The 72,089-nt window shown below is 46.0% G+C and overlaps 1 protein-coding gene across 1 annotated transcript; it reads left to right on the top strand.

Annotated features, from left to right (window-relative positions):
• The first annotated feature begins 34,315 nt into the window (after window positions 1-34,315).
• PTAFR (platelet activating factor receptor) lies at window positions 34,316-54,835 on the top strand. Its single transcript, XM_085647576.1, has 2 exons — window positions 34,316-35,546; window positions 52,058-54,835. Exon 2 carries the CDS (start codon window positions 52,109-52,111, stop codon window positions 53,165-53,167), a length of 1,059 nt encoding a protein of 352 aa, XP_085503702.1. The 5' UTR covers window positions 34,316-35,546; window positions 52,058-52,108; the 3' UTR covers window positions 53,168-54,835.
• Window positions 54,836-72,089: the final 17,254 nt, after the last annotated feature.

Below are 72,089 nucleotides of genomic sequence, written 5' to 3' on the forward strand. Positions count from 1 at the left end.
TCCTTGGCTTCGCCAGACGTCGAATACATCTTTGACGCGGCGTTGCAGACTCAAGAGAGTTTGGAGTATGAGTTCGTTCATCCAGCTCCACAGTCATTGCGCCCCATAGAGGAGTACCATTGTGTTATATACACTGACGGGTCGGCGCAACCCGCAACTGGATCAAGGCACGCTTATTCAGCGGCTTGCGCAATTGTAGTCGGTACTTTCGTGAATGGAGAGTTCAAATCTGATGCAGTGCATACGCAGTCATTGGGTGATTGTACCGCGCAACTGGCGGAGCTTCGTGCTCTGGTGCTTGCACTCGAGTTTGCTGATCACAGAGTCACTACTCTTATAGTGAGTGACTCTTACTATTGTGTTCAATCTTACAACGACAATATACTTTTTTGGATTATGAATGGTTTTCGTGATTCCAAAGGTTGCTCAGTAAAGCATAAAACGATTTGGGCTCGAGTGTCGGAACTCAAAGGGAGTCTGCCACTTGTGGATGTAATTCACACTCTTGGTCACCAATGAGTTGGTGTCCATGCTGTCGGTAACAGTTTGGCTGACGAGGCAGCTAAAACAGCAGTGGCGACATATTTAGTAGCAGCAGTTACAAGATCAAATTCTAAGATAGATGCAGACATCTTAGGAGCTATAGCTGCTTCTGAGACAGGGACAAACTTCCCTAGAGGTTTTCCTTCTCGATACCATTATCACTTAAGTCCTGATAACGTCCCATTAGTGAGGATTAATGACGTTGGTGATAGATTGATTCCCAACGCGGACTGCAGATCAAATTTGATAACAGCTGCCCACGAGGGTGTTGCGTCAGCGCATGCTGGAGTGTCAGCAACTGTCTCTCTTTTGCAGCAACGTTACTAGTGGTACGGTTTGTATAAAAAAGCGCGGGCTTATGTACTTAATTGTGACATTTGCCAGCAGATCAAACCTTCTTCTGTTGCGCGTCCACCTCCAACGCAGCTGCATATATCTAATCAACCACTAGCGTGTGTTTATTTAGATCACTGCGGTCCTTTTACCTCTGATACTGCGTACAAGTACATCTTGGTTGCAGTGGATTCGTGCACACGTTTTCTGTGGGTGTGGCCACAAAGGAGTGCTGATGCCAGGACTGTCATCAAAGCATTGCGTGTCTTTATAGGGAGTTTTGCGTGTGGTACCCTTCACTCTGATCAGGGCCCGGCGTTCGCCTCTAAGGCTTACAAAGAGGCTATGAGAAGTTTGGGGGTCCAAGTCAAATTTTCGTCTCCATACCGGCCTGAGGGCAATAGTGTTGTGGAACGGATGAACCGTGACCTAAAGCAATCGTTGACAGCCAAGGTGTTAGGTACAGGCCGGAACTGGCTTGCCCACTTGTATGACGTCCAACGTGCACTTAATAATCTCCCTAGAAGGTCTCTGGGTGGGCGGACCCCGTACATGATGCTCTTTGGAGTGAGAATGTTTGTTCCGGACCTTGATGGTCTAGACATGGCGGCAGCTGCCGCGCCTTTTGACCTCGATGACCACTGTGCTGTATTACAGAATCTACAAGAAGCAAGAGACACTCTAGCTAAGGAACACGTGCCCTCTACATCTGAAGAAGCGCTCCTGATTCCGGTGGTCGGCTGGCTGCCTTGAGTTGGTGATCTGGTCCGTGAGAAGGTGGAGAACAAGAAGGAGTTTGGCCCCTCTTATCGTGCACCAGTCCCAGTGCTTGGAGTATTGGCTACACGTACAGTTGTTTTACCACCGCTTCCTGGTCGCAAGGAAAAAAGGTACATTTCAATTGAAAATGTCAAGCTACACAGGGTGGCCGATTCTCCAAAGTATGACACCTTCGGTTTCCTGCCCTTCAATGCTGAGAAACTCTGTTGTGTTGCCACCCTCTGTCATCGTGCCTGAGGTTTCCGTTGAGATGAATACAGTGACTGATTCACCACCTAATGCTGGTGATGTGCCCGCTGATCCTGAGTATGCTTATCCTACAGAAGTCGCTTTGCCCCTATTAAATACAACAACACTTAGTCAGTCACATTCTTCCTTTGAAACTGAATCATTGACATCCACTGTCCCTTCAAAAATTTCTATATTTTTTGCATGGTTCAAGAGACATTTTTTGGTTGCACCTTGGACTTACATCTGGTTGGTGCTGATTTGTATTTTTTTATTCATGACAATTGGCTTTGTGGTAGTGTTTTTTAGACTTATCAACGGACACTACCTGAATGAGCGTTCTACAATTCAATTAATTGATGGAACTTTGGCCCCCCATTCCTCATCACACATCATGAAAAGAGACCAGACGTTTGTGAACATCACCGCCTGGCCTGTACATGATGGGATTGCTTGGGATGCGGTGAACTTTCATATTCATGGTCCCACCGAAGTTATTAATGTGCCAACTGTTTTTCGTGTTTCTATGGGTGATGTAGTTAAACAAAACATCCGCTCAGATGATTGGGATGTACAAGCAATAGAAGCACTGTTTTCTGATTTGAAATATTATGCTGCATTTGATACTGAAGACCTGTATTTAAATACTGCAAACTATGATGAGCAGTTTTGTTTTCAACATTATGGCACACATTTCCTACACAGAGCAAATACATTTAGAAATGTTGTTAATTTCACACAATGGGAACAATGTCCTGTCCCTATGCCCGGCAGCTCTGCCACTTTATTGAAAAAATTCACATACTTTTTGGATTTTAGTGTGTCAAACCCTGAGTCTTTTTATTTTAAAGTAGCGGTAGAACCCACTTCTAAGATCAGACTGACACACACAAAGTTATTATATTCCAAATCCTTTATGGAGGAATTGGCTATTGGAGGTTATGACGTATGGAAAGCTACTGTCGATCTTAAATCGGTTTGGGGAACTAAACCATGGCAGGTACAGGGAACAGAAGCTTTGCATCGTGCCTGTCTTATCCCAAACCATATTTTATTTTTAAATTCATCTATTTTTCAGACCACCTGTTTTGGATTGGCTATATCTAAAAAATTAATTTCCCCCTCGATCCCTGATCTGGGTGCTTATCCGGGTTGGGAAAATCACTCAGATCTGTCCCTTACTATGTTGCAGTCGCTTGTTTCCAATGACACCTTCAATATTTCGACATTGAATCCTGAGGGTTGGTTGATATGGCAAACAAGCTCAGATTCCTGTCAACGTCGGTTTCTGGATTTGGTTCCAGGATATACACAACTTAGGGTTGACCCTCGTTTTACATCTTCACACACAGTGACTACCTACTCTGTAGGTAAATTATGTCAGTCATAGCTGCAACATTCCACGTTGACTTCAGTTAAGCTTCATTTATCACGCTTAAATGACAAAATAGATTTGAATGATTTTATTAAGGGTCCTGCAAATGGCAGGTCTAAACGATGGGCTTATGCTATTTACAATGAAATCTGGAAATTGTCGCAAATTGAAGCTGCTTCTAGATTACGTGCTATTGACCAGGCCAATATGGAAAAAGTATTGGCTGTGATAGATAATAGTATTAATACGTTGTCTTCTAGAATTTATACATTAGATAATATTGTTTCTTCTGTCGTAGACATTGTGCAAGATGATGTATCTGTGTTGTATCATGGTCAAAATCAGTTGCGTTCAATTATGCAGTTTGCATGGACATTGCAAACGTTAAAAGCAGGGAAAGTCCCTTGGGATTACATGAATATTTCATCATTGTTCCTGCCGTTTAATTTGACTGAAAAACAGCAGTTCATGTCCATGAAAGATGCAACTTATGCATTGCTGCACATTGAAAAATTAGAACCTTTACCCTTTTCTGTAGCTGAGTTAAATTCAGCCGTGTGGTTAGTTCACGGATTAGTAACTTTACCGTTCATTTTGTTCAAGTTTAGTTCGTGCATGAAACACTATGCTATCGGCAGATATGAACAACTTGGTGATGCATTTCTGCATGAAGTTTGGTCACTTCCGTTCACTTACAGATGCGTGAGGGATGGCAAGGAAGTTTACTTAAAAGGTGAAGAATGCAATTCCGCTCCTGATCACTCTGTTGTTTGCAGACATATACAATTACATGGCTCTTGCAATATACACGCTCCTAATTTAGCTTGTGTCCTAAAGGGGATTCCAATGCCAGTTATAACGTCTTCTTTTAAGCTGCTTGCCAACGGTACTTATTTGCTTTTAAATAGTGAAGCTTGCTGTGGGATGCTAGTGGGTATTCCTTACATTGTGACTGTTTCACAAAAAGTAGTTTGCTGTAATAACGTCCTTTTCCCGCCCCCGCAAGGCCGACTCGATATATCCATCTGGCCAGCGATTCCAACCTTGAACGCAGAGTTCAATAGGATGAGCAGAATAAGGGCTCTTTTGTCTAAAAAAGAGGTTGCGTTGACTTCATCCCGTGAAACATTTCTTCTTAATGTTGCGAACACACGCACTGAGGTACAAGCTCTCTTAAATACCGACCTCCCCCTCCATTTTGGAACCTTGATTCAAACTATCTTTAATGCTTCGTCTACGACTGGCCTTGTTCATTTTTTTAAAATTGTGGGCTCCGGCCTCGTGACATCTTTCCAGACTGTTTTTGGTGTGATCCCCGCATTTTTACATTCTATTTTTTCAAGTGTCTTCGGAGGGTTCCCCTTGCTCCTCGCTTTGGTGGCTGGGATCCTCTTGCTGATTGGCGCACTTCGATATGGCTGCACACCGGGAGTTGCAAGACAGAATGCTGCGCTTGCTCCATCTTCGTAGCCGGATGCTTGATTTCTACGGCACCTTACCACTGGCGGTATTAAGCGTCAAGTATGGATTGTCTTTCCGGTTTCCCTTTTTTACGTGTGTGCAACCTGTTTTTCATTGCCTAGATTGTCCCTTCCAATGGGCTCTGGACTTGTGCCTGTCAAACTTGGCGTCACCTGACCCGGATTTTGATGAACTAATGTGTCCCTTAGTGGCTCATGAATTCAACTGTTCTGGTGTCGGGTTTATGGCTTTTGGTGCTGCACACGGAGTCCTTGGAAACTGGGATATCGGAGAGGCAGCTATTGAATTCCTTGAAAGGAGTTATATCGAGGAGACTGACAGTTGTCCTATTATGGTGCTGGATGCTCCGATAATTGATGAACATGTGTGTTCCTTTCCTTTGCTCAACTGGATGGCAGATACTTTTGCGGAACGCTCCAATGATTTCCTCTTGGAAGCAGTCGCAACTTATGGTGCATATACCTTCATGGATTGACTGATTGCCATTGTCAATGCTGCTTGCATCCAGAATTGTTAATTTTTTACGAAAATTTTGCTTATTTTTAGCACATCATTTTTTCATTTTCTAAACGAAAATTTTTTTTATTCTCGGACTTTACACTTACTTTATATACCCTTGGTTCCGCTCTAAATCAATTGAACTCTGCGTTCTTGATAAGTGTATCCCTATTGGTTACTGCTCCGATCATGGGGGGCTGTGAGATGTATTAAGCCACACCCTATTTACAACACTCAGTTAGCATAACCGAGATCATGGTTAACAAGCAAGCTTGTCGTTTCTTCTGCGCTGCACACGACACTGTTGTTATGTGTTATTCATTTTAGAAATGCTGACTCGACTTTGCCTTACAGGATAACGAACTGTTGTTGCACATTCTTAACCGTGAAATGTGCCCTTGGTCTGTACATCATGCAAAGAACGCGTCTGGGTCACTAGAAGGTACAGAGTGTTGTATTTAGATTGATCGTACCACTTGTTAGACATATCATGCATACAGCTGCCAATATTTGAAGGACAAGAGTCTTTAATATTGCAGAACAGTTTGGTTTTACATTCATTCGAACAAGAAGAGCTGATGCATGCTGTGAGAGCTGATCTTTTGATGTGATTCTACTAAGCTGATCTATACGGTATGGGGTCCCCCCTGTTAGCCTAAGAGACCTTCTAATAGTCTAATAATAATAATGTATTAGATTATAGTGAAAGGAGTGTGGCCGTATACCAATGTCATTAATAGTATGATTGCTCCTTTCATTCTATATGGTATTGTAATAATGCTCATGATTCTGATCTGTACTGTTAGTCTGCTAGTGTTAGCCAAAGTACTGCATCTTAGGACGCGAGGTTTATAAAATAAACTCTTTAAACTTTACCGTGTCTGTATTATTCCGTTGTGGACTAATAAATAAGTACGAACAGGTATTTCGGATTCCCACCACTCCTGAGAAATATCTAAGTTGCTTGTTCTGGTTTGTCTATACATTGGGACCGCCTAGCTAGATCTAGGTTAACGAATGGGATACTAAGCTAGTCGGATAAGGGGTTCTGGGTTCTGAGGGGAGTTTTCTGGTACACCACAATTCTCTGAGGTCCTGGTCTCCTGCGCATAGTTCTGTGCAAAAGCAGAATCCCTGCAACAGAAGTGGCAATAGTAAATCTGACCCCGTCAGTGTAAAACACCTTCTCCATGATGCTTTCATTTGGAATGTAAATAATAAATCGGACTTCTTTAGTTTCCAACTCCTTTATTAAGATGGATTATTTTGGAGTAGGAATAGTAAATCTGGCCCCTTTACTGCCAAACACCTTCCCCAAAATGGCTTAGTTTGGAGTAGTATTATTTAATCTGGCCTCTTTAGTGTCCAACACATTCACCAAAATGGTTTAGTTTAGAGTCGGAAGAGTAAGTCTGACCTCATTAGTGTCCAACACTTTCCCTAAGATGGTTTAATTTGGAGTGGGAATAGTAAATCAGATCCTGTTATTGTCCAACACCTTCCCCAAGATGGTTCAGTTGGAATGGAAATGGTAAATCTGACCGCTTTAGTGCCCAACGCCTTCCCCAAAACGGTTTAGTTTGGAAAGGGAATAGTAAATGTAACCCTTTTCCTGTCCAATACATTTCCGAAGACAGTTTACGTTGCAGTTGGAATAGTATATTCTATTTGTTTAGTGTGTAAGTATTTTAAGTATATTCTATGGTTTTAAGTGTATTAAAGTTAGTTTGGGTTTTGTTTATTGGAATATTTGTATTATGTATGCAACTGTATTAGATAATCAAAGTGTTTTAGTATTGGAGTAGTTGATTCTAGTGGGTTTTTTTGTATTTGAAAAAATGATACCTTTTTTCTTATATGGATTAACACATTTCTAATTTTTGCTACAAATTCTATTCATATTTTATGAAATACATATACATTTTTTTTAGTATAAAAAAATAACATCAAACATGTTTTAGTTTCTTAGACATGCAATTAAGTTTTACACATATTATACATATTTTGCAGCGTAATTCTTTTTATACATCATTTTAATGTCACATACTCTTTTTTTATACGTTACAAATGTGTTTCTTTGCTTCTGTATTTGTTTTATAAGCACATTGCATGTAACCATATTTATAACAGAATTTACATATCATACAGATCTTGGAGAACATGCTTTACATCTGTCTATGTTACATATGGGGGTGGTTGTGTTCTCCAACGTTACTTACAATGTAATTTTTTGTTTAGTCCCTCCCATAACAAGCAGCTATATCACAGTTTTTTGTTACTTTACTTGCTTGTAGTTATATTTTGAAGTGTTGGTCCTGGGTTTTCTTCAGAAAATCTGGCATAGTTTCGTCTTCTTCAGTTGTAGCATTTTGCCTTAAAATGTAGCTGTTTTTTGTGCTCTTTTTATAGTGGTGTGTTAATTAGATAAAGGGTTCTACTGGTTATTTTGTTTAAAGTTCTATGTCATTAGTTTGTTAGTGTGAATTTTGAACTTTTTTGTAGTTTGTTCCTTACTTGATGATGGCTAATTAAGGTTTCTTTTCAGTGATATATATATATGATTATTTTTTAATATTTTTGTGTGTCTATAATGTTTTATGTATTTTAATAAAAATCCTCTTTTTGGTGTAAATGCTTTAATGTTTTAATCGTTTTTATAAGTAATTATATTTGTTTTCAAGAATGTAGCTTCAATAAAATGTATGTTAATGTTATTTATTATTTAGAGATTTCATCTTGTTGTATAGGTATTAAAATATTTTATAATGTGACATTATTTTTATTTATTTTTAGGCGATATTGTAAAGATATTTTTATTTTCAATATTTTATTTATTTTGAGTGTATTTAATGAGGTAACACAAATTTGTTTATCAATATATTTTATCAATATTGCTTATTTAGATATTTTTAGAGTGATATTTGTATAGTTCTTGGTTATAGGATGCTGATATTTTTGTGATTCAAATTTTTTTGTCTGTTATTGTGGTGAACTAATATTGTTCATTCATTTCTATTTTACTAGCAAATTTCGTATAGGACTAGGGAAATTTGAGGCATCATCCAGTACAGTCTGTACTCGATGTATTAATTATGTCATATTTTTAATTGGGGATGGTGAAGTCAAAGATGCCAACTAAGCCTTCTTTTTTGCAGGAATTGCACAGATCAATTGAAGCTTCCACTTTTCTTTTTCCCATATCTGGAGTGCAGTCATCAAGTGCTAAAGTGCAAAGATACTACAGCGGTGATATCACAAATTAGTGGTTTCAAAGACTGAATAGTACTAAGAATAATGAAACGATCAGATCAAAGTACCAGATTCACCCACGTAACACTTTGATACCAAGGATCCGGTCTTGGGAAGAATCCAAAGGCTAATAGGAGGTCAGACTGCGCAGAGACGTGCATTTCTAGAATGAAAGGATTGTAAGGCGGCTGCTAATGGCAGCTAGGTCAAGAGAAATGAGATAGGGGCACAGATTTGGTCAAAAGAGGGAGATGGTGAGGAACGATTGTTAATTGAGGATTGTTATCTGTATGTTACATCCTTGAATAAAGACATATTTAAACTACAGAATCAAGTGGCATAACTACAGTAACATTCCATTCCAAACAATATGGAGCAGCATATAGTCCAAAGTAGACCTTGAGCTCTGGATAAAATGAAAGAAACTGGTCCCTCAATCTTAGGTCTTTGTTGGGCATGGGCAGGTCTGCTCATTTCCTGTGATGTCCATGGTCTGCCCTTGGCTCTGGCTGCATATGTTTCAGCCTGTCTGCCAGCCCTTTGGCCCAGCTCTTTGATGCCACGGAGTGTGAGCCAGTTGTCAGACTGTTATGGTTGACTGGGAGCATGAATGTTTGCCGCAAGGATGGTCCCTTTCAATTCCCATGAAGGAAGGGCCTACTTTCTGTCTCTAGTTGCAGATTGTGGGCAGCAACAGTCATTTTTGGGGACTCAGCCTTATTTTTTATCATGAGACTTTGACCCAGAGCAAGAGAAAGAAAGGCAAAAGGGGATAAAGAATAAAGGAGAGAATGACAGAAAAATTGTGAGAAATGAGAAAGAAGGGATAAAAAAGAACTAGAAAGAGTGAAAGAAAGATACAAGAAGTGTACAGTGATGAATGAAAGAGGCATGAGGTGGAATGGAGACTATGTAGCTTTGGTGTTTAGCAACTCCAACATTTGTCTAGGCTACCAACGGTGGAGTTTGTGCAATCATAGGTGCAGAATTTTCTAATTTCACACTAATCGTTTCACTAGCCGCACATGAACAAATTGATGAAATACATGAAAGTTTAAACAACTGGAACAAGATAGATAACTGGATGGGTTTTGAAGTGTCAAGTATATGGTCTTGGCTAAAAAGTATTTTTGGAGGCTGGGAAATGAAACTTCTTGAACTTCTTTTGTCGTCTGTGTCATCCGTATGCTGATTTACGTTATTACCTGAGTCGGTATTGCCTCCATCAACAGTCTTACCAGGGACAAGGGTGCGCTCCATTTTAATCGCATATGGAGCTACTGAAGGATTATTTCATGAGTACAGATGTGTCTTAATTTGTGCTAATGACCAGCTCAAGAGGGAGCAAATGAGAAGTGAGAGTTATTGTGTAATTATAATTGCTGCAGACATGTTTTCTTGCTCATGCTAACAATGCCAAACTGAAGTGCCTTTCACATCTTGGCATCCAAGACAAGGAATGAAGGGGCATATTCCTGAAAATGCAGGGATGAGCCTTATTTACAAAGATAAAGCACATCCCTGCATTTTCAGAGCGCTGGCGCTAAATTAAGCTGCCTAGCGCCAACATAGGCACCCTTGCACCATAGTGCAAGGGTGCCTGCGTTGAGAGAATGATTGTTTATGTGCAGGAAGGTGTGCCTTCCTGCACATAAACAATCACATATGGCAGTTTGAAACTCCTATGTGTGCTGCATTGTGCAGCACACATAGAAGTTGCAAATCGTCATTTTTTTAATGATTTTTTACGTGCAGGAAGAAATACCATCCTGCACATAAACAATCATTCATTGCGATTTGCTGTTTCTATGTGTGCTGCACAATGCAGCACACATAGAAACAGCAAAAACAAGGAGAAATAAAGCATTTCTCCTCGTTTCACCATGTTAAGACCAGGATTTCCCTGGTCCTAATTTTGTTGCAGTGTCAAAATCAATGGGTGTTGCGGCGGAACGCCCACCGCAACACCCATTGCCCACCCCTTTCACGCTAAGTATAGCGTGGAAGGGTGCCTTATTTACAATGCGGCGTTAAACCACGTTAACTGGCTTAATGTCACATAGCTTAACGCCGCCTTGTAAATAAGGCGAAGCCCCTATCGCCACAGGAACGTCGTTAAAAGTGGCGTTCCTTTGGCACTTGGGGCTTGTAAATACACGCTGAAGATTCCTTGCTCTGCCAAAAAGTTTACATTCTTGTAACTACCTGAAGGTTTTCTTCTTTCTTTCTCATGATCTCAGAACCAAAGACCGATGTACTCCCTTTGTTTTACGAAGTCATGCGATCTTTATTGTAAATCGATATGTTCAACTCTATACAGTTGCGCTTTGCATTTTCCTTGAAGAGTTTGCCCCAATATATGTTGCTAGCCAACTCAAAAATATGATTCACGGATAATCATTTTTTAATTTTGTTAGTATTCAATTCAATTTCTTTATTTCGATGGTTAAAAAATCATCATAAAAAGTACATGTTATAAAAAAATTAAAAAAACACAGCAACACATATGATTATATATTACATCAATATATAATGTATATTGATGTAATATATATTCATATGTGTTGCTGTGTTTTTTTGTTTTTTTTATAACATGTACTTTTTATGATGAGTTTTTAACCATCGAAATAAAGAAATTGAATTTTGTTAGTACACTTTTTCAGACTTCAACTGGCATGGGCACAGATTTTCTTTAACAGCACCCTTGCTGCTTCCCTTGTTGCAGGCGAATGGATATGGTGAAAAACGTAGATGGGTAGGAAGAAATGGGAAATTGAGAAGCAGATAGAAAAATCCTGGGGAGGAAGCTTTGAATCCCTGTTGTTTCTCTCCTTGCAGATTCTCCCCGGCCAATTCCAGGACTTCCACTGCTAGGTCGCTAGTTCTTTCTAGTTGTACCATTCTGACTGAAAATTGAGACATTGGAATATGATGTGATATGTCTTTCTGGTAGTGATTATAAATAAAGCAATCCCTATTCAGCAAAAGTCTCTAGATGGGGTCATTACAGAGGGGCAGTAGGCAGTGACCCCTCTTTAGGGTATATATATATATATATAAAGCCCTGAACCCCACAACTATAGATCCCCTGCCACCATCTGGTAGTTGTTTCCAACCTGGTGATTGGGACACTACTCAGCCATCATACTAGAAGTACTACTTTGGGTAGACCCCTACATACATTCCAACGGAGACTAGGGTTGTGTGGGGTGAAGAAAATACATCATGCAGAGTACTAGTTTTGGGGCTTGTGAAACGAGTCCTCTGAACAGGAAAACATGCTCGGTCATGCAGTATGATTCACTGAGGAGCAGAAAGAACATTGAGATCGTGGTAAGGACTTTCAACCCTACAGCCGTCATATGAAAATCCCACTGTGCTCAGGATTCTATAGTCTTCGCTTTCTGTGAACCCAGAAAACATCCCATGCTGGTTGCAAAATTCATCAAGCACTTGCCGCCTCCTGCGTCACCATACCACATCCTACAAAGCTACTATCGTTAGTTCCTGTCCTTTCTATACCTAGCTCCTGCTGAGTCAGCAGCGAGTGGGCTGACAATGTAGTACTCATGAAGCAACAAACAGCCAGAGAGAGAGAAGAGGTAGTTGCAGTGGTAGTTCCTTCTGCTCCCCTCTTACTGTGAAGTGTCCTTTGCATGGCTCTGATCTGGGCCTGTATTGTCAGCAGCTTAGGTTTAGGAGGCACTCAGTGTATGCAGCAATAACTTACCACACATTTTTATCTTCAACTCAGAATCCCCACTTTATATTGATCCCGGACATCAGGCCTGTTATGCCAGGTGAGAGCGCACCTGCAGGCCGATCCCTTGCCTTAGCAGTTTATGTCTCTTGTGTCTGCTACATAACATTTATTAAGGCTTGTGCTCTCTCTCACTTTTTCTCTCTCATTTCACGTCTTTTAGGTCTTCACAAACTAGATAAAGCCGCTGACTGCCACATTGTTATATGCCAATCATGCCCCTGCTGGTCCAGACCAATATAGGTTTATACCAGGCCGCAGCACCTTCAATAATATCAGATGCCTTTTTTGCGTGCTAGAGGAAACATCAGCGGAACACCGGTTATCGACTGTTGCGCTATCAGCGATCTGGAAAAGGTATTTGTTATCTGCAAGCGTTTTTGACCAAACTGAATCTGGGAGGCGGCTGGTCTGGATGGATAGCACTCTTATAAACCCTTCTGACTGCCAGGGTTTGCACCGGTAAGACAGTGACAGAAACTTACAATGTCCGCAGGGGTACTCAACAGGGTTGCCCACTATCACCAATGCTTTTTGCGCTGTCAGTGGTACACTTCCCCGGCATAGTCCGGATGGAGCATGCTGGGAGAGGGGTTGAACTGGATGATGGCATACACTCCATTTCACTCTATGCAGACGACATGATAGTGTATCTCAGAGATGGCCGGTCGGACTTGGCAACTGTGCTGCTATTACTTGAGGAACTGGGGAGGGTCTCACAAATTGGTAGAAGACTACTGCGTTTCCACTATTCCCTCGCAGAGCAGAAGCACCTTAGATATCGAGTGAGAAGGGCATTCGTTAGTGTGGACACACTATCCGCTATCTAAGCATCAGAATCTATCACGATGACAAATAAGTCACTGAAGATCATTTGGGAGCGGAGTTACACTCTTTGAATGGTCGGATGGAATTCTAGAGGAAGTACCCCCTGTGGGTGATGGGCCGGATAGCCTTGACTAAAATAAATATGCTGCCATAGCTGTTGTACTACTTTGCCAATCTCCATGTATGGCTATCACCTGGTTGGTTCTGGGACCTTGACAAACAGGCAGCAAGCACAGAGATGCCTTGTTGGTCCTGAAGGCACCTACGGATAACAGAGGATTAGGAATACCCGATTTTGAAGCTTATCATTTGTCTTTAGAGAATGCGATGGGCAGCTAAATGGCTGAAGGGATGGACTTTGTCTGACCTAACAACACTGCAGAATGATACGGTGCCGAGAAACCTGCTTCGTAAGTTGTTGGGACGTAGCCGGGGAACGGGCGACTTACAGAGGCTGTTGCTATAAAACCATGGGTCCATAACTTTATGATCCCACTATCCCACTCGGAGAATTGCTGATGACTTGGTCAAGGACCTCAGAACTTATACCAAAAAGGTGGGCTGAGCTGGACGACCTCACTATTGGGGACTGCTACAAAAAAGGGAAATTCTTAAAAAAGCAGGAAATGATGAACGGCCTGGGCGTCACAGTGGCGACTCCTCTTCAATGGCGGAGGAGCGTGGCCCCACTGCCTGGCGCAGAGCCAGCAAACGAAAAACAAAACGATGCTCTAGCATCATTTTATTTTTCGTTTGCCAGCTTGTGAATGAAGGGGCAGGGCATGGGAGTGTGGAGGCGGAGTGTTTTGGGCACGCCCTTAGTGCTCATGTGTGTTTGGCCGGCCGTTGCAGGCCGACCAAAACACACATGCGTACTTTAGTTTCTCCAGCCCGGCTGCATTCAGCAGCCAGGCTGAAGAAACCCCAACAGACTCCCTGGTCTGAGCAGGGTGTCTTTCCAGCCAGCTCATACCAATCCTTGCACTGCTCTGCAGCACAGGGATTGGCTGGGAGTCAGTCCCAGGAGCTGCTGGGACCCAGGAGGAGGCCAGCAGGAGAGACGCGACTCAGGAGGCAGCCTTCAGCATCTGGTACGTTTTTAAAATGATTATGAACCCCTCCCTTGCTCTCCCACACCCACCCACGCTCGCCCCACCCTTTGTTAACGGCAGCCGCCACTGCGGCCACACATTTTCTTTTGAGATATTGGGCCTGGTGTGAGAGCAGTGGGTGTCAGGGCAATCCGAGCTGCCCACGTATGAAGCTTTACAGCTGTTATTCACTATGGGGGGATGGGAGTAGATTGCTCTTATGGTACTACAAGACACTCCTACATATGTTTACACCCCCTTTCTGTGCCTTGACAGCTTGATGGGCAACCCATCTTAGGAAACAACTTACAAATAAGCAATGGACCAAGGTATTGGGAAGTGCACAGGTCTCTCACAACGCAAGGCTCAAATACACACAATTTAATTACTTCCATGCAACCTACTTACCCCTTGGTGGCTAACAAAAAAGTTCCCCACTACTGTCCATACCTGCCCGAGATGCGGCTGGGAAAATGCTGATTTTATGTACATGGTTTGGGAGTGTGTTGCAGTAGTGGAGTATTGGGCAGAGATTCTGGAGTGATTGGGTGGGGCACTGGGACTGGAAATTCCACAACTGCCTTAATTATGCTTTTCGGGACTCAAACAAGTGGCCACGAATCAGCGAGTGGGCTTCAATGTGGCGGTATCAATCGGACGACTCCATCTTATATCTTTTTGCAAGATGACCCCCAAGTAGGTAAAAGCTATCACTTCCAGGAAAGCAGAATATTATGAGGCTCGGATTATTGATGCCCCTAACAAACAAAAGGAAACCTTTAAGATCCTAAAGGAACTTAGCAGAAAGGTCGATGTCACGTCAACTTTAATACCTTTCGACATTGACACCTTGCAGTCCTTTTTCCTGCAGAAAGTGATGGATATTTTGTATGAGATTAATAGATCTCCTGCGGTCGCTGCCCTGAGCAGTCAGGGACTGGCGTTACCTCAAATTTTACCAGCCCAATTTCTTGCCCAATTTCCTCCTCTGGACTCAGAAGCTTTGGCCTTCTTGATAAACAAAGTTAAATCCGGCTCACCGGCTGATCCCTGTCCACCCAGGATTTTTCAGCTGGCTCGCCCAATCTTGGAATGTCAGATCCTCTTGCTCCTCAACAACTCCCTGGCCATTGGTCAGGTGCCATCTAACTTGAAGGAGGCCAGAGTTATCCCCTTACTGAAAAAGCCAGGAGCTGACAAGGCTGAACTGAAAAACTAGAGGCCTATTTCACAACTCCCCTTTTTGGCTAAAGTTATGGAGCAACATGTCCTAAAAAGCCTATCCAACTTCCTGGACACATTTAAGCTTCTACATCCACGTCAGGCTGGTTTCAGAGCCCATCATAGCACGGAGCTAGTCATGTTGTCTGTCCTTGACGACCTTAGATTGAATGCTGACAAGAGAGAGCCGAGCGCACTTGTGCTCTTGGACCTCTCTGCAGCATTCGATACGGTCAGCCACTCCATCTTACTGACCCGTCTGATGGATCTGGGACTCAGGGGCTCGGCCCTTGACTGGCTAAAATCCTTTCTCTCTGGTCGCTCGCAAAGGGTTCATCTTGGTGATTGCTCCTCTAAGAGAGGTGACATCCAATGCGGCGTACCCCAGGGCTCTGCGCTGTCCCCTTTGCTTTTTAATATTTATTTGCAACCCTTAGTGACCGCCCTATCCAATCTGGACTGTCGTGTCTTTAATTATGCTGACGACACTCAGCTTATTCTGAGGATTGACAATTCAGCCCATGCCCAGGAGACGGTTCAAAATATTTTAAGATTCACCACTAACTGGATGACAGTTAATTCTTTAAAAATCAACACCGACAAAATGGAGGTCCTCGTCGTCCCAACCATTAATAACTCCTGGTGTGGCCTGTTCTGGTCCAAAGAACTTGGGACTCCTCCCTGTCCATCCCCAGTCGTGAAAAGCTTGGGAATCAAGATTGATGCTGAACTTTCGCTAAGTCATCAAGTCTCTTCAGTGGTGGGCACCTGCACTGGTATCTTGAGGCAACTGAGGAAGCTGGTTCCCATTCTATCAACTTCCTCCATGAAATCCATAGTCTCGGCTACTATTTTATCATGCCTTGACTATGGGAATGCGCTGTACCTGGGCCTTCCTCTGAAACTCACTAACCGGCTCCAGGTGGTAAAGAATGACGCTGCTAGGTTGGTTTTCAGCATTCCTAGGAGGTCTCATGCCTCACCTCTGCTTCTTAAGCTACACTGGTTGCCCGTTAGACAACGTTCGAAATTCAAGGGCCTATGTATCGCCCATAAATCCCTCTATGGTCACGCCCCCAGCTACATTAGGGATCGCCTGGCTAGGTATGTTCCAGGACGCCTACTCCGATCCACAGATGCTTTCCAGCTGGTCTGCCCTCGAAGCAATCTGGCCACCAAGGGTAGGGGAGCTTTCTCTGTTATCTTGCCACGTCTTTGGAACAAACTGCCGGATGCTTTACGGAAAGAACCAGGCTTACTCCCTTTTCGAAAGCTACTAAAAACGCTGCTTTTTAGAAACACTTGTTAAGATCCCTGTCACCAGGACTGTCTTTGCCGGGCCATTTTGCAAATCTCCTTTTGTCAGCGCTAAGAGACCTGTCGGTATACATGTGCTATATAAATTCCCCTACAAATACAAATACAAATACAAATACTTGTTCTAATGGCAACCTTTCCAAGAAAAGGCCTCCTCTAAATGTTGTATGCTGGTTGAAGGTCATAAACTTGGTCTTAGCTACATTGATCTCCAATCCCCGTATGGAACAAAACTTTTCAAAGAGGAGCAATGCACGCTGTAGACCACTAGTGTTTTTTTAAATGATGAGCGTGTCATCAGCGAACATTAGAATGGGAATCTTTATACCCGCTAAGACCGGTTCATCAGTGCCACAAAGCATATTATGATCTGTGGCAACACCCGATCTGATGTTGTAGTGCAAAGCACCGCATCTTATGAAGTGTGTGAGCAAAGTATACACAGAGGAGGCTGATACGATGCTGTGTTGAAAGTGATTGTTGCAGATACAAAGCTGTGTTTTGTTCATAAAGGAGTATGTCAGCAGTGAAAATAATAAAAAAATCTATTTAAAAAAAAACCCAACAGAATCCACTGCGCAGCTGCTGCACGCATTCTCCCTTGGCATTCCCTTGCATTCTCAGCTGTTGACATGGGGGGCCAAAGTTAGGTGCAAATCGTTTAAAAATTGGATGAAGGCGAGCACTAGCAAATGCCGACAACTCGTTGGGCTGTGGGAACAGTGGGTCAGTGGGTCAGTAGGCCGTAGCACTGTGAGGTGTGGTGCAACGGCAGAGGTTGTATAGTGTGACACCTGGCCCCCATGTCATATTGTCAACGCATCAGCACACCTTACCAGGCGTGATGCCAGCAGTCAGTAACCAGTGCCACTGAGCAACCGGCTCAGGTGCCGCAGAGCTCTGAAAGTGTACATGTGTCTCCTGTTATGCGGGCGCCATGCACATTACAGGTTACAGGTCGGAAAAAATGGGTAAGGTTTCTGGCCGCGTCAGTAGGCGTTCATTAAACCTCCAAATAACCCACAATTACGCCGAGAGTCAGATATCACAGCTTTTCAGCTATAAGAATGAAATATTCTGGGCTTATTTACAAGCCTTGCACCGCAGGTATGTTTCCCATATTAAAAGTTATGCACCAATGGCGCAAGGAGCTTGTAAATAAGCCCCTCTATCGCTTCAACCCTTTAAAATTGGAGCCTGGGTAGTATGTGTACGGCCCCAGTAGGGCTTTTATGCAAATTTTCACCTGCGACCTTTACAGGTGTGTCGCCACACTTGACACCCAGTAGAGTTGCAGTAGCCCTGAACCTCCTGTCCCTTTCCCTGCTTCTCCTAAACTGCAAGTCTTACAACCTGTATATCATTCATACAGCTCTTACTACCTCTCAGGACGTGGGGCAGTGCTTTATGGTAAGCAGCATGGTACTCTAGAACCCAAGGTTAGTGGTTAATTGTGAGAGGCTGGCCTGATATATGATGTACACTTATGTAAGTGGACACCCTGCACCAGTCCAGACAACCTTTATGGTGATTTAAGAGGTCGTAGACAACCTTAGAAAGCTCTCTAAGTGGTAGCTGTGGAGAGCAGTCTTCAGCCATAGTCCAGAAGGAGTGTAAAGCAGCTTGTTTTACCACATTGTAATCTTAAAGGTATAGATTAAGTGAAAAAGAAAAACACAATGTATTTATAAAAATATGTATTTATTATATAATATTCACTAACATGTATAGATATCTCCAACCTGGAGATATACACAATGCACACAATACTTTGCATAGAAATTACGTAAATAGCACAGAATACACAGTGGATCCCAGGGGGTACTAAACCATATACTAAAAAAGTGGCATAAGAACCATGACTCGTGTCAAGAGAATGAGCAGAGAACGTAGAAGTAGCAGGGACCCAAGCAACCACCCAAGGTGAGTGACTAGGAGCACTATGGAGATCATGTGCAGGGTGGAAACACGACCCCGTTCTCCGTACAAATCATCGTGTAAGTCGCGGTTGCAATTTTAAAGATTAAGGACTCTTCCCAATGGACCCTGAAGAAGCCTTGTGGAAGACAGAAGGTTGGAGAGCCACCCCATACGTGGATACATTAGTACCCACGTTACCTATACCAGGGAAGCCGGGTGCATAGGTGTGAAGTGGTGTCAGAAACCGCCGTTGAACCCACTGAAGGACTTCAGGAAAATGCCGCTTCTGGAAAAGTAGAAAGTGTCTGGTGAAATCCAAAGGTGGATTCAAGTTCAAGAGTACCTGCAAGCAGTGGGGACAGAGTCAATGTCACTCAGGAGTGACCCAGAGACCTGGAAGAATACCCACCGATGTCAGGAGTTGCAGGAGAGTTGACGGTGACCTTGACTCTGCAGCTGTGAGGACCTGGCGGCGCTGTGGAAGACCAGGAGCCATGCATGAGCTATCTTACATCGTATGCCGAGAGATGAGGGGTCAGTGTCCGTCAGGAGCACCAACAAGCCTTGGCAACTGCAAACAACGTGGAAGTCATAGAAGGTGCAATGTCGGGACCAGCATGGTCCAGGGGACTTACCACAAGGTGGGGAGTCAGGGTAGGCCCCAAGCAATCAGAGGAGCCCAAAAGAAACAAAGGTAACCCGCAACAGGACCCACAGGCCAGAGGCACTGGAGTCGCAAAAGGACCCCGAGCAGCTCAACAAAAGATGCAGGCCACGGTGCAAACAATGCGATGTGGATAAAGATTCTTGTCACTGGAGATGCTTTAGGTTGGGGCTACTTGGAGCCCAAAGATCTTGGTGGAAGGAAGCCAATAAGCCTTTGCAAAGGCAAGTTGACGCGGTGCACAGGGGTGCGGTTCTTGCGGATCCTACGAGGGATATTGGCCATAAACTTGGTTAGAGGGCAGGGCAGGCCTTGAGAGCTGTGGAGAACCACCATCTGTGTTGCTTAGCCTTTCTGAGTCCGTGGGAGCACTGGATAAGCAGACCAGTCAGCTTAGTTGCGGTGCCTGCAGATGCAGGGAAGTGACTACTTCACTCCAAGGGAAATTCCTTCCGGGGTTTTGGATGCCCACAGGCCTTGGAAGGTTCCTGTATGGTGAACAGGCACAGACTAAGCAGCAGACTGGAGGGAGACGAAGTCGAGCCCAAACGAAGTCCAGTGAAATCCAGAGGGCCCAGACGGTAGAAGTTGAAGTGGTGTCTGAATTGAATCGTGTCCCATGACGAATCTAATGGCCTACACCCAGGTAAGTCCTTAAGTACCCTAAGAAAGAGGTTAGGACTATTCAGAGGACCCTTCCAGGGGAGGGTTTGGACAGGGCGGAGGATACTCCCATGTCCTTTGTCCAGTTTTGCTCCAGAGCGGGAGCCAACGGTTTGAACTGGACTATGCAAGGAGGCACCAAATGTGCATCTCATGCAGACACTGGCAAGCGCTACCACCCAGCCCCAATACACTAAATCCTGTCTGCCAGGTGGTCACCCCTCCCTGTGACAGGATACCTATTGTTCTTCCTTCCCCTAGCTCGAGCTTGGCTCAGCAGCAGGAGGGAAGAATCGTGTCTCTAGTCTGCAGCAGCCATGTTGTTCTGTCTGGGTCTAGAATGCTGGTACCGGGAGCACTGAGAGCCTAACGGAGGCCCGTTCCAGTGCTTTGAATCATACCTTCCACACCATTTATGGTGTGGGGGTATGATACCAAACATGATAGGATTCGTTGCAGCCAATTTCGAGATGGTCATCATATAATTACGCGGTTCCCCTCTGTATAGTATATGACTGCTTCACTGACAACCGGGGAGAATGGACTCTATAGGCTGTAGGGGTGTCCTACTCATGCAGGGGCACCTCACACTTAGAACAAAGCACCCTGCCTTCAGGATTGTAAAGGCCTGCTATAGGGGTGACTTATAGGTTTTAAGAGCAGTGACCCTTGATATAGGAAACCTATATCTTTCGTAAGTGGTGCTAGCACCAGCTAACGCAGGCTGCTATGGCAGGCCTGTAGTTACAGTTTGAATGGTCTCCAGTGGGTGGCACAATACATGCTTTAGCTCATGGGGGACCTCTTGGGTACCTATGCTCTGGATACCTTAGTACCATATACTAGGGGCTGATAAGGGTAACTCAGTATCCAATCTGGGATGTACCTAAGTACTGAACATAACAATTTAGAGGAGAAAGTAGAGAGACTGGGGTCCTGATTAGCAGGATCCCAGTCAGACTACTTAATAACAGCATAGCAGCAGGCAAAAAGCGGGGGTAACCATAAAAGCAGGTCCTACTTTCCTACAGTAATGCAGTGGTAATTGGGAATAGCCATGTGCTCTCAAGGAAAGAAGCATTCCATACATTGACTCCTTTTCCTTTGTTATAGATTAAATTATTAAGAGTTTAAGATGGAGCTATGTGAGTTCATGCAAATGGTTGGTGATATAGCCAGGGTGGTAGAGATCAGGTGTTGTTAGGTAGCAGGGATAGGGTATTAAAGCAGTTGAGGTTGTGGTCTATGAAATGAGGTGTGAGCCATTCGTAGAAATACATCAAGTGATTAAGAAGGATAGACATGCTGCTGAGAGAAGGCTATTCTCAGAAATAGAAGACAGGCAGAGGATGGAATCTAAGGAGAGGGTCACTCCGAATAAAATGTGCTAATCTGTATTGTAGTGTCCTAGGGGCCTCAATGGGCACCCAAATATTGACACACAAACATAGCGATCATGAGAGCCTTCAAACCTCCTCATTCCCACTCAAAAACATTAGATGGCATCCTCCATCTGAAGCTTAACAGAGCTGCAGACTTTACAAAATGTTCCAAGTGGCTAGCAATTCCCTTATGAAAGAGTCAAGTGCATGTAAGTACCATGTTGAAGTTATGTCGTAGCATAGCCTATGTTTGATTAAGAGAGCAATGATTAAGGGAAGAGGTATGTCACATAGAAAACTTGGGGCAAATCGAAGAGCTGCATTAACTCACTCCCTTACAGCAAAGTACACCAAGGTATGTTTTCTAACTAACAATGCAAATTATCTTATTTTGGAGAGCCCTTCTCTCTTTGTCAAGTTATTGTCGCCTTCTATGTTCCCACAGTCGGTTTTGATACATTAGAGCAAACTGATGTATTTGTACAGCGGCTCATCCAAATGCTTTGAGTGACCATGTGTCCAAGAAACAGATGTTTTCTACTAGTAGACACAAATCCTCTGCAGTGCACAATCTGCTATGAAGTAGCTTCAGCGCTACAAGGCTACCAGCTCTGATAATATTACCAGTATCCCCCACGTACTGCACTTTGTGTCTAAATGCTATGCACCAGCAACACGCCTACACTTCGAGCTAAACACCTCACGTTTCCCAGGTCCATGTGTGAGCAGGTCATCTACCCAAGGTTTTTTCTTTATATTCTTTATAAGTATCAATTTAGGACTATAGGTACAAGAATATACAGAATGAACTGGAACTTAATGAGTTACACATGCATGGACTTGGAAAACCTGAGAGTTCTGGTCATCAGCACAATGCACCTCTATAAATATCTTTAAACTCAGGTGATAATAACCCCGACATAGAAAATGTAGTACATTATCAACAGTCTGTAAACAGGCCTCCACAGTCTGTCTGTCTCAAAACTCAGTAGAGTCCAAACCTATGCATCTTTACTTGTGGTTTAGTCTCAAACACCACCATCACATCACACCAGGACTGGAAACCCTCCACTTGGTCTCTGAGAAAGAAAAGTAGACTTTCAAAACTCTTCGCCTTGTACACAACAAGGCACTTGCAAATCTGATTATGATTATCTACCAAGCAGGGGCCTCAGGTCGTCATGTCTACCCAGCCATTTAGATACAAGAAATTCAACTGTCAGTCATTTTTTGCTCAGGGGTGCCTACTGTGGCTTCTAAGACTGGAAAATGATCATCTCAGGTTCAGAAGATCCGTAAAATCCCGCCTCTTCACCTTGGCACTTGGAAAATTCAGAGTTCTTCTCTACAGCCACGCCCGGCGGTTTCAGAGTTCTTCCAGGCAGGAGCATAACTGACAACAGCAGGTCCAGTTGCACCAGGAATGTGTTGGGGTGAGCAGTCCATTCCACCCCAATTTTAGTTCTCTTTTGCTATGCAACAGAAAATTAGGGTTCCATTGTCCTTGCATGCATCAGAGCCCATATCACTGGTACTACCCTACAGAGACCTAATCAGATGCCTAAGACCAGCTTCAGACCCTCAACCTGGGTTCTCAGGAATGTTGCTCTTCTCAAGCCTGTGTCATTATTTGGGCACATATTTGATCACGGATACAAGCTGGTATTCTGTGTCAATTGACTGGTTTCTCACTATTAGATTCCTGACATGTATTATTTTGCTCTGTATTATAGGTGCCTATAATCCAAAGGACTCCGAGGCTACCACATAACGGTTAGTAGCACTTCACAAAAATCCCAAATGAAATAAATAAAAAAAACACGTTCACCTGGGAAATGGAAACTGTATTTAAACCAAACACAGACAATGGTAAAAACAAAGATTTCTATAGAATGTCACTTGTCTGTTTAAAAAAAAAAAATATTTAGAAAGTTTTATATAGCGCAAACATGACCACCGAGGGCATCAGAGCGCTTTGCAGTTTATACATCAAGAAAGATACAGGCAGTCAAAACATAACAAACAAGGACGAAAATTCACAGTCTTGTAGAGCAAGGTATCCTCAGGAGCTCTGGCAGCTTAGGACACAAATCTGCGACGGTGGCCTCAATCTCCGTTGGAGCAGCCTATCTAAGGCAGAAATTTCTTTATCAAAAACACTTTGACTTCCTTTTTGAAGAGGACAATAGAAGGTTTCAGCCTGACTTCGGGGGTAGGGAGATCCAAATCCTCGGCGCAATACCTGAGAAGGCTCGATTGTAGGTTTTCCTTTTCTTGAATTTTTGTGGTTTGAGCAGTAGAGTGCTGGTGCTTCTGGAGGCTCTCGATCCACCTGAGAGCTCCAGTTTTTGAGCGAGGTACAGCGGGGTATTGAAATGAATGGTTTTATGTGCCATGCATGCAATTTTTAACTGTATTTGAGCTTCATATGGAAGCCAGTTCAGGGATAGCAGATCTGGCGATATATGGTTGTATCTTTTGGCGCCTGTTAAGAGCCTAGCAGCAGAGTTGAGGGCAGCCCGAAGAGGAGCCGTACTTGCTCTAGGAAGGCCGCAAAGGGTTGCGCTGCCATAGTCCAGATTTGAGATCACTAAGACTTGCACCGCAACCCTTAGGTCATAAGGAGGGAGAAAATGTTTAATTTTCCTTAAGATGCTGAGTTGGAAGTTTGCTCCTTTGGTGAGGGTACTGATGTGCTTCTGCATGTTCAGACGTTTGTCTAGCATTATTCCCAGAGAGGTTGTGGAATCAACGAGGTGTGGCATACAGGTCAGAGCAGTAAGCTGATTCCTCCATTGTTCTATGACCGGAGATTGCTTGTGTGGTGCAATTTGGAGGAATTCCGTTTTGAGAGCATTTAGCTTCAAGTGGTTAAGTATCAGCCAGCTTTGTGTTTTCAGTAGGACTGAGTTGAGGGACCTGATGTCCTCAGGGGGGGAGACCTTCAGGTATAGTTGGGTATCATCAGCGTACATGTGATAGTGAATGCTGGATGATTTCAAAATTTCTGTCAGAGGCTTCATGAACAGGTTGAAGAGCGTGGGTGAGAGCGCCGAACCCTATGGAACCCCCATCGTGACTGGAGAAGGCTGAGAAAGGGACTGGTTCACCTTGAAGCTTTGGGTTCTGTTGTGAAGAAATGAGGAAAACCAGTTTAGTACAGGCGCAGACAACCCCATCCTGTGTTTCAGGAGGTCAATTAGATTATAGTGTTTGACAGTGTCAAATGCTGACTGTTGGAAATGGCCCTTTTTGCAAGGTCATCCCTAAGCTTTTTGCCTTCCTCCTGGATTTGTTCTAACCTGTTTTTGTTGGCTTTATGACTCTGGGCACTTTACCACTGCTGATCAGTGCTAAAGTGCATATGCTCTCCCTGTGTAAATTTGACATGTGAATTGGTATATCCATGATTGACTTATTTGGTTTGTCTGTTAGTCCCTAGTAGCATGGCCTATGTGTGCCCAGGGCTGGTAAACCAAATGCTGCTGGTGGGCCTGCAGCGCTGGTTTGTGCCACCCACAGAAGCAGCTTGTAAAGTGTGTCTCAGACCTGCCACTGCAGTGTCTGTGTGCAGTCCAGAACTGCATCTTGGCTGTAAAGTGCACCCACTTCCCAGCCTCTGAACCTTCCTTTGGCATCATGTAAGTCCCCCCTATGGTAGGGTGCATTGTATGTGTAAGGCAGAACATGCCGTGCTGTGTGTAGCATGTCCTGGTAGTGAATTATACCCAATTTCGTTTTTCACTACTGTAAGGCTATCTGTTCCGCATAGGCCAGAATGGGCAGTTTGACTATTACATTCTATAGTCCTAACTGACCCAAAGAACATGGAAGAAAAACTAATTTAGTATGCCTGAGCTCAGAATATTAAAATACATCTTTTAGTGAAGTTTATTTTTATATTCTGTGTTTGAAAATACCACTTTGGGTCAGACCTGGGTTGAATAGAGAGATCTGCATTGGAGTATGGGGAGGGGTAGCTCCTGGACCTGAAAAGGGCTGTGCCTGGCAAGGTGAATGCTGGCTCCACCTCCCACTGTGCGTCTGATGGCAGACCCCCTCTTTCTGAAAGGAAGGATGCAGCCTGATAAACAAGGTGCTCCAGGGCTGGGCAGAACTGGTTCTGGCTGGGTTCAGTGACTTGTAGCTTCTGAGAACAAAGACTTTTGGGCTATAAATATCTGTGCTGAAACCCCTACAATTTGTATTGCTCCTGGATAACAAGAAGAACCTCTGTCCGTGTAACTGAAGGAATCGGCAGGAGAAGGACTGTCCTTGTGCTTGTGTGCTATTTCCTGGACTGGCCTGCAGTGGTTACTACTGGACTTGGAAGAAGAGGAAAAGGACTTTGAAGGAACTTTTATTTTTGCTACAGCAATCACCCACGGGCTAGAAGAGAGCTAGCCTCCTGCAGGAGTCTCAGGCACATCAGACTTCACCACCAGCCTCCTGTTTCTTCCCAGCGAGGATTTCTATCTGTAGGTGAGGCTCCTGTGAGTTCCAAGGCCTCTAGTCTACTGTGGAGCGAAAGAGTGCTGAAAATTGTCGCTGGCCTCAAAACGCTCGCTAAGCAAAGATCATCGCATCGAGTTCATCGCTTCACGACATCGCAGAGCGGACGTTGAGCGTTCGCCATTTTCATCGCATCGCATCAGGATCGTCGCTCCCTCGCGGAGCGCCATTTTCTTTCATTGCAACAAGATCGCACACGCAACAGGCTCGGCGCATCATCCTCTCTTCGTGTTAAGGATTTTATCGCATCGCCGGCTTAGCGTGCAGAAGTTTGTCGCCTTGTCCTGCACACAAATCAGCGCATCATCCTGCCTTGTGGTAAGGATTCAACACATCGCTGGTTACCGTGAGGAAAATCATCGCTACAACTCCTTAGCGACATTTTTGTTGCTTTGCTACAGAATCCAGGTATCTTGTGAGTAAAAGGGTCGCAGAGACCACTGCCTTGAACTGAACTCCTCTTTGCACACCTTGAACTATTTTTGCAGCATTTTTAGAGTAACCCTATTTTCTAGTATTGTGGCTTTTTACTGTTATTGGTCTTATGTTAAGTTTATATATAAAGATACTTATTTGTTATAACTACTTGTGTGGTGTCCCTCTGTAGTGTTCTTCACTGTGTTACTGTGTATGGTCATAAATGCGTCACACACTGCCTCTGAGATAAGCCTAGCTGCTCGTGCTACGTTACCACAGGGTTGAGCAGGGGTTATCAAAGGGTGTAGTCTGCTTACACTGACTTAGGAAGAAGTGTCCCTACTTGGACAGTGGCCTGCCATTGCCAACTAGAGACCCCCATTTCTAACACTGACGAAAGGTCGAGAAGGATCAATTGGGCAAGATTCATTTTGATCCAACATTCTTAGCACATCATCTACAATGTGAGTGATCGTAAATTCTGTACTATAACCTGGGCGGAAACCAGATTTGAAATTGGTCCAGCAGTTGGAGATGATCTTTGTGGTTTCACAGTTGGGCGAGCTTTGCCAATACGGGGATGTTAGAGATTGGGCAGAAGTTGAGTAGGCCCATGGGATCAGCAGATGGTTTCTTTAGAATAGGGGTAACTTGCCCCAATTTTAGGCAATCTGGAATACCACCTTGCCGAAATGAAGCATTGACTATCTTAGTCAAAAATGGGAGTAAGGAGGTTCTAATTTCAGAGAAGAGGTTCGATGGCAGGGGGTTGTTGTAGTGATTAGAGTTAGAACAGTTTTTTTTAATGTTTTAATGTTTTCTTGCTTGCTCTAGTTGATTTTTTAAGACGGTGGCTTTCGAGTATCTGATACGTTTGTTGTAGATGCTTCTTAGGGATCTCAGATGGTAAAGATGTTCATGGGAGGGATAGGATCTCCACAGTCTTTCCGCAAGTTTTAAATTCCTTCATTTGGTATTAAGACTATCACTGAACCATGGTTTAGAGACTTTGGAGGACAGTCTTTTTAGCTGTAGTGGCGCCAACAAGTCTAAAACATTTGTCATTGAGAGGTTATAATGGTCTGTAAGGTCATGGACATCAGACATGTTCATAGGAGGGGGTAGGATGTTTTTGCAGAGAGCCGTCAGATCGTGCGAGTTGAAGTTTTGTAGACATCTTTTCAAGTGTTTGGGGTTCCTAGGCTGGACTCTATTAACTCTTACCGAATCCAGGATGAGGAAAGTGATGCACTAGTGGTCTGTCCAATCACACAGGAGGATCGATTCCAGAAGGATGGTATTGGGTTTACCAATGACAAGATCTAAGGTAGCTCCTTTAATATGTGTGAGGCTGTCACAGATTTGGATTACGTTGAGGTCTAGCAGGAAGGATTTAAGGCTATCGACCGCCCCATCATTCACATCATTCCAGTGAAGGTTGAAATCTCCCAGGAAGATCTGAGTGCCATGGAAATCTGCATTAGCTGAGATAATGTCCATGATCTGTTCTAAGAAGGAAAGGTTGTCGCGTGGCGGGTGGTAGAATGTGTGCAGTTTGCATGGGTGAATATTGCTACCAGCCACCTCAATACATAGGTACTCACAAGACAGCAGGAAGTCAGATTGTAGTACTCTCACTGTTAGATTGCTACGATGTATACAGGTGATGCCTCCACCATGTCCGCTTGCTCTATCCAACCTAATGATATCGTAGTTGGGAGGCACTAAAATGTCCAGGATTGGAACAACTGAGTCATTTAGCCAGGTTTCAATCAGCGTTACAAGGTCAAGGCCCTCTGCAAGAATGAGGTCAGTAATGTCAGCAGCATGTCTAACTGCTGATCTACAGTTGAGAAGCAATCATTTGAGTTTTGGATTGTTTTCCATTGGGACAGATAGTGTGGTGGTGACTCTCATGAGGTTGTTCTCATTTACGGCTCTGATGTTTAGCCTGGGTTCCCTGAAAGGGTCAGTAGGGATGGTTTCAATTTGGTGCAAGTTTGTTATGGTGGAAGAATTTGTCGGATCAAATGAAAGTAGGGGAGAATGAATATCCCTATCTGACAGTGAGGCTATACATCTAGAGGGCTGTGAAGGGTCGTTAGGATTGGGAGCAGTTACCCAACTATGGGGTGTGTAGGTCATGTAGGACGATGACCAATGATTTGAGGGGGAAGCTAGGAGCCAGGTACACCCTTTAGATGGGAGCGTGTGGATAGGGTGATTTGTTATTGTGGAGCAGCTTAATCTCGGGTTAACTGACAGTTCTGCGGTGATAAGGTAGTAGCTACGTAACTCTGCCTTAAGTTGTTGGAGGCAAAGTGAGATCTCATTAAGTCTGCCTTCCAATGAAGTTCAGGGGACACTGCGGTTGGGGAGAGCTAGGGGATGCGGGGGACAGTAAGCCCGGCGGCGAATGTATATGCCCAGTGGGGAGGGATTCTGGGACTTGGTGCGGGGGGCTCGAAGGGTTGGGTGGGATAGGGGAAGACGGGTTAGACAAATATTGACCCCTAAGAGCCTGTTGGGGTAGGCTGGGACTGAGGGGTGACCTGGGGGAAGGGATCACAGTGATAACTGGGGCGATGCTGTGATCTATGGAGCTAGGGGAGTTAGAGCTAGCTATCCTCGAGGAGGGGAGAGCATGCAGGCCAGTATGGTGGCTCTACTGAAGAGGCTCATTCCCACCAGGCATTGAAGGAGAATTGTTCTTACGTGTAATGGTAACTACAAGGGGGCCCTTCGGAACTAAGGGAGGGTCAGAAAATGGGTCTATTGTGATATGGGATAGACTTTGAGGAGACTGGTGGACCTCAGGGGAGCTAACAGCTCCTAGGGAGGGGGCAAATTTGATGTTAGTCACTGTATTCATGATGATGGAGAAGAAATTGTCAAATACCACTAGGTTGCGGTCTGAAACTTATATAAGGATGGTTCCGTTTTTGTAAAGGGAGATGGTGGCTTCAGCTCTATAAGCTGGGGAGGGCGCAACCATCAATCTAAGACCATGTGGAGTCTTCAGGGAAGTGGAGATCTGGAGCAGTGAGTAGATGACCTTCTGCTATTGTGCATGTCTTATAGTGTAGAAGATGAGATCATTTATGGTAACACCTTTTTTGATGGAGAAGTAGGGATCTGAGATAAGAGTTTCTGGTGGGTTTTAGGTAATCTGTGTTTAAAGTTTTTTGCCACATTTTTTGATAGATTAGGGGGATATATGATTCTGAAAGCATTATGGCCAGCCGGCTCGAGGTTGGGAGGAATGGAGTTCGTGGATTTTGGATCCATATCAACGCTCGACTTAGTTCATGACATAGGAGACGCAAGTAATCCAAGAATCTAGACAGAGGTCAGAAAGGTGTCAAAATGTATTCAGTGTAGCAACTAACTGAGAGTTTCAGGGGGTAGAGGGATAGGTGGAATGATCAGTCGATTCCCATTAGCCACCACCATTCAATCAGGTTCACTTATGCAGACAAAAACCTATGTGAGACCAAATGTCTTGGGCTAAAAAGACAGGAGGATGGGTCGTATCAACTTTAAGGGAATTCCAAAGGTTGAATTTTATTCTGTTTGCAGTCGGCAGTTCACACAAGGCATATCACGCAAGTCAATGAAAGGAAACCTCAGAGACCAAGTATGTGGTATTGAGGTATATTGACCACTCCAAGATGGCCACCGTATGTGGTGGATTTCATTCTGTTTGCAGTAGGGAGTGCACGCAAGGCAGTTCATACAAGTCATTAAAAGGACACCTCAGAGACCAAGTGTTTGGGATAGAGGTAAATTGACCCCTCCAAGATGGCCACCGTATGTGGAGGATTTTATTCTGTTTGCTGAAAGGAGTTCACGCAAGGCAGTTCATGCAAGATGTTAAAATGAGAACTCAGAAACCAAGTGTGTAGGATAGAGGTAAATTGACCACTCTGTGTTGCTGAAACTGTTTTTTTGTGCAGCAACCTGGTTACATTTCAAAAATACTGTTAGTTATAGGCAGGGCCACTGTAATTATGCGATTGTGTGGCCACAGTAATTATATGCATAATTATAGATTTGCCGTTTTTGTCACATAATTCATCATCTGCCACATAATCTGAAGATTTTAACAAAAATAATGCGTTTCTATCTCAAACGGTTCAAAAGTTACTAAAAATGCAGCGGCACATGCTGCCACATGGTGGAAGGCCTTTTGCAAAGCTAGACTGCTCACATTTTTGTTGCTCATTGCTATATTTGGATGTTAAACTGGTACTAATGAGGTGCAGCCAATGTCCAGAAAGTGTTACCAAGTTTAAAAATGACAAAATAATGAAGTACTACTATTATGAAATGGGGCGCATTATGCCACATCATTTGCCTTTTCTTACACATAATTTACTCAACCCAATTGCATAATTTGGCCCTGTCCTGCCGCATAATTCCAGTGGCCCTGGTTGCAGGCATCAAGATAGATGGGAGTAAAATCATAATCATGGAGCTGCGCCCACAGCTGATGACTGTATGTATTGCAGAAACAACATCCACTTCAGTCATACCACGCAGCTCCCATGGACTGACCACCACTGCGTACATTTCATCGTCAACAAACCCAAACCTCCAAACCGGCTCCACGCCCCCCAAGAATTAACTGGAGCAGAGATACCAAGGAGCAACTCAACCCCACCCTCAACCGCAACACTCCCCAACTGCCACAAACATCAAACTCGCAGCCAGGGAATTCCACACATGGATCTCCAACTGCACTGACAAGCTCTCACTGCTACGTTACTCCAACAGACAACGCCCAAGGAAAGCCGCCTGGTTCACCACCGACCTCCAAGTAGCCAGACGCACCTGCAGGCGCCTAGAACAGAACTGGAGAAACTGCAAGACACCTGAAAACCACACCACCTACAAGGACGCCATGACAGAATACCACCAATGCATCAGACCACCAAAAGGACCTTTATCCATGACAAAATCCTCGCCAACTCCAACAACTCCAAGGAACTTTTCAGCGTTATCCAGGAATTCACCAAACCCCGCACCAAAGCCACGGACATCTCCCCCTCCCAGGACCTCTGCAACAAGCTTGGACACTACTTCCACCTGAAGATCAAAAACCTTTACGGCAACTTCAAAGACCGCACACCTGACTCCGCACCCATCCCGCCCTCCGACAACAACAGCCAGCCCACCATCAGCTCCTGGACACCCATCACAACTGAAGAGAGCGCCTCAACCATGAAAAGGTATCCACTCAGGGGCCCCACAGACCCCTGCCCACCACACATCTACTACCAGGCCGCCATCGCATTTGCACCCGAACTACGACACACCATCAACACCTCCTTCATGACTGGCACCTTCCCGATGACTGGAAACACGCAGAAGTCAGGCCCCTACTCAAGAAGCCCTCAGCAGACCCGACGGACCTCAAAAACTACCGGCCCATCTCGCTCCTCCCCTTCGCGGCGAAAGTCGGTGAGAAGACCGTCAATGCAGAACTGACAAGGTTCATCGAAGACAACGCCATCCTTGACTCTTCTCAATCCAGATTCCACAGCAACCACAGCGACCGCCCTACTCGCCGCCACAGACAACAGCCGCACCATTCTCGACCAAGGCCACAATGCAGCCCTGATTTGACTCGACCTGTCAGCAGCATTCGACACCGTTTCCCACAACACACTCACCGCCAGACTGCACGACGCGGGAATAAAAGGACCCGCCCTTGACTGGATCCGATCATTCCTCACCGGCAGAAGCCAAAGGATCACACTGCCACCCTTCCGCTCCGAGCCCACGGCAATGAACTACAGAGTCCCACAGGGATCATCGCTCAGCCCAACCCTCTTCAACATCTACATGGCCCCCCTCACCGCCATCGTCCGACAGTACGGCCTCAGCATAGTATCCTACGCTGATGACACCCAACTCATCCTCTCCCTCACCAAGAACCCCACCATCACCTGACTCAACTTCCAGGAAGGAATGCAGGACATCGCAGCCTGGATGAGCAGCAGCTGCCTAAAACTCAACTCGGAGAAGACAGAAGTCCTCATCGTCTGAACCACCCAATTGGCATGGGACAATACCTGGTGGCCCACCGCCCTCTGCAGCCCCCCACGGACCACGCCAGAAACCTTGGCATCGTACTTGACTCCTCCCTCTCCATGAACAGACAGGTGAACGCCATCACCTCCCGCTGCTTCAACACCCTCCGCATCCTCCGTAAGACAATCAAGTGGATCCCCCCGAGTCAAGGAAGACAGTCACCCACACACTCATCACCAGCAGGGTAGACTACGGTAACGCCCTCTACGCTGGCATAAACAAGTCTCTACTACGTAAGCTCCAGCCAATACAGAATACCGCCGCCAGACTCGTACTCGGGATCCCTCGACACGAGCACATCAGCCAACACCTACGGAAGCTCCACTGTCTCCCTATCGAGAACAGTCACTTTCAAGATAGTGACCCACGACTACAAATGCCTACACAACACCGGACCCCAATGCCTCAATGAGAGAATCACCCTTCATGTACCCAAAAGAAACCTCCGTTCCGCCAACCTCTTCCTTGCCGAAACCCCACGCATCCGCAGAGCCAAAGCTGGGGGAAGATCCTTCTCTTTCATCGCGGCCAGGACCTGGAACAAACTCCTGATCGACATCAGACGAGCGCCCTCCCTGAACACCTTCATGAAGGCTCTCAAGACCTGACTCTTCTGCTGAAAGGAGCTGCAGATCCCCCCAGCGCCTTGAGACCCTCACGGGTGAGTAGCGCGCTTTTAATCTCCCTGATTGATTGATTGATTGATTGATTGATTGATTGATTGATTGATTGATGTAGACATTTTCAAATTGTCATCCTCAGAAGAGGAGGTGTGTGCCTCATAGAAGCACCACATTGAGAAGGCGAAAAAGATGTTTGTGGTTTTATGTAGCTCGTTTTTTCTTCCGTCTTTTGTTCCTTGTAGCTTTGAGTGAGAGGGTTAGAATGTAGTGTGAATTCTCCAGTCTGTCACTCTCAAAGGAAGTGGCGAGAGTGACGCCGTCCCTCTCTTATTGTAGTGCTTCGCTTCATGACCACACCTCAGAGTCTCACGCTTGACTACAAAACATACTATGTCGTACGTCACCCCTTGACCATCACTCAACCATGCACACCAAATTGAGTAGCTGCTCACTCAACCAATCAGAAAGCGCTTTAGGGTCCTGTAAGCAGTAGGAAATTGCTATACCAGCAGTTCTTAACCTGGGCTCCACGGACCCCCTTGGCGTTCTCAGGGCCTAATCAATGGATCTGACTGTTTAGAAAATGAAGTCATTTTAGCGGATAATATAGCGCATATATATAAACAACAAAATATTAAATTGAAACATGTAAAACACTCTGTATATGGGAAAAAAGTGAACTTCGAAGCTAAAAAATTAGGTTGATATCGTTAGCATAATTCCTGGGCTCAGTGTATGTAAATCAAACAAAATCTAGCAGGGCTGATTGGTGGTCTACAACAAATCAGGGTTGTGGCCAACATAAAAAGAGCATGCATTACGAGCAAAAAAGGCAAAGCAATATGTGAGAGTCCAATATGTTATTTGGTAGTTTAGAAATAAAAATAAAATCTTGAAAAGCCACAACCTTCTCATTAAAACTAAAGTTACATTTTTTGTGTTTTTATGTTGGGAATTAAATACAATTTCGTGATATGTGTATTTGTATGGTGCACACTTGTTTCTGTATTTTTGTGAGTTGCTTTGTGTGGGGTTTAAATTGAAGAAAGTGCATTGGCGGTGGCCCATGGCTTCCAGTAGCGATTGGGAAGGGGTCCACACAAGTCAAAAGGTACCAATGCTGCCTACCGCATCGCTCATTCAAGCTGTACTCGGACATGGTGCTGCACACGAGAGGTTACTGGGACCCACACCCACAGGCGAGGATTGACTGAAAGTGTCAGACATGACTTGAAGTCGCTCGACAGCCATAGAGATTTTATAGCACGAATCACAAATGAATGTTGACCTTGGCCTCTCATTCTAAGCATGAAACCGAAACTGAGGGCTCAGTGTCACCTGCGGCAGTTGCACATCTCAAAGGTCGGCATAAGTAACGTTCGCTTCTGGGGTGCCTCAGTCACTGGGCGAGCGAGGGCCTGCTGTTCTGACTAGGAAAAGGAGTGTGCATACTTGGAGGGTTAGTCGTCGACGGCTTCCGAATCCGCGGGCCCTCAGGCCTGACCTCCGCAGCCGCAAGCGCTTCTGGGAACAGACAGACCTGCCCGGGCCGAGCCCACTCTCAATACCGGTAATTGCTGACATGATGGCTTGTAATGCGGTTCCGTAATGGGTCTGATAGTCTCTTAGTGTCGGGCTCTCGTGTGTCGTTTCTCTCTAATAGGACAGTGTTTGGTTGAGACACTCCCCTAAGTCGGTCCCCTGCGGGGACCTGGCAGACAGTTCCTGTTCTCCGCTGAGTGAGCGGTTAGACAGCACCCGGCATCTAACGGGGTGCAGAGCGAGTGAGACCCCTCCAGCCATCACACGGACACCTGGGAGCTCCCAGGGAAGAGGCGCAGTGACCAGTCCTGTCAACCCGCGGACACCGAGCTCACGGGGCTCAGAGTGAGTGTGACCCTAGCAGTCAACATCGTGGGACTCCCATGGAACGGGTGCTGTGACCGTTTTTATCGACGCCGAGATCACGGGGATCAGAGTCAGTGTGACCCCTTGACCTACCACTAGACTAGAACATCGGACGCTCACAGGGAAGAGAGCGGACACACAGGGTGATGGGATAATCGTGTGGTCCCCTCCAGCCACCACCCAAGAATCCTGCATCTCACAGGGCACAGTAGGGTGTCACCTCACTCCTCCCAGCACCGGCCATCCGACAGATCACAAGATACGGGGTGGTGTGACCAGTGGGGACCCCAGCAGTCAGCAGAGTGTAGTGTGACCCTCTCCTGCCAACACTTGTACACCTAGCACCGCCAGTGCACGGGGTGGCGTGACCCCCTACATCGACCACTTGGACACACAGCACCCTTCCGAGGTATCAGCTTTTGTGACCTACCCTCCTCTCACAGGGTGCACTATCGTGTAACCCCCTCCGGCCACCACACGGACAGCCTGAAGTTCACACGGTAGCGCGTGGGTGAGTTACCTACTGCCAGTACCGTAGCACCGCGCAGCTCACACTACCCTCGCCCCTGTGGCCCCCTCTGCTTTCACGGTACTACGAAGGAACACCGGCGCGGGAACAGATGCGCTGCAGGCAGGACTGAATTTACAAGCCCAAGGTAAGCAAGCTATTAATGTGGTAATTTCTAATTTATGACGCGAATCATTCTGTACAAAGAAGGAAGTTGATCGCGCGTGACTATTCTTGAACTTGTAGTAAGTTGTACAATCTTTGGTTGGCATCCCGGCTCCGAGTACAAGACACGCATTTTGTAATCATTAAAGTGGGCGTCGCCCTTGCATGATTTATTGCGATCGTTCATTTAAATCAGTGTTTAAATTCACCAAGACAAGCACAGTATATTGAGATACACACCAAAGCTAGTTTAACTGATGATAAATGTTTCTGTGGCATTTGCCAACTAATAAATAGATAGCTGTTCGTCTCCTCTGATGTACACACATTTCCTGAAAGATTTGCGTAAGATTTTCACATCTTGAAAAGAAGCTCTTCGTTTTCATAGCGTTGCTCAATACGTAGGAAGAAGTAGTGAGAAGTCAGTAGGAGTGGCTTTTGTATAGTGTATTCCCATAGAGACACTCAGGCTCCATGCACACAGACAAACAAGCACCTACAAAGACACTAACAAGCATACCAGAACCACGCACACACACCAAATGTGAACCCTAAAACAGGTATAGACAGTTGTGAACGTAAACCAACAGGCATACATATCAACGTACTGATACCAATGCAAACAGTCAACAGATGTACAGTCACATGTGAAAAGAAATACAATCAGCCATGAAGACAGACCACCTGACATTCAGGCACTCATGAAACTGAGCAACAGGGGAACAAACACCCAGGCTAAAGGCCCAGAAACATAAAGGCGCTAAAGCACATAGACCAGCAGAGATATGTGGCATTCATGCACACAGGCCAAAAGTCATGCCGGTAACATACATACGGTCTAACAAGCACACGTTATCAGAGATCACCAGACAAATAAGCAAAAGTCATACAGGAACCCAGGTATGCAACCACTGATGTGTGCAGTTTCACTTAAACACTCACATATAGTATAATAAATACCAGCCCACTTATGGTCGTAGACAGCAGCCTACATTAAAACATGGATGGTGAGACGGAGATATGGATGAATAGATGGATATATGGTTGAAGAATGGATGGATGGATGCATAACCACCTCTGGTAACCTGCAGTTTTATCCTTTAGCCTTTTGCAGAGAAAATGTCATTTGAGGAAGGAAAAAAAGGGGTTTGGGGGCAGTCAATGCCCATTCAATTATCTCCCTTGAGAAATTACTGAGAGCCATACAAGCCATCGCAAAGTTCACTGCACACACAGCCTTTATGCAAACAAACCAACGGAAATACAGGCACTTGTGCATACAGAGAGACCATCACACACATATGTAAATGTCTAGTCCAGTATTTGTAAAGCGCGAACAATTACCCGAAGGTGTCAAGGCGCTGGGGGCCGTCGGGAAGATTAAGCGAGCTATTGCCCAGAGTCACATGGTGCTGGGCAGACCCCTGCTGCCGGAGCCGGGGATCGAACCGTGATCCCCCACGTCCAGCGTCAGTCGCCCTGTCCGCTGCGCCACACCTCTTCCACTATATGATTATCCATGTAACAAATGTACATTTAAAACAGAGATAACACAACAGTTCCAGACAACAAACACATGGATGGACAAACAAAGGAGAATCAATAGAAGGACAAAGAGGCGGACGGGCAGGGGAAAATATTCAGATTACTCCACTACCGGTATCTATGCACATTAGGATCAATTCACCTACATACACGACATGAAGACATCTATCTACACACACATTGGGAGATATACACACTTAAGTTCACAGCAAACAAAAGGCATACAAGTATCCATGCACACAAACCAACAGACATTCAAACACGAATGTATGTAGACCAGGAGCTATGCAGGCACACATGCACACAATCCAGAAAACATACAGGCACCTGTGTTAACATTTAAATGCACACATATGTACCTCCGCCCCCACATCAATAGTCAGTCACTGATGCACAGAGGCCAATAGATATAAATGCGACCATGCACTCAAACCAACAGATTTACTGAAGCCAATCCACACACAAACACCCAGTAAAGACAGACAACACTCATACAGGTCCTCTTGTGCCCAGAGGTGTCTAAACACACACTTACAAACAGCTAATATATACAAGCATGCACAAATGGTGGGATGGACGAATGGACAGAAGAATGCATTGATGGGCGGTTGGGTATGGGCAAGTAAATGGGTGCATAAATAATGCTGTGACGAGCCAGGTATCATATTCACATAAGGTTTAGACCTATGTGGAGGAAACCACATTTTAAAAAGGCGTGAAATGTGTCCCCGTTCCTTGTAAGTCTGAGATGGTGTCTGGAATGCTGAGAGTGAATGATGTAATAGCATGTTAGCCAGCAGCGGCTCCTCCGCTAGCAGTTTAAAAAGGAAAACTAAAATGATAATAATGTTAGATATTATCATTTTTTTCCCCTTCATGCTTAGGTGTGGGGTGGGGTGGGTGGGGCTGGGCTGGCCAGAGCAGGGGCCAGGGGGAGTTAGGCACACTCTAAAAGGAGCAGGACGGTTTGGCAGGCCCTCGTGGACCGGCCAAATCTTCCTCAGAATATTGCACATCTTCATCATAGAAAGGGGACGCGGCTCCTGCATTCTTCTAAAATTAAACAAATCACTCACTAATTAACAGCTGTATTGGAATTTCGACAACATTCATTTGCTCTGTAAAATGACTTCCATACGTTTATGCAAGCAATAAACATTAATCTGTTTTGATACCAACTCGGTTTCAGAGCAGTGGAAAGAGACGGGGCTTGGTTGCTGTCCACAAAACTCCTTTGTCTGCCTGGAGATACGTTTGATAACAGCAATGGAGGATTGTTGAAAAGATTTTCACGAGGGATTGATTGTTGCTTCTCTAGGCTTCATTTTTTAAATGTATTCATATCGTTTACTCTCTGAGAGAAGCCCTTCCTTACGCTGCGAGTCAGAGACCAAGTGGACACAGAAACCGATGCCAAAAAGACAAAATGGTGCGAACAAGAAATAAACCAATTGGAGGGTCAGCGGGAAGACTGGGGGGCGAGGAGGGGAGCAAGAACGGGGACGCAGGGAAAAAAATGCACGCAGTTGTGAGTCGAAAATAAATCCAATAACAATCAAAATAGGTCCTGAACAGTTGGATTTTGAGGATCCTTTTAATGCGCTCTTTGGAATGTAGCTGAAGAGGTAACCTCCAAATTTGGGAGTAACAAAAGCACTTAGGTGTTGCTAGATGACACTTGAGCCTCACGCAAATATAATTAAGGCTGGATGCCCATTTGACCGTGTGGGAGATGCATAGGACTTTGGGTCATATGTATGAACACATTTTCCCATTGACACAAAATGGGTAAAACCCTTTGTTACATCTGACCCTCTGAATGTTTTCCTTCTGGAAGAAGGCAGTCCATGATTGTCCTTCTAGCCTAGAGTAATATTCAGTCATATGTGGATCTGGAAGATGAAGCAGTCTGCTCGGTTGTCAACACATTAGCATGCATTCCTGGAAGACCAACAAGAAAGGAATTACAGTAATCCAGCAACTGCCCTTATAATGTATTTTTTTTTTTTTACATATTTAGAATTTATTTGCATAAAAAAAATAATGAAAAGATTCAGGAGACCCAAGCCACGCTCATATACGTAATTAGAGAGGCAATTACCTTGCATAAGGCAACAATCCCCAGTTTTTCCATTGGTCGGCCTCCGTTCTGACTTTCCAGCCTGTGGTGTGTACTTATTCCCATCATCCTGGGCCCCTTCCCTCGCTACAAAGCAGGATGCACCTTAATTGCCATGCCTGATACGGCCAATCAGACACCAGTGCCTAAGGGTGTTCAAACCATAAAAGAGGACTGGGTTACCAGGGGCATGTAACGGATGTAGATGGGGGAGGGTGTAACTGAGAAACGAGACAAGTGTCCTTGGGGTGAGTAATTACAATGGCGGTTTGGCAGCCAGCACTTAAAGGGTGCAATGGTCCTTGTGACACCCCTCAGAGTAATTATCCGGTTTAAAGCTTACTCCTCAGCGCATGTATGGTTGCAGTATCTTCCTGACATTGGAATGTCCTCATCTGGGACATGTCTAGACCATGTCCCAAGTGATAGGGTTGACTTTGGCGAGTCCATGCTTTTCCTGGCAGATCAGTACCTCTATGGAGATCGTGATCTTCTTCATCTTGACAGAGACATGCAGCTCCTGCGTATCCTCCCTGTGCCATAAGATATGGATCATGCGTGCACTACTAAACACAACTTGCTGGGTGGAGAATTTTAGCCTGTGCTCCCATCCCAAAGAGATTAGAGGTTGCAGCATCCTTCTTTCCTATTGGCCTAGACACATCAATGGTGAAGTGTACCAGGATGCCTCTTTTCTTTATTGTGCCCTTTTATCTGGCCACCTCCCGCATTTTATCTCTTGAGTTTTCATCTCGCAGCATCGCCCTGTGTGGTCCAATTCCAAATTAGTGATCCCAGTTTTAGGCAATTTAAGGCATAGCACCCATGTATTTGTTCATAGATAGACTCTCTTGACAGTCTGGGAGTTCATATGATACACTTTACCAAATAGCCTCTCAAATTCCCTCGACCCCATCTTCTGTATCTGGGATACTTAGGTTCCTTATGTACTTGGCCATCTGAACACCCCCTTCTCCATTCTCGATCAGTATGTTCAACACTGATAACTACAGTGCAGCTACAATTTCCTCACATACATTGGTAAGTTCCGTTTTTAACTGTTTAGTTTGTTTAGGTTAAACAGCACCTTTGTCTCGGCCTGTGCTCCTAGTCTGTCAAAGATTCATAACATTTGTCGCGCCGGGCCGCTTAGAGGTTTTTCCTGCAAGAACACAGAGGTGGGTTCCTCCCAAGCACCATCTTCCCCATGTTCTCTTGAGCTTTTATTTCTCCTTCTGATTCCTCCCATTAGGCATAGCTACCCAGGGACCAAGGCCACGGCCTGCCTAGTGTTGGGTCTCGTCAATATCACCGTACAATGAACATTGCCTGCCATAAGGTTGGGTAGTGTCTCTATCTCTACCCTTTGAGCACATCCAGCCCCAGATTGGATAACATCACTTGCTTTAGACCCCAAGCACAGCCTTAATGATGGGTAGCATTGGTATCCATAGACTATAGTCACAGCCAGCCCCTTGGTTGGGTAGCAGAAGTACCTCTAGACCATCAACATAGCCTGCCCCAGGGATAGGAAGCATCGGTCTCTCTAGACCTTGACCCCAGGCTGTTCCAGGGTTTGGTAGCATCAGCACCTATAGACCGTAGTCATAGCCAGCCCCAGGGGTGAGTAACATCGGTGTCTCTAGACCAGGAACATAGCCTGGCCCGGGGTTAGGCAGCATCAGCATCTCTGGAATTTAGCCCACCCCAGAGTTTGCCAGCATCTGTATCTCTAGACCATGAACATAGTCTGCCCAAGGGATGGATAGCACCTCTGTCTCTGGACCAGAGGTCTTCATATTGTGAGGCTGAACCTCTGGGTGACGGGAACGATTCGTTGCCATGGGGGAAGCAACAGGCTCTGACAAAGAGGAGCACTTAGCCTGAAGGCAAGTTGGAAAGCAGTGCAAGAAAAACAGAGAGGATGTGAGCCACTACGTAATGATCAATGTCGATTGTCACTCATGTCCTGGCAGGAAGTTGGTGTCAAATGAGCGACACCAAATTAACCCAAAGACTTCACCCTCTCAATTCAGATGAATGATCACACAGTGTACATTTTTAAAGAGAAAAGTCTAGCAATAGCATGCTGGCAATCATGAATTTGAGGGAGCATTTAAAAGGGATATCTGAACATAACTAGAATGCTCAATTTAATGTTACTAGTTTCCAAGGTGCCCCACGTGTTGTATGCACGGCCAGCCAGTTGGGATGTAGTGGGGGCAGAAACACCAGATTGCAAAGTAAGTTTGTCTGATAAGAGTCGACTGATTAAACATGTTACACATGGCATGGAATCAATGGCTAATATAGTATAGTAAGGTGAACAATGAAAAAGTAAGAAATAACATAAATTTTTGCCAAAACTTCTTGGATGCCCTCTAGGATCCCTCGTGAAGGTTTGGTCTTTTGCCTAGAATGCACTTTTTAAATTTCACATATGAGGTTTATTGTAAAAAAGAAGAAACCCAGAATGTTGAAACTGAAAGCTTTAGCACATATCAGTTTCATCTACATTTGTTAAAGGGTACACCCTCCAGCCCACTGAACTTCTTCCAATTGCTTGATTTCATGGAATAAATGTGAGTAAAATATGTTTATCATTTTTGGAGGGTCCTGGTGATATTATTTCTTACATAAGGGGCACAGGATTAAAAAGTTTGAAAAACATTGCTCTAGTCAATACCATAAACACAGCCTGAAACAGGATTGGGTAATCCCAACCATAAACCTGGCAAGTCCTAGGATTGGATACTCAACACTTAATAGGTATGGTCTGCAATCCCCAGAGGTCTAGGGGATATATTAGACATATATGATGTCCCCAGAGGGCCTGACATCTCAAGACATATGTAGTACATTTGCAGCTACGGTGCAAAGATCTATGGCCAATGGTAAAAACTCAACTGGAATTAGACACAGCAGTGGCATAGCAGAGATGCCATGGGCACTGGTGCCAGCAAGGGAAATAGGCCCAGTAGTAAAATACAGTCACTATCAGTTTTCAGTGGGCGCCTCAGATCTCTGGGTTCCAGTGCCACTGCATCTGCTGCACCAGTGATAGCTACTCCCACAGACACAGACCACTCCTGAGACCGAAACAGTATAAACAAGCGACAGTGCATTCCATATTACCACAATCAGTACATGTGTGAGGAATGTTTTACATTGAAATACATTGTACAGCTGTTCACACAGTGACAAATAGGTAGTGCCATCAATTATGTATTAGGCGCAGTGCTTAATTTGAGCTGGTGGTTGCCAGTGTGGGCCACCGTCACTCATTTTTGCTGACCGGCTCTTATTTTAATAATTTTGACATTATCCGACAACAAGAGAAGGAGAAACATACAAAGGGGAAAGAAGGAGGAAGAGAAAGAAGGCAAACTGACACAAAGGAGGGAAAGCAGGAACCTGCACAAGTACAAAAAGGTGCAGGGAGTGTCTGGTAGCGGATTAAAGAGGCCTGGGGTGGATTTAAGACTATGTGGCCTTGTATTTTGCTCGCTGACATGTTATAGTGCTGGCCGCAGGCATCTGAGCAGAGTTGCCAGCCACCGCCTCACCAACTGGAGGACCGCCAAGCCCGTCGCGTGCCCGCCCCGCTGGATTACAACGGTAATCCATATTGGGCGGTGCTGTGGCAGGCTCATGACAGCAGCTGTATAAGCCTCATAGTGGGCCTTAACTGCAGACGAAGCCGTGACAGCACTTGTAGCATGTTCCTGCACAGTTTGTCATGCATAAAACACTGTGTAGGAACTGGGGTGCAATTCCAGTGGGGACAACATGTGTCTCCCCACATACACCCCCAGGCCCAGAAGTGGCAGGGGGCCCTATTAGGGCTCACTTAGTTGCCTCTCTGCCACCCTTTTCATGGCAGGCTCACTCGTAATATGCACGGTGGTGCCTCAGCGGCACCGCCACCATGTTGCTGCCCCATTCCGCTGCACGACCACCGCAGGATCCTGGAACCCCGGCAGATGCAGGTGTCCTGTGGCAGCACACTTTGAATACTGCGGGCGGGCTCAAAGTGATCGGACTACCACCATGAGTACGGTGGTCCTGTAGACTGCCGCACTTGTAATAGGGCTCTTAGACTAACAAACATTTTTCCCACTTTGTATTTGTGCTCTACAGAGCAGCACACATGTAAATTGGAAAAAGGTTGGTAAAAATGAATCTTGTCGAGCGCTAGGTGGCGCGAACCAAGATGGCCGCACTGAGGTGAGGCTCCTGGATGCTAGACCCCTCGCATCCGCCCTACATCCGCCAGAGCCGTCCTAAGTCCGACCTAATGCCCGCCGAGTGCTGAGGACCCGCTGCCCTGCCTCCGGTGAAGATTTCAGCCGCTTATGAGTCGTTGTAGCCGAGATAGGCGGGCCGTGAGCTGCGCCGGAGACCGGGACGCACTCGGCCGCTTCCTCGGCCGGCAGTGCACTTTACGAGCGTCCTTGGCCCGGAGCGGGGAGCTGTTTCGCTTGGCGGGCAGGAGCCGCCTGCCGGTCCATTGCACAGGCCTTCGTGCCTGGCGCGTGCTCCCTGGGCCCACCATGGGCAAAGAAAGAGGCCCCAGACCGCCGGCGGCGTCCCACCAGACGAAGATTGACCAGTTCGCGAGCTCGGACCCGCCGGGTGAGGGCGGAGGGGAGGTGCCGGCCCCGAACAAGGACTTGGCCACCATCCTCCAGGCCATTGACGCCTCCCGCACATCCTTGGAGGGGATGGTTGGGGAAGTGAAGGTGGACGTTACGCTCTTGCGGCAGGACCTCCGCAACGCCACAGCCCGCATTATGGAAACGGAATCCCGGATCTCCACGGCGGAGGACGACATTCGCCAGCTGCAGGACTAGGTCCAGGAGCTCACAACCCACTCCAAAGAGCTGCACAGACGGGCAGAGGATGCCAAAAACTGCGCCCGCCGCAACAACCTCCGCCTGGTGGGCTTTCCGGAGGGGGTCGAGTCTGGCCGAGCCGACGACTTCCTAGAAGCCTGGTTTAAGTCTTGGATGCCGGCGGCCAATCTGTCAACTTGGTTCGTGGTGGAGAGGGCGCACCGGTCGCTCGTGGCCAAACCTCCTGTGGGAGCCCCCCCACGCCCCTTTATTCTTAGGATCCTCAACTTCAGGGACAGAAACGCTATCCTGCGGGAGGCGCGGGTGAGCGGCCCTTTGACTTTCAACAACCACACCAATATGATCTTCCCGGACTACACCCGGGAGGTCCAGGAACAACGCCGCTCCTACACGGAGGTAAAGCAGAAGCTGCGCTCCCTGGGCCTCCAATACCAGCTCCAATTCCCGGCCCGCCTGCGCGTGGTTTTCCAGGGCAGGACACTGTTCTTCGACACTCCCAGGGCAGCTTGGACTTGGCTCACCGAGGAGAGACCTCTGCGCCAGCCCAGAGGGGTATCACCCACTACTGTGCCCCGGGGCCACGACGCAGCTGGGCCCCAACGACCACGGCGCAGGAAGCGCACGCACTCCCGGCAGCGACGGGGCGCGGCAGTGGCCCGGACCCGGTCTGCGAGCATCTCTGGCAGGACAGTGAGAGACTCCTCTGCCCCATCTGGAACATCATCTCAGGCGGCTGGGGGGTCCCGGCGCCGCCTGTCGCCTCGGCCGGGCGGGTCTCTCACCCCCCTCAACGTGCAGATTGACCTGTCAGACCTCTCCCGCAGCCCTGCTTTATGACTTAATATTTGTTTCCCGCATCTGCAGGGGAAAGCGACGACCTTGCCCGACGGCGGGGGTGGGTGGCTCTACAGTCTCTCACGTTTTCCCGTAGTAACCTAGGACGAATCACTGGAATCCGTGCTTCAGGAGGGGTCCACCACGCTCTTTACACCCGAGCGCCCACGCTTGGGGTTCTGTAATTGTTGGTTCAGTTAGGGCGACAGATACTTCCATTCTTGAAGTGTAGGGTGGAGGGTGGGGGGTTGGGGTTGGGTACTCGTTGGTTGCTCCTCCTTGGGGGAAGGTTTTGTTTGGTTTTGGTTTGTTCTCCACTGAGCCTCTTATGCAGCACCATGCATCGCATGTCACCACCCTATCCCATGCAGCTGCTCACACGCGCTCCGCCGCCGCTCGCTTCCCTGCGCTGTCCGCTGGCCTCCCCTAGAGTGGGTGCCGTAGTCCCGACGTCCCCTGGCCGCTTCCCTCCCGGCGCGCTCCGTTCCCGTCGCTACCATGGATGACATAGCTCCCAAGGCCCAGATGTGCATTTTGTCCTGGAACGTGAACGGCCTACTGGACCGGCTCAAGCGCACCGCCGTCCTTAAATATGCCCAGAGGCAGATGTGCTCATGATTCAGGAAACCCACCTGCTTGGCGAGAAATGTCCCTTTCTGGCGCGCTATGGGTATGATCGGGTGTGGCACTCCGGGTTCGCGCGCGGATCGCGGGGGGTCGCAGTCCTGCTGCGCCGCTCCCTTCCTTTTGTGTTTACCCGGGTGATCTACGACCCCCTTGGCATGGGGATTGCCGTTTGCGGCACGCTTGAGGGTCGGCCGCTCAGTCTCATATCACTATATGCGCCGCCTTCCGGGCTGTCTCAGGCTTTATCGCAGGCCTCGTCTTTGCTGGCAACTCTCCCGCCGGGCACTGTTGTTCTTGGGGGCGATTTCAATGCTGTCTCGGCCCCTGCAACTCGACTCCTCGGGTCCGGTATCGGCGCCCCGAGCCACACGGGCGAAGCAGCTGGCGGGCTGGGCGGAGGCTCAGGGCTTATGCGATGCATGGCGGACCTGGCACCCGCGCGCACGGCAGTACACTCATACCTCGGCCGCCCACCACACCCATGCACGCATTGATGCGATCTTTGTCCCCCCCGCCGATTGTGTAGGCATCCAGGACATCCACATCCTCCCTAGGGGGATATCTGATCACTCTCCGGTCCTCCTCGGTCTGGGCCACCCACCCCGTGTGGCCCGCCAGATGTGGCGCTTCAACGCCTGGTTCCTCCAGGATAGGACGCTCCGTGGGGAGGTGGGGTCCGCATTGGCGCATTATTTCAGTGACAACGACGGCTCGGTTTCCTCTGCGGGCACCCTTTGGGAAGCCTGTAAAGCCACCATTAGGGGGGCGGCCAAAACCCATGTGGTACGGCACCGTCAGAAGCAACTCCAGCGCCTCACCGCCTGTGAAGCCCGCGCGCTGCGCCTGGAGCAATCTCTCTCTGAGTCCGGTGATCCGGCTGGGACCTGGCAACTGCGACTTCTGCGTGAGGAGATTCGGCAGCGGTCGCTTGATGCGGCTAAGCTCCTCTGGCAATCCTCGCTGGCGAGGGTATGCGGGTGGGGCGATAAGAATGGGGCGCTGCTGCATCGGCTGGCTACTTACCCCAGGGCATTGCGTATCATCCCGGCGGTAGCCGACTCTGCCGGAGTGCTCCAATTCTCCTCCGTGGTGATAGCGGAAGCTTTCGCTCAGTATTATTCGCAGCTCTATCGGGCTCGGGCGTCGGACCTTTCCCTGGCTTCTCTGCTTGCCACTAGTGACCTGCGGCTTCCCCAACTTCGGTCGGACGACTGGGAGAGTCTGGAGGTGCCCATTTCTCCTGAGGAGATTGGGGACGCGATAGGGCGCACGTCCGCGGGGAAGACCCCGGGGCCGGACGGCTTCCCCCAGGAGTTCTATGCCACCTACAGGGAGCACCTGGTCCCGCGGTTGGGTGCCCTCTATGCTGAAGCGGTCACCAAAGGCTCCTTCCCTCCGGAAGCCGACATAGCCACGATTGTGGTTCTGCCCAAGTCTACGCCGCCTCCTTGTGATAGGTCGGCCTATCGGCCGATCTCTCTTATCAACACTGATATCAAGCTATACGCAGCGGTCCTGGCCCAGAGGCTCCGGCCCTTTTTGTCGTCCTTGGTGCATCCGGACCAATGCGGCTTCATGCCGGATCGGGGCACTCGCCACTGCCTTCGTCGCCTTCACGTGGCCTTGGCTCACCGCCATCGCATATCTCCATATCTCACCCTCCTGCTTGCCGATTTCGAGAAAGCTTTCGATTCGGTTGGGTGGCCCTACTCGTTTGATGTCCTGACCCACATGGGTTTCGGCCCCAAGTTTGTTGAAATGATACGGGTCCTTTACGCGCACCCCCGCGCCAGAGTGTTGGTTACTGGGGCACTGTCAAGACCATTTCGGATCGGCCGAGGAACACGGCAGGGGTGTCCGCTATCGCCCCTCCTCTTTGCGCTTGCAATGGAACCCCTTGCTGCCCTGATCCGAGCGGATCCTCTCCTTCGGGGCTGGGAATGGCCGGGCCTCGAGCCGGACAGAATAGCTCTCTACGCGGATGATGTCCTGCTGTACCTTAGCGATCCGGCGCGCTCGGGACCGCGCGCACTCCATATCTTGGGCCGCTTTGGCCGCGCATCTGGCCTCTACTTAAACCCGCGAAAACCGGTCCTTGTGCCTCTGAACCCCTCCCGGGAGTGTTTTGACTGGCAGGACACTATTCCCCTCCGCCGGTTGTCCTTCAGGTACCTGGGCATCTGGGTTTCTCTTCTCCCGGAATTGAGCTGGGCTCTTAATGTGACCCCCCTGGTCAAGAAAGCCAAGTTAGATCTGGTGCGATGGCAATCGCTCCCGCTCAATCCGCTGGGGCGGGTGGCGCTATACAAAATGATGATTCTCCCCCGGTTCTTTTATGTATTGCAAAATATCCCCGTGTCCTTCCCGCGGCCTTGGTTTCGCGAGCTAGATGGGTTGGCGACCAGATTTCTCTGGGGTGGCGGGAGACCGCGGCTGGCCCTGTCGGTCTGTCGCCTGCCCATCTTTGATGGAGGGCTAGGCATGACCAATCTTTACCTCTACTACCTGGCCACCCGCCTCCTGGTCATCCATGACTGGTTTGGGGGGGGGATGGTCTGACCCGGCCTACAGAGTGGAGTTAGAAGACCTAGGTTTCTCTCGTCTGCAGGACCGCCTGTATGGCGCCCCCATCCCCACCTCCTGCCCCGACATCACCAAAGCGGTCTTCCTGGCTTGGCGAGCGGCGCTCCGCCACACCCGGTGGACCGGGAGGCTGACTCGCGCCACCCCCCTCTGGCATGGGACATGGATGCGGGAGGTTGCGGAACTGGAGGGCTTTAAATCTTGGGATCTAATCGGCATCTCCCAGCTGGGAGATGTCTGGCGTGTGGGACGCATGTGCTCATTTTCGGAACTGCAGGCACGCTTCTCCCTCCACTCATCTCAATTTTATAGATACCTCCAACTGCGACACGCCATACGCACCTACACCCCACTGGACATTAGATTGCCGGACGGACCACAGCCCCCCGGAGGCTCAGGTCCTGCTGGGCAACCTGGGGAGGGGGGGTGTCTCCAGGATACACCACCCTCTTATCAACAATACCCCCACGCCCCGGGAAGGCCTGAAGGAAACCTGGGAGGGGTGGGTGGGTCCCCTGGACGAGGTCGACTGGCGAGATGCCCTTATGGCCCCCAGGCTGGTGACGGCCTCCGCCAAGCTGAGGCTTATTCAAATTTATTACCTTCACACTGCCTATCTCACACCGGCTCGTCTACACCGTGCGGGCCTCTCCGTTGACGCAGCTTGCCCCCGCTGCGGCTTTGCTCCGGCTGACTTCCTCCACATGGTGTGGTCTTGTCCGGACTTGGGGGGATACTGGAGTGGCATAGAAGCTGACCTCACGGAGGTTTTGGGGTGGGTGGTGCCACATAACCCTAGACACACCCTATTGGGTATCACTGACGGCCTAGATGGCACGCGCGCAGAGAAGCTATTTCTTATGACGGCGCTAATGGTGGCGAAACGAGACATTGCAGCGGCCTGGAAGCACCCACAGCCGCCTAGCTTGGCCAAATGGAGTACTGGTGTGGACTGGTGTGCGGCACAGGAACGGACTCTCTACCAGGCGAGGGGCTGTCTTAAGAAGTACCGTAGGGTCTGGGGGAAATGGTTGGGCAATGTATTGTGAACATGCTGTTTGGGGGGGAGGGGGCGGGTGGAGAGTTTCGGGGGGGGTGGGGAGGTGGAGTGGTCCTGTGCTGTGCGGTTGTAAGCTGGTGGTTCGACAGGCTCAATGTTTTTCTGTTGTGTCACTTAAAACAATAAAAACTTGTTTATCAAAAAAAAAAAAATGAATCTTGTCTACTATTTTGCATCAGCCTTAAGGATGCATACTTTTTTGGGACAGAGCCCTGCTTACAAATGTTAGAAGATAGGGCTTTGCCTCAAAAACAATGGTGTTGTAGTGTGGGTCCATCAGCAGGGCACTTACGGGAGACCCTCAACTTTACGCTTTGACTCTGAGCAGGAGAGAGAGGAACAGACAAAAATGAGAAAGGACGAAGAAGAGAAAGATAAGACAAAGAGAGAACTATATAAAGAGACAGGAAGTGTAGGGTAGTAGAAGAAGGAGGCTTGAGGTGAAACCAAAACTTAGGCAGTCCTGGTATTCGGCTACCCCGGCTTTCAGCAGCACATTCCTAAGAAAAACTTTGGGCCCATGCACTTTTATTTTTTACAAACCCAAAGCACACGCTTTGCATCTCTTATTGTTTGTTCATTTGATGCAGAACTGACGAGGAAGTACCTATTTCCGCTTTTGAGAAATTTCAGGCAATGTCGCAATATGTTTTGTTTACTGATGTTGCCAATGACACCAGAGTATGGTGTGCACTTGAAACTGTTTTACGGATACATGGAGAATTGTGAAAAAAGATATTTCACTGTGTCTCTTAAGAAGTAATTATGGATTCCTCCATGTGAATTACAGGCAATTTTTTAAAAATATTTTATTTTATTCGAGCTACTGCTTTTCTGGTTTCAAACTTCTATTTTCTTCTTATTTATTTGTGGGATGGCTAACAGTCAAACTATTGGAATGGAAATGTAATGATTAATTATAATTTTGTCATGATTGAGCAAACAAAGCTGTTGTGTGTGCATCCAACTGTGAGAGTGAGTACCGGGCGGATGGTGTTGGATAGCTGGATGATGGAGAGAGCAATGGGCAAGATAGTCCTCTTTCACCATTATTGTTTGCTCTTGCGGTGGATCTATTGGCCTGAGAGTGTTGTGGTAGTGTGGCATCACCTTGGGTGCGACCGCTCATATAGTGTCTATGTATGCTGATGACACATTGACATTCATGCACCAGCCAACCAGATTGCTACCACGATTACTGGGTAATTAGGAAGCTTTGAAGCAGTGCTCATGAGCAAACTTCTTGCTGCGACATCTGAAGCCATGAGGACCTGAAGGTGACTGGGGACAAGCACAACCATACTGATTCCCAGAAGGAAATAGAGAACTGAACAAGTTAAGGACCAAACTGAGTATGTTATTGAGCAGTACATCTGACCTTGGGTCTGAACCAGAGGTTATTAGACAACATAAAGTAAAGCCCATAAGGTGCTGAAACAATGAGTACGAGTGAGCATTAATAGGGAAACAATATAGGTATTGAGAGACCCCAAGGAAAAGGTGGTTAAGGATCACTGGGTGAACAGCCCCTAGATTGTTAGACTGTTGGGAAGACTTCTGCCAGTTGGCCCTCGCCAAAAGCTTAGCCCTTAGAGGGGAAGACTATAGAGGACCCCCCAAAATCCCAATTTAGATGGAATGGGATTTGTTATTCGAGAACTTTAAACACAAGATTTGGATCCCTGGAGAACAGTAGGTTCCCAGTGAGCGGATATTCATTGGTTTAGTAATACTCCTCACCTGTTGAACACTAGGGTTTGGCTCCCATAATCACCAGTGTTCACTAGGTTCACAAACATGTTACACTACACCCACATTGGCACTTCCGTCCCCTCCCCCCTCCTCCCTCCTTCTTCTTATATTGATTGCCCTTCTGTGACACACAGTAGGTTCAAGTTTGGCTAGGGATTCAGGTGGGTGGGGTTTGAAATTCAAGTAAGTGATATTTTGTCCATGGTCATTATCTGTATATGATCCGGCACACCCTCAACGGCGGTGTACAGTGCTCAATATGATAATGTGTTATGTCTTGCACTCAATTATATGTACTACTGTGATGGACATCATTCTCCTGTAATATTATATATTTTGCTAAAATGAAAATGCAATAAAGCTGGTGTTAAATAAAGGATGACTGTGTGAACGTTACTATGTTTAGACAGTTCTACTTTTTGTTCTACTCAAATGGTTGAGTTGAGTCCTGCTTAGATTGTCGTTCTGGGTAAACTCTTGTTTCTAAAGGTCTGGGTATCCCAGGGTATGGGTTGGGTACCCCGTAGAAGGGTGATCTCTAGGGAGAGTGATCCCTACATTGAAAAGCACAAGACGCTGTATACATTTCACAGGCCTTTGTCTTCACTAAATGTGGATGCACAGATTCTTTTGTGAACCCTCTCTAGAAAGCTAGAATAGAAACACCCTGATCTGATACAGAACAAGTAAACTAGGTTTGTCAAGGGATGCAGACCTTTGATAACACAAGCTACCTCTCCTTGTTGAAAAGTCAAGCAAGAAGAAGAATAAACCATTATTGATTTAGTTGAATGCAAAGGAGCACTTTGGCACCTTGTGCTAGGGTTCCTGGGGAAAGTAATGGAGAGGGTAGGACTGCAAGTGATTTACATTAGAATTATTCTGGTGAGTTGCAACATTCAAGGAGCTACACTACTAGTACTAGGTGCCCTGAGCCATTTTGACTGCCCGGAGGGACTAGACAGGTTTACCCGATGTTCCCAATCCTATTTGGTCAATGGTCAGGCTCAGGACTATATCTTCTCCATATGTCTCTGCCTATGGACTTCTAATGTTACAACATAGTACACTTCATAGAGTAACTTTGTTTTCTTCTTTTCTTCTGTTCCTTTCTGTAGGCGGTACAGCAGCGCAACTTTAACTCATCTAATAACCCACATCACAAAAGAATGGCCATGATCACCACTGCCACCTCTACCTCAGTGGAGGCCTCCAATAGCTCTTGTCATGTGGATTCAGAGTTCAGATATCTGCTTTTCACTGTGTCATACAGCCTGATCTTCATTGTGGGCTTCATTGCTAATGCCTACGTTCTTTGGATTTTTACTCGCATTTATCCGACACGCAGACTGAGCGAGATCAAGGTCTTTATGATGAACCTCACCGTGGCGGACATGCTCTACCTGGTGACCTTGCCACTCTGGATCGTGTACTACCACCACAATGGCGACTGGATCATGCCTGATTTCTTGTGTAACATTGCTGGCTGCTTCTTCTTTATCAACACCTACTGCTCCGTGGCCTTCCTGGGGGTGATCAGCTACAACCGATTCCAAGCCGTGACCCGACCTGTGGAGACTGCCCAGGGTTCTACTGGGAGGAGAGGCCTCTACATATCGGCCATAGTCTGGCTCCTGATCGTGGCCATCGCCTCCTACTTCTTCTTTGTCACCGGAACAAATGTGGAAAGTTTCGGGTCACACAACGTCACTCGCTGTTTTGAAGGGTACGGTCCTGACAACAACAAACCAGTGGCAATAATCAACTTCTTACTGATTGCTGCCTTCTTCATTGTTTTCCTGATTATAGTTGTATGCAATATAATTATTATTAAGACTCTTTTATCACAACCTGCGCAAATAAGGCAAAGTGTCAACGCAAAGACTCGTGCCCTGAGGATGGTGTGTGCTGTACTGGGTGTTTTTGTGATTTGCTTCGTTCCTCACCACGTGGTCCAAGGGCCTTGGACTTTAACTGTTTTACACCTGTGGAGAGTGGAGGATTGTGCCTTCCGTCAAGCCATGAACGATGCCCACCAAGTGACACTCTGTCTCATGGGCACAAACTGTATGCTGGACCCTGTCATCTACTGCTTCCTAACTAAAAAGTTCAGGCAACATCTTTCAGAGCATGTCAGGAATATGACAAGTAGTCGGAAGTGCTCCAAACAAACCACTGAGACAGGCTTGGAAGGCATGGTGCCACTAAAACCCTGTGTGGTGAACTAAATTCAAAGCCATTTGAAGCAGGCAGGAATGAATGAATGAAAAAAGACTTGTAAAGCGCAACAAATGCCAAATGGGTCAAGGCGCATGAATATTTGCTCCTATGTATTCCTTATAATCAGTGGTAGACACATGCTCATGCACTTCCCAAGAATACTTCTGGCCAGAGAGCATTGTGGAGACAATGAAAGGAAAGGTAGTGTCAATCCCAATGAGAATTAACTGCACTTAAAAGGAGCTCACCTTCTAAAAGGGACAAGCACAGCCCACGCACACTGGATGCTCCCTTTTAGAGTGCATTTCCTCATTAGCAATGACAAGGCAGTAGTGACTCATTGGAGAAGTAACATTGACCTTTATGAGACAACCCTTAACTTACAAGGCTGTTTTTATACGGCAGAGACAGTGGAAATTCCAGTCTCCAATTTATAGGCTGAGCAAAGTTAGAGCTTAAACAGCAAGGGTCTTCCAGGGCCTTCTTTGCTGAGTGTGAACAGAAATATTTGGAATGCTTCCACAAAAGTCTTGATTCTAACTCTAAAATCCTTTGAAGATTTTTCACATGAGACCTTATAATATATATGTCTGTGGTATTTAAAATGGTGGACACTTTTCATTTAGGTGATTAGAGGAAAGCTTTGCGTCCACCAAATGCACTGACTGATGTCTGACATTCTCTGGGAACAACGCAATGGAGCTCAGGGATAGAGGTGAAAAAAGAATTTAAGCATACCCTTGTGCATTGGTGGAAATTCTAGATGGGCAGTTAGAGTGTGTCTTTGGACATGGGATTCAATAAAACCAGAAAGGGCATGCTTACTGGTTACTTAGCGATATGAACTGAAACTAATGGAGACCATCAGACACCAAAGATCAATTTGTAAAATGTACCTGAACCCAACACACAGTGTTGTTAGACATTAAGGACCAGGTCCGAGATGCACCTGAAACCTATAGACACCGTTAGGTACAAATAGCCAGGATGCCCCTGAAATCACTGGACCCCACAAAACACCAGTACTCAGTCTCAAGATGTACCTGAAAGCAATAAACACCATCAAACACAAAAAAATGCTTCCAAGATGTATGCGAAACCAACAGTCACAGCTAGAGATCAGTAGCTAGTTTCAAGATGAACCTGAAAGCAATCGGCACCAATATGTTATGTGGTATAGTAATACTGCGGTACACAACTGTCACCTGTGTGCTATCATAGACACCAGTAGCTAGTTTCACGATGTCCTTGAATCTGATTTGTTGGATTGTTCTTTGCAGCAGCTTATGATGTGCGAAAAATTCACATGCTACCAACCTGATCCAGCTGACCAACTGGAATATCCACCGTGGTGGAGTTCGATAGAAAGCCCCCAGCTTTCATACAATGCACTTAATCCAGTTGTGAACATTCCAATGCCAACATTCCAGTGAGAAAGGCTCTAGAAGGATAGATGGAAAGAAATGCACAAATGCACCAGATGCGCAGTTAGAGGTGGGCCAATGGACCTGCTTCTGTGCCTTGAAGGATTTACAGCGCGACCTTGACGTTTGATTATGATGTGAGTGATCAGCAGTACCAGCTAGCTCACATGTGCAACCTTAGCATCTGAAGATGTGTTGAACAGGCAGCTTAACACATTTTTATAAAGACTAAATAAACTAAACTAACCTTGACTGAATTTTTCTGATTTGTAAATTATCCATGTACCTTATTGTTTGCAGATCTGTAGCAGAACTCATGGTGTTGGGTAGCACTCACTGAGGTAGTTAGGATGCCAGTAGCATACCTGCCAACTTGAAGAACAATCTCACTGTGCGAGGAGGGGGCGGGGTCTTGAAGGGGCGGGGCCTCACGCAGAGAAGTACCTACGAGGCACTTTTGAACTGTACCCCGCCCCCAAGTCCCCGCCTCCCAAGAAAAAAAAAAAAGCTTGCTGAGGCTTGTGCCGATGTCCTGGGGTGTTTTCACACCACTTAGTTAATGGACTTCGGCAGTTCAAAACCTCAGGTAACGAGCTGAAAAATCACTATTTACAGTGGTTTTCAGTTTGTTTTCCCTGCCATCGTGTGATATTAGCTCCTCACCGGGAGACCTTGTGATGGGAGCCGAGACCGTGTGTCACACGGCACCATGTGAGTTGACAGGTATGCAACAGTGACTCCAGGGTTGCAGAGGCAGACATACTATTGCTCTACTGCATAGGTAGGAGTTTACTTACCAGAATAAGGTTTGGTAGACAAGTACACATTGGAAAGAAAATGGTGCAAAAAAAAAGTTACTGCGAAAAAGAGGAAGGATTAATGAGAAAGTGGCAGAGGAAGAGCTTTTGGGGTATAGATAGGGTAAACAGACTAGAGTTTAAGTAGGGATTGAGGCACTAGGGCACAGGCAGTGGTGTCGGTGCGATGGTTAAGTCCAGACAGAGTTCTGTGTTTTAGGGACATGTAGAAATACTAGGGTACAGAAAGGGGTGATGGTGCTAAGATATCGCCTGCAATAGATATCAGAGGAAGCATTTAGGTAAACATAGCAGTAAATAGAGGTAAAGGTAAAAGGGTATAGGCACAGATTGAGGTATTATGGGAGAAGCAGAGGTAGAGATAATAGGGTACAAACCTGGGTACAGGTGCTAAAGAAAAGTCAGGGGTAGAGCTGCTAGTATAGGAACAGACATACAAGACTGTATGCAGAGTAGAGGTGGAAGTACTAGAGAATGGCAGAGCTAGAGGTACAAGAGCGCTGGCAGCTATAGAGATACAGGGTTATAAGTAGGGGATGGGTAGAGATTAAAAAATGTACGCAAGGTGTAGCTTGGATATGTAGGGGTAGTGATACTAAGGTTTAGGCATGGATTAAGGGTCTAAGGTATAAGTGGTGGCAGTAAAAGTGTGCATATAGAGGTATGGCTAATATGGTATGGGCAGGGGTTGTAGTATTGGGGTATAGGCAGTCTTAGAGATACTGGGGTGCACTTGGGGCGATTTGTTTGGTTCTTGTTAATCACTTACAATTGTCTGCTATCACCTGTCTGCTACCCAATGAGTTGTTTACAATAGGAAGGACGTAAGAGGTAAATGGAAGTTCTCGGATTTCTGCAGGAGTCGCTAAGACTAGAGTGGGACCCACCACTGGAATACTATTGCTCTGATGGAGGAAGTTTCACCTGTGACTCTTATGTTTAAATCCATTAACAATTCGCAATATCGGCTATTGCAAATGAAAGACAACACATTGAGGCACCATTTCCTAGCGGTGGCCTGAATGCAATTGTAAATCCAATCACAAATTAACTGTACCCCTTGATCAATTTTAATTGTACTTGCGAATGTCAGTGGGCTTACAGCAAGCCCAAAAAGAGGGAAATGAGGAGCGCAGAGAGAAAACAAACACCTCGTCAGCCTAAGGAAAATAAAGACTCGAGTATCATATCCCCTGCCCACCTCCATCAGCAGGCGGACCCCCAGTCCCAACACACGATGCATCAGTCCATTACATAGAAGCCCAAAATAGCATATCACTACCCATCTGACAAACTGTCCAGGAAGGACTCCCCCGGTTCCACTTGGGAGAACATAAGTTGCCTCCTCATGTTTGTCACCCTCAGACGTGCAGGGAAGCCCATTAAGCCCCCAGGTTCCTTGCCACTAACTTGTTCTTAATCTCCACAAAGGGTTGTATTACGTTACAATGCATTCCGTTGCAACGCTTGCCTTTACTACTCATGAGGGACTATAACATAATTAGAATGTAATTCGTTGTGAAGACATGCATGGTCAAGGCTATGCGTTGTAACACATGCGTGGTAAAGGCTGTGCATGGAAACAGCCGTTATAATGGATGTTTCACCAACATAGGCTCTTTTCTTCACCAGTCTCTATAGGTGCAGCAGATCATGATAAAACATAAGTCGCTGGTCTCCAAGCTACACCAAGTTGTTTCTGGCGACCGCTTTTAGGGTGCCACATCTTCCCTCAGAGGGTCTCAGTGCGACCATCACTGTACCTCCTGTCTCTGACCTCCCATCTCATGGTCTGGGAGGACGATGAGCTAATTTCAGCATCTGCTGTGCCGTGTCTCGCTTCAAATCTACCAACTTTGACAACACCTTGCACATCTCATTTTAATAAGGTCTCTTTGGGAATTATAAGTCACCTCTGGGACTCTGAGGAGAGACCCTCTCCCCATATTATCTAACTGTTCAATTCTCGCATCAGTATGGGGCTGTCTTCTGTCTCTATAGCCTTACAGGACCCCAGACCTTAAAGGTTGGTGTTCCTCTCTTCAGACTGACCCTCCACCTCACAGATCCGCTGTCCCACCCTATGCTGCTCTTGTTTAACATCCTGCACTTTTTCTGAGAGCCCCTCCAGTCACCGGTGACATTTCCTCCTATTTTTGCTCTACCTCCAGAAAGTCGAGGAACTTGCCAATGCCATCCAAATCGAGATCATGCTCCCAAATCTTTTTTCAAACAGGCATTTATAATTTGCTGCTTTACACTGACTGATGCAAACGCTCTCTTTATGTTCCATCGTGTATTATTTCGACTGAAAATATCAGTAAAACCAACACACAGAATATATGTTCTACACATTTAGGACGGGCAGCATTAGGATATTTTACAGAATTCTGGGCGGTTTAAAAAACTTTTCCATCCATGGTCATTGTAGCAGCATGGTTGTTCTAACCTTCAGTCCATGGTTATTATTTATCCAAACCCAGATTTATTTAAAAACAATCTACAAAACGTTTAGTGATGAGATACAATCTCTGGATGGGTGTATCGACTTAGTATACACTTGTGTCAGCTAAAAAACACATCTTCTGTGAACCAGTCAGCCTTCCAGTTACCGAAGCTATAGTTGAAACAAGGGTAGAATAAAAACAAACTAAAGTGCAAAAAAACATAAAAGCGCTTTAGCCTTTGAGCATGATGAGGCAAGTCACAAACACCAGGCGTTTGAGCTGTCTTCCAGGCTCCATTACAGCATATTAAAGCAAGAATAGCTTCTTACTATTAATTGAAGTTGAAAAGATTCATCATGCGTGCCCCAGTTCTAAGGACCCAAGTGTTCTGAAGGCCCTTCATGCTGTCAAGACACCTTTAGAGGCATGGGGCTCGCGACACTCCATCCTTTTAAGGAATCTATGGACATATTTACAAGCCCCTATCTCCACCATAACATCACTTTTTTGGACGTAGTGGTGGCAATACGTACTTCGCCTTATTTACAAGGCAGCGTTAAGCCTTACCGCTGCCTTGTAAATAAGGCACCCTTTCACACTATACTTAGCATAAAAGGGGTGGGCAATTGGTGGTGCGGTGGGCCTTCTTCTGCAACACCCATTGATTTTGATGCTGTCCCATAATTTACAAGGGTGGTGTAAATATGGGCAGCGCCAAAATTAAGACCAGGGAAAACCTGGTCTTAACAGGGAGAAAGGAGGAGAAATGCATTATTTCTCATCGTTTTTGCTGTTTTTATGTGTGCTGCGCTGTGCAGCACACATAGAAACAGCAAAACACCATGCATGATTGTTTATGAGCAGGAAGGTGTCCCTTCCTGCACATAAACAAACATTTTAAAAATGACGAGCTGCAACTTCTATGTGTGCTGCACAAAGCAGAACACATAGAAGTTACAAATCACCATTTAAGATGGTTTATATGCAGGAAGGGGCAGCACCTTAACAATGCTCATAAACCATCATCCATGGTGTTTTGCTGTTTCTATGGTGCAAGAGTGCGTGCACTGGCGCTAGGCAGCTAAATTTAGCACCAGCACTAGTTGAAACACAGGGCTGCACCGTATTGTTATAAATACGTTGCAGCCCTGAGTTTCAGAAGTGGCAGGGTGCAGCGTTAAGCCAATAAGGCTAACGTCTTGCTACGTCGCTTCTTAGTAAATATGCCCCCTACTGTGATAGGACTGTGCACCGTGTGCCTCTACCTCTCTGATGTTGGTCTTCAGACACAGAGCACCGTATACCAGGCCCCACCCCCCCCCCCCCTGTAAGAAGGATGCAGCACGGTGCTGTAGATTTAAATAGACCAATGCAGCAAAACTTGAGTGAGTTCACTTCAGAAGTGTATAATGTAGGCCATACTTTCAGGATATCCACATAAGGTTTGTTTACAGAGAGCGAATCTGACTGGAACTCATTTACACGGGCCTCAAGTGTCGTGAAACTCTAGCATGGATCCAGCCCTCTGGGATCTACGTTGCACACCCCAATTATGTATTGAAAACTTGTAGCACAATTACATTGTAGGTTATGTAATGTATACAAGAAGATGACTATATCTCATTCAGAGCGGCCATGCCAAATACAAGGCCCAAAGGAATTTGAAACATTGAAGAGACGATCAAATTGGGATGGTTAGGGCGTTGATTGTGATATAATTTTTTTTTCTAGTTAACTCCAACCTTATTGTGTTTGCTACACTCCTTTCCCAACCTATGACCGGGCTTTAGGCTTCTGGAAATTAGTCACATGTTGCTTACTCCATACTTGTTGATGCTAGCAGCAGAGGGTGACCACTGCCGCACACTTGTTGTGTGCCAAGAATGGCCAAGCACGCTGCATGCGAGGATTGCACCAGATGAAGACGCTATGCAGGCTCATCTATGGAAAACATACTGCTAGAAGGGCCAATACTTACTAAAGTGATCTCATTCACCTACCAGACCCTGATGCAAAATACACAAGGGGAATAATAACTGCTGAGGAAAAGACGGCAGAGGGAAGTGGGAGACCTAGCAGATGAGGATTGGGGCGAGGCGCTGCAGTTCCCAAGATGAGTAGCGATTAAGGCCAGATACAGATTGATACAGTTCAAGATACTACACAGAGTATATTATACCAGAGTCCTATATAAACTGGAAAGAGTATCGGATGAGAATTGTTGGCGAGGGTGCGAACAGAGGGGCACGTTCCTTCATACACTCTGGGATTGTTCAACGATATGTGTGTTTTAGGAGGAGGTGACTCCTAGGTTGGAGAAAGCTGTTGATACTCAGAAAACTCCAGAGGCCAAATTGATATTGTTGGGATATAGAGTGGATCTGATGCCTCCACCTATTTGCAGATGTTATTCGATCTGGGTTTTCTCCTGGCCAAGAAAGAAGTAGCACGGAGGTGGAGGTCCACAGTGGTTCCAACGGTGAGAGACTAGGAAATAGAAATTAATATTAGTAACGCACAGGAAAAGGTGATTTATGAAGGTTTCCGTAAAAATTTGATGAGATTTGGAATGGATGGATGAGTGATGTTTAGAATAAGTCCGTCCAGTGACCTCAGTGGGCGGGGGAGTTGGGTTGGGGATTGGTTGTTGTTTTCTAGTTGGAGATATTTGCTGTATTGTTTGGAAAATCAATAAAATACTGTATTAATAAAAAAAGAATGGCCAAGCAGCATCACCAACACTCCTAGGGCCCGATTCACAGAATTAACTTACGACAAAATCCTAAACTTAGTACCATTTTGGTATTCACAGAATGCACTTACTACTTCTGGTATTCACAGAATGAACTTACTACTTTTGCGATTCACAGAATAAACTTACTACTTTTGCTATTCACAGAATGGATTTACGACTACTAACTTTACGTCCGCACTCGGGCCGGAAATTCCGGCCCGGAGGCGGAGCTTCCGGCCCGGAGGCGGAGCTTCCGGGCCCGGAGGTGGGGATTCTGGCCAGTGGCGGAGATTTAACCATGGCCAAAATCTCCGCCTCGGGGCCGGAAGCTCCGCCTCCGGCCCGGAAGCCCCGCCTCGGGCCGGAAGCCCCGCCTCCGAGCCGGAAGCTCCGCCTCCGGGCCGGAAGCTCCGCCTCCAGGCCGGAATTTCCGGCCCGAGTGCGGACGTAATGTTAGTAGTCGTAAATCCATTCTGTGAATAGCAAAAGTAGTAAGTTTATTCTGTGAATCGCAAAAGTAGTAAGTTCATTCTGTGACCAGAAGTAGTAAGTGCATTCTGTGAATACCAAAATGGTACTAAGTTTAGGATTTTGTCTTAAGTTTGCTCTGTGAATCGGGCCCCTAGATACCAATTGGCCGAGTCCCCAAACCTCACCATACCTCAGGCCATCTGATCAACACACAATCAGTACCCCTCAGATTGACCATAGTAATTTTCCAGGGATGAACAATCCCCCTCGACTCAAAACTTCAATGGGAGGGAAAAGCCAACAGGAAAAAAGTTCTTCCTGAGTCCCCTAATGGTAACTGCTGAAGTCTGAGGGAGCACCCCTTGAAACTTTAGCATGCACAGAGGGCAGCCCTGCAGGAGCATCTAAAGGAATATTTAATGGCTACCAGCGACCTAGAAGTTTCCTTTTTGTGCCTCAACCTTCAGCTTTTTGAGTTACTTTAGGGCAGATTACGAGTTTGGCCGTCCTCATGTAGGACCGCCACTGTTGCGATCCCAGGAGGACTTTCAAGCCCGTGGTGCAACTGCCTGCCAGATTCCGAGTTGGATCCATGGCGGGTGGGAGGTGTGGCGGTGATGTCTCGGCGTCGGTCTGTTAGGCTCATAGGAGAGCCTAACAAACAGCCTGTCACAGTGACTCCACGTTCCTGCACGGTGTGGGATGCACCATGTCGTGCATGCCACACAGTGCAGGAACAAGAGTGCAAATGTAGGGGAGCACAACATGTGCCCCCCCCGCACGCACCTCCATGGGCAAATTCACCCGGGGGCCCTGTCTGCCACCCTTTTCATGGCAGGCTCAAAGCCATGAAAGGGGCAGCGGAAATGCAACTCAGAATATGATCGGCTGTGCCGGCATTGGCACAGCCAGCATATTCCTGCCCCTTTCTACACTGCCTGTTCCACAGGATCCTGGATTCCGGCAGAGGCGGCCGTCCTGTGGCAGTCTGACTGCCACACTCGGAATACAGGGGCCGGATCTGCAGGGGTGGCGGTGGTTGGACCACCACTTCAAGTACAGTAGTCCCAAGACCGCCACACTCGTTATAACCCCTAAATCTTTCTGGCAACTACATACTATTAAAATGTAACCATTCCTATACAACATCCTATTTGTGAACCACTAACGATGCGAAAGACTAAGATGTGTGCAAAATATATGTAGCATTATCATGTGGACTGTGTGCCGACTTTACTCAGCTCAATAATATTTCACCTGTAGGCAGCTCAAGGATGTGCCAACCAAATTTATCATATGCAGTGTAAAGCACTACAAGAGCTGCAGCGCTACTGATGGTTTGACTTGCCAGACAGCCTTACTTTGAGGCGAGAGGCCTCTTGCCCATACAAAACAATATCCTACAGTTAAACTATTCTTTTCAGTCACAGAGTCAATCTTGGATAACGTTTTGTTGTCCAAGGGTGAATATGGCAATTTTTGAACCAGAACGTATGGATTTCATAGGTCGTGAGTCTTTATAAGCTGAAAAGTACTTTTTGATAACTTTAATGCTTGAGATGGCAATCATGGTGGAAGACTCACCTATAACATGATGGAATATCTAACCAGGTTGGACTACCAACAAGAGGTCTGTGCTCCAGCACATCAGAAGGTACATCTAGGTGACTGGGTCACATCTGCAAAGTTTAGTCTGATGGATTTGTTGGTCCTTGGTCTTGATTAGATTGACGATAAAGGAACTGAGTTCATTGTTTTGATTGATCAATTAATACAACATGGAAATTAAAATAAAATAGAATGTGAGTCCTTTTTTTTACTAAACCATATGACATTTTAGTTACAGTCACATACAGATTTTAAATGTGATGAAAGGCCTTATAAAAAGTTTTCCACTACAAATAAGAGATTTAGGGGCATATTTACCAAGCAGCTACCTCCCCCTTGCACCACGCAACTGGGTGCAAGAGTGATGCGACTACCATGTAAGATTTATCAAGCCACGCAAGGCCACCTCGCGTGGCACAGAATGGCTTTATAAATCAGGAGTAACGCATCGCAAATCACTGCATTGCTCTGCACCACGGAGGTGTTCCACAGGTGGAGCATGGGTGTTCCTAGGCATCCACCCATGGATTTTGGCGCATTCCCAGATTTACCATTACTGGTAGACTGGGGAATGCATCGAAATGCTAGGCCTCCTCAGGTGAGGCGTAATGAGGAGAAATATCATCATTGCTACTATTTTTTTCTCTTTCTATGGGTGCTGCAAATAGCAGCACATGTAGAAAGAGGAAAACGTGTGTTAGGACTATTTTGGTGCAGAAAGGTATCTCTTCCTGCACCAAAACAATCCTGCCTACAATGCAGTCTCCCTTGCACCATGGTGCAAGGGGGCCTGCGTTGTCTCTAGGCAGCACATTGTGCGCCAGCACAGGGTAAAGACAGGAATGCGCTGTATAATAGTAAATACTGCGCATCCATGCCCTTTCCCTATCACGCCATGCAGCAAGGTAACTTGATGCACTGCACTGCGTGATTTGTTGATAAATATGCCCCCCTATAGTCTTTTTATGATTAATTAGGCATTAATACAACTCCTCTTAAATATCTTTTCCGGTGCCTAAAAGTCAGTCAGACTTCAGGATGTGGTAGTGTGGAGAACAGATAAACTTACAGCAGCAGTAGAAGATTGACCATACGTCAATAATTCCCTCATCACAAGTGTACCAACACAACCCCAGCACTGTTATCAGAAGTAAGGCTTTTTTAGCCATCCATAGGAACATAAGTAGGAGGGCATACACGGGTGTGAGCTTCTAATCACTCCAATCTCCCTGATATGCCATCAGGCAACTTCATGAATTCGATAATAGAAGTAGAAAGGCCGATTTCCAGCAGTCCTATAACACAGACAAGCCAAAGATTACAAAAATCACTGCCTGACACTGAAACTTCCACCCATGATCAGCCACTGATGCTCATCCTGGAACATCCTATGGTGAAGAGCTCTTTCTTCTGTATGTTGCATCCGGCAACATGAATCTTACTTTTTATTTTCCTATCTCTTGCAGAGCTAAGTAATATATATATATATTCACCAAACTTTCAGTGGGCCCCGGGGGCCTTGGCAGTCACGGGAAGGGGGCCCCACAGCCCTCTCCCCATGTAAGATCATTTTGGCTCTGGAGGTGGGCTTCCCAGGACCTCTGGCAGTTTGGGGAGGGGGCCATGCAACCTCGCCTGCCCTTCATGAACACAGCCCCATTTGTAGGCTCTAGTTCCCCGCAGGGGGCTTATGGGATCAGGGTATCCCTACCCTGCGCCCTTATATATATTTTTTTCGTAATTTCAGGACAGTAGACAAATCCCCGAGTCCTGTAATGGCTGCCAGCAACATTTTGTTCTTGTTGCTGGCAACCAACTAGAGCGCTCGCTCAGGCTCCCATGGGAGCGAAATGGCCCACGGAAAATAAAGCTCCCTGGGCCAATAAAAATGCTCCATTTTAAATTGTCTCGCAAGACTCTCACAGGCCCACCCGTCCAGATGGTTCACTGACATAATATAGACACCACAAATATTGAGTTACAAAATGATCAATACCTTAATACCATTATAAAAGTATTGAGACCCTACACTTAGTTGAAAAAAGTCACTAATATCAAACAAAAAATATCAACGTCAAATATATCTAATTTAACATATATTGAAAACAAAATTATCGGAAACAAAAGAAATTGTGACTTATAAATAACCAGAGAGTATGTCTAAAATATCAAAATCAACAATATTGATCTACATAAATATTATTAAAACAAGTAATAAGTAGCAGTAAAAAATACAAAAACACAATATTTTACCAGACAGCAAAAATTATATCCCATAATAATAACTACAATTTATAATTAAAATATATAATTTTACTAAACCAAAATAATAAATTTATAATATACCAACGTAAAACTCTTCTAAATTATAAATTACACAAATTTTCATCCACTTTCATACAACACATAGGGCAAGATTAGGGTGGCAGTTGGACCGCCACCGACAGGCCATCGGTGGTAGGCCGAACGACATCCAGCAGAGCATTTGAATCGCATCAGTCGGACAGATCGACCAACACTTCCGACGAGCTCAAGGAACCCGTTGGGCCATCGGTCAGATCATATTCCCTGCAATAGGGATTACAATGTCTCTTTCCAACAGCCTTTCCATGGTGGTCCAACCGCCATGGAAAGGCTGTCAGAAAAGGACTTTGGGGGCCCCTAGCAGGGCCACAGTACCCCATCCCCCATGGGCCTCCGCTGTGAGGCCCGGGCAGCACCTGAGGTGCCCCCCAAACATCCATACTACAGGGTGCCTGGCACATGGTGCACGGATGTTTAAAAATGTCCTTTTTCCATTGTGGCTTGTAATGCAGCCCTTTTCGGGCTGCAGCACAAGCCTCAATGGAAAAAGCCATGATTCCGAACGCCTACATAGCAGTTGCATCATAATTTGGTGGGTGGGACTATCGACTACTTGTCGGTCGGTTCCAGTCCCACAGCGACGGCGCTGATCCGACCGCCATCATAATCGGGCCCAAAGTTACATTTGCAAAAAATAATATTTTTTTACTAAAAATGAATACATATTGCATAAATTACATTATCTCGACTACGAGAATATAAAAACATGAATTGGCATATTCCAAATAAGGACATAACAAAAACATATTAGTAGGAACCTAAAACAACCAATACTTTGAAACTATACAAAAGTATAACCAATAAAATAGCATAATCAATAAAACAAACAATATAAAAGCCACAGTAACATCACTAAAAAATAGCTCAAAAACGTCAAACGCTTCAAATGAAGGAAACTATGCTGGATTTTCCTTGCATCACAGAAGCCTTCAACATACATGACCGTAAATACACTTATAAAAGAAAGTAACAATTATACTTCAAATAGGAAGTTAAATAACTTTAAAAAAAACAATATTAATAAGCAAATAGCAGCAAAGTTTTTTCTGTTTATCTTTTTCTATAGATTATTCTACCTTCAACGAAAGTTCATCAACAAGCACACATCAAAGACCACAAAATAAAGTAAGTATACCTAAAAAAAACCTGCTTCAAACATAGTAAAACAGCAACAGTTAAAACTCTGAATAGCCCAAACGTCCTTAAACATCAAAAATATATGTGCAACAAGTAAAACTCCCTTTTCTCTTCCAAAAGAAGAAATACCTGTTTCAAGATTAATTAGGCATTAATACAACTCCTCTTAAAGATCTTTTCCGGTGCCTAAAAGGCAGTCAGACTTCAGGATGTGGTAGTGTGGAGAACAGATAAACTTACAGCAGCAGTAGAAGATTGACCATACGTCAAGAATTCCCTCACCACAAGTGGACCAACACAACCCCAACACTTATCAAAAGTAATACTTTTTTAGCCATCCATAGGAACATAGGTAGGAGGACATACACGGGTGTGAGCTTCTACTCAGTCCAATCTCCCTGATATGCCATCGGGCAACTTCATGAATTCGATAATAGAATTAGAAAGTCCGATTTCCAGCAGTCCTACAACATAGACAAGCCAAAGATTACAAACATCACTGCCTGACACTGCAACTTCCACCCATGATCAGCCACTGATGCTTATCCTGGAACATCCTATGGTGAAGGGCTCTTCCTTCTGTATGTTGCATCCGGCAACATGAATCTTACATTTTATTTTCCTACTCTCTCGCACAGCTAAGTAATATATATATATTCACCAAACTTTCGGTGGCCCCACCGGGGCCTCGTCAGTCACGAGAAGGGGGCCCCACAGCCCTCTCCCAATGTAAGATGATTTTGACTCTGGAGGTGGGCTCCCTGGGGCCTCTGGCAGTTTCGGGTGGGGGCCATGCAACCTCGCCTGCCCTTCATTAACACAGCCCCGCTTGTAGGCTCCCCGCGGCCTATAAAATAAATAGATGCGTCCTGCCCGCCATTATTTTTGTTTTTGATTTTGGAAGAGTCTTGCAGGATTGAGTCATTTTTTTCACTTTTTTACTTTGATTTTGGCCTCGGGGGCAGTCCCTCTAGTTTCCCCCCAGGGGGCTAAAGGGGTCAGGGTATCCCTACCCTGTGCCCTTATATTATTCTTTTTTGTAACCTCAGCACAGTATACAAATCCCCGAGTCCTGTAATGGCTGCCAGCAACATTTTGTTCTTGTTGCTGGCAGCCAATCAGAGCGCTCGCTCAGGCTCCCATGGGAGCGAGATGGCCCACGGAAAATAAAGCTCCCTGGGCCAATAAGAATGCTCCATTTTAAAGTGTCTCACTGGCCCACTTGTCCAGATGGTTCGCTGACATGATATCGACACCACAAATAATGAATTACAAAATTATCAATACCTTAATATCATTATAAAAGTATTGAGACCCTATACTAAGTTGAAAAAAAGTCACTAATATCAAACAAATAATATCAACGTCAAAAATATCTAATTTAACATGTATTGAAAACAAAAATATCGGAAACCCCAAAAAATTGTGACTTATAACTAACCATAGACTATGTCTAAAATATCGAAATCAACAATATTGATCTACATAAATATTATTAAAACAAGTGATAAGTAGCAGTAAAAAATACAAAAACACAACATTTTAACAGACAGCAAAAAATATATCCCATAATAATCACTACAATTTATAATTAAAATATATTTTACCTAACCAAAATAATACATTTATATTATACCAATGTAAAACTATTCTAAATTTTAAATTACAAGAATTTTCATCCACTTACATACAACACATAGGGCCACATTAGGGTGGCAGTCGGACTGCCACCGACAGGCTGTCGGTGGAGGGCCGACCGATATCCAGTAGAGTGCTCGAACCGCATCAGTCAGACAAACCGATCAATGCTTCCGAGGAGCTCAAGGAACCCGTTGGGCCGTTGGTCAGATCATATTCCCTGCATTAGGAGCAGTGCCTTCACAGGCACCGCTTTAGGGATTACAATGCCCCTTTCCAACAGCCTTTCCATGGCAGTCCGACCGCCATAAAAAGGCTGTCGGAAAAGAACTTTGGGGGCCCCTAGCAGGGCCACAGTCCCCCATCCCCCATGGGCCTCCGCTGTGAGGCCCGGGCAGCACATGAGGTGCCCCCGAAACATCCATACCATGGGTGCCAGGCACCACAGGGTGCCTGGCACATGGTGCACGGATGTTTAAAAACTTCCTTTTCCCATTGTGGCTTGTACTGCAGCCCTTTTCGGGCTGCAGCACAAGCCTCAATGGAAAAAGCCATGATTCCGACTGCCTACATAGCAGTTACATCGTAATTTGGTGGGTGGGACTACTGACTACTTGTCGGTCGGTTCCAGTCCCACAGCGATTGCACTCGTCCGACCCCCATCATAATCGGGCCCAAAGTTATATTTGTAAAAAATATTATTTTTTAACTGAAAATTAATACATATTGCATAAATTACATTATCTCGAATACGAGAATATAAATACATTAATTGGCATATTCCAAATAAGGACATAAAAAAAATATATTACAAGGAAGCTAAAACAACCAATACTGTGAAACTATACAAAAGTATAACCAATAAAATAGCATAATCAATTAAACAAACAATATAAAAGACACAGTAACATCACAAAACAATAGCTCAATAACGTCAAACGCTTCAAGAGGAGGAAACTGCTGAATTCTCCTTGCATCACAGAAGCCTTCAACACACATGACTGTAAACACACTTCTACAAGTAAGTAACAATCACACTTCAAATAGGAAGTTAAATAACTTTAAAAAACTAATATTAAAAAACAAATAGCAACACATTTTTATCTGTTTATCTGTTTCTATAGATTATTCTACCTTCAACTAAAGTTAATCGACAAGCACACATCAAAGACCACAAAATAAAGTAAGTATACGTAAAGAACTGCTTCAAACATCGTAAAACAGCAACAGTTAAAACTCTCAATAGCCTAAACGTCCTTAAACATCAAAAATATATGTGCAACAAGTAAAACTGCCTTTTCTCTTCCAACAGAAGAAACACCTGTTTCAATACGCTTGCTGCAGATAAAGTTTCCAAGAGGAAAAAATGTCGCTAAACAAGATACAAGTTGTGAAAAAAACGAAAATGTCTATTTAACTGTATATTGATTAAAAAAAAATATTAATAACTATTTTTCTATATTCATATTATTACAGTAAACAAAGACATAATGACAGAAGGTGCAACATTTATAACATCACAGAAAGGGAAACCTTTACTGTGTTACAAGGGATACACATACAGTCAAGAAAATTCTTTTGATTACGATTTCCTCTGACCGACATTCATGCAGTTTCTAAACCGACCGACCTCTGGTTGGTGGTGCGAAACTGCAATTACGATGCGACCGCACATGCTGCCGTCGCAGACTTCCATTTCCCTATGGGAGCTTGTGCGACGGTCGGAAACTGGCTGCAGCACAAGCTCCCATAGAGAAATGGGAGTCACTGTAAATCCCTGCACTGTGTGGCAGGCACCCCACGGTTCAGGGATTTACAGGGGGGAACCATAGGTGCCCCCTCGGCCCCAACTGGAGGCCGCGGAAGAAGGGAGGCCCTGCTGGAGGCCCCCAAAGTTGCTTTCCGACAGGTTTTCCATGTTGGCTATAATAATCCCGACTGCGGAAATGCCATCCATATGGGATTATATGGTGGTTCCAACTAGCCGAGGGCTCCTGGAGCCTGTCAGAAACCAGTTGGTTTGACCAACCTGTTTAAACTCCGACCGCCTTCTTTGTAGCAAGGCGGTCAGAGTTTAAACCAAGGATGTCGTCGGAAAGCATCCGTCTGACATCCTAATTGGCCTCAATATGCCACTCCATACACTCTAAATTTGGCTAGGTTCTTGACTCTTTTAAGTATTTGGAATCCTCTAACTTAGACTTGTGCACACTACCTACAACCTGTCTCATAATAAATATCAGACCTACTTCCTATACTAAGATTACTTTGGGATAGGAACATCAACTGCTTGTTCACCGTGGATCAATAGTAAAACTTCAAGTGAATTAAAGCCCATCCTCCTATTATAGGGAAAATTGAAAATATTTCTGTTGTCTGCACACTCATGTACAGTTCCAGATAAAAAACACAAAATTTGTAGAAAAGAGCAGAGGGACATAGAGCGCCAATGAGAAAAAAATTGAAATTTGAGCGCTACTATCTTTTTCACAATGCTGGTGCATCCAAAAAGTTAGATTGGTAGCTGGTTCCAATTCTGCATTAGATTTAGAACAGTGAGCATGCAGCACTGTATATGTCAAAATCTTTCTTCGAATAGTGTCATGCAGTTGAAACCACTCTTAGGGTCCAATTACGACCATGGCCGTAGCTGCGGTGGTGATGGGCCCTATTACAACTTGGTTGGTCGGTCCGCCATTGCATCTTCGCAACCGCCGGGGATCTAAGATCGCTGGCAGTGGCAATCTTGAAGCTGCAATATGCTTGGCAGGACCAGCGGAGGTTGCGGTCCTGTGGCAGTCCGACTGCCATACTCGAAATACAGGGGCCATATCTGCAGGGGTGGCGGTGGTTGGTCCGCCACTGCGAGTACAGTGCTCCCAAGACCGCCATACTCGTAATAACCCCTAAATCTTTCTGGCAACTGCTTACTATTAAAGTCTACCATTCTATTACAACATCCTATTTGTGAATCACTAACGGTGCGAAAGACTAAGGGGGATATTCTCAAGAATGTGTGATAACCATCGCTAAAGTAACTTAACGCAACACTCAACATCGCAGTCTATCGCGGGAAAATTACGCTGTGTTAATCAAGTATTCACAACACTGTGGTACCATGCAATAGTCCCCAGATAACGCGTCAAATGACTGCGATAAAATCAACGCCACGCCTCAAAAATGCGAAACACGAACGCAAAAAAAGTTGGGATCAGGCCAATCGTGATACAAAAAGCAGCGAAGACCAGCGACCGGCCTGCAAATCTCACACGTCTGGCGGGAAAATGCACTATAAAAGCTACAAAAACAACACACCAGAAACAATCCAATGTGCGTAGCAACATGGATGCACCCTGACCGAATGCAGAGGCCAACACAAACCCCACAAGCCCCTCAGACCATCAGCAAGGAACAACGGGGGTCATAGAAGGCCAAGGAGAAGTGGGAGAGGGAGATGGGGTGCAGTCCACAGGAAAACCAGATCAGCGTCACGGAGGTGACAGAACTCTACCATCAACTGACCCACAATTAGACTACCTTGAATGCAGTCGGAGTGTCGAGGAGGCCAAGAGGCGCTGGCATGATGTGAAAACCTAAACCAGGCACAAAGCCGCTGCCAACTGGAAGGCAGCAACAGCGACAGGAGGTGGGAGTCTTGTGCCACAGGAGGAGCTGGAGGCCACAGTCATCAGTGTGTCGACGGTGCAAGGAGTCGGGAGACCGGACACAGCTCGGGAGGACCTGACAAAACAACAACAGTGTGAGTAACGACCAGGGACTGGGGGGACGTGGGGAGAGAGCCACAATGGCACACATGCACAACGATGTGTTGCACACGCAGAATTACCCAGGATCATGTCCCTGATCCCCGTGGCACACGGCAGCACACACACATAGCAATCACAGCACATCCCATGACAATGTGGCACAAAGTGCAACACCGACACTGCAGACCAGGGGTCTGCTCATGCGCAGAAACAAGCCAATCACATTGGGCAGAGCAGGGAACTGTGAGATGCATATGTACGTGTACAACCTCACATCCGTCACGTAGTCCAAATGTCCACTGTTCCCCCTCAAATTGCGAGCACCGCCCAAACAGTCACAATGTACATTGTCACACAGTCTACATGTCAACAAGAACAATGCGCCAACATAAATGTCAACACAATGTCAACATGCATCTCCCCTTCACATTGCAGAGGGACAAACAACACATCCAGCAGGGCAGACCATACAACCCATCAGTGATGCTGGAGACGACCACCACACCTTCGACACCGACGCCC

The sequence above is a fragment of the Triturus cristatus genome, chromosome 3_2, assembly GCF_964204655.1.
Source record: "Triturus cristatus chromosome 3_2, aTriCri1.1, whole genome shotgun sequence".
NCBI lineage: Eukaryota > Metazoa > Chordata > Amphibia > Caudata > Salamandridae > Triturus > Triturus cristatus.

Bases quoted from the DNA above. Each gene is read 5' to 3' on its own strand.
- PTAFR (XM_085647576.1), top strand. From the start codon at position 52,109: ATGGCCATGATCACCACTGCCACCTCTACCTCAGTGGAGGCCTCCAAT.